The sequence below is a fragment of the Oncorhynchus mykiss genome, chromosome 18, assembly GCF_057628025.1.
Source record: "Oncorhynchus mykiss isolate SJ-2025 chromosome 18, ASM5762802v1, whole genome shotgun sequence".
Lineage (NCBI taxonomy): Eukaryota > Metazoa > Chordata > Actinopteri > Salmoniformes > Salmonidae > Oncorhynchus > Oncorhynchus mykiss.
The window spans coordinates 49,572,225-49,643,703 of NC_143039.1; the positions used below are offsets into that span (position 1 = coordinate 49,572,225).

Consider the following 71,479-nt stretch of genomic DNA (forward strand, 5'->3'; position numbering starts at 1 on the left):
CACATTCTTTCTGAAACATCTGCAGATCCTCTGAGCTGGTGGAAGAACAAGGCCTCTGTCTACCCACGGCTTACTAAAGTCATGACAGGGAGACTGCATAGTGGCCACATCCGTTCCCTCTGAGAGGGTCTTCTCGAAAACGGGACAAATAATTACTGACAGACGAAACCACATCAGCCCCTCGAAAGTAAGGCAGCTTGCGTTTCTGAATGCAAATCTCTCATAAAAGCTAAATCTGGTCAGCATTGCTGTGTGCTGCTGGTTATTACATGGCAATAAAGAAGTGAGAGAAAAGAGGGACATGTTAATGTTTTAAGTGGGATGCTGCAGTTTTGCACATTATTTATTTTTCTCTATATGGTGCAATATTGTATTATACTGTTCAAATTGTATTCGTTTTGAATTGTTAGATTTATATGCACTTTGTTTACATTAATTTAAAAACATGATTTAATTAGAATTGTTTTAACACCAATCATAGCCAAACTACCGCAAACTGTTTGACTTGAAAAAATACAAAACATGTATTTTTTTAAAGAGTCGTTTGGGAGCCAAAAGAGCCGGCTCTTTTTGGTGAGCTGAGCTGAACGAGTCGGCTCACTGAAAAGAGCCGGAATGCCCATGAGCTAATGCACTGTGCCACAAGTAGGCTAAATGAATGAACGTAGCCTATGGATAATGAGGTTGAATAGTACAATGTACACGCCAAACCTAATATATACCTAATATCGAGGTGATAATATCTGGGGGACATTTGTTTGTTTTTACTGTTCACCAAATATAATTCTAGAGTTTTAATATTGCGTAGAATTACAGTAAATGAGATTCAACTGGTGGGTGTATTTCTACTCACCCCACTTTGACATACCCTCGTTTTTTTCCAATAGTCATTGACTGAGTTTGACTCTTAGCATCTGGTTTGGAAGAGTTTAATATGGGTTCCGAAATTAGGAAGAGCTCAAAACAGCTCCATTGCCTCAACGGATTAAAAACTCTCCCCCTCTACTCTCCCTCCCTTAAAAGTCCCACTGCAGTGTCATTTTCAGCTCATTTAACACCTGATTTACTTAACAAAGGGCACATCTTAATAGGTGATCAAGGTGTCCTCTTTTAAGTGTGTGTGTGTGTGTGTGTGGAGGCTTTCCTCTTTTGTTCTGTATTGTTCCTCAAGCAAGTGGGTAGGCCGATGACATCAGAGGGCCATCGGACCAACTACTTGAATGGCCTACTCAACGAAGTTTACACTATTTCTCTCGCTCAAATTTATTTGTGGGATATTGCTTTTCAACAGGGAAAGTTTCAAAATAGCTGGAGTGCGTCTTTAAGAGAAGAGTAAAAAAAAAAATATATACAAATGATCAACACCCAACATCTCTTCAACATCTCTCCTTTAACAACATTTATTACAGTCAGCATAGGAAAATATATTCACATTAGTTGTTGTTGGCATCATTTTGTTTAGCTGTTTTTTTTAAAAGGAAGCATAGATGTAAACTATACAACTCTGAGACAATGATTTAGAAAAAAACAATTCAAACAATTTCAAACAAGGGCATTCAGAGTTGCACGTATAAAATCACTAACATGTAAGGTGCAATTCTTAATGATCAAATCAGGATTCTGTTTTTTATGTGCACACCAAATGCACACCAAATTGTAAATGATTTAATCTTCAGGTATAAATAAAGTGCAAAACACAACCTGGGGGAATATAATGTTAAACTAAAACAGATAACTTAACACATCTCATTTTTAAACCCTTAGTCAATACATTTTATGGTTTGACGTATGCTTTCTAATCTAGGAGAGTAACAGGTTTTTTTTATTGAATCTTAGAATAATAGAATTACTGTCACATAAAACCATGCATGGACAGATTTTTTAAAACTGGAAGTGCCTTTGAAATTCAAAGACATTCATGTTAAAACTGGACTTCAAATGACCTGTACAATGAATGAAACTTTAATGACTCATATCAACAAAAGCACATATGATAAATCATGTTTTTATAGATTTGATAAAACAACAATAGCAAATGAGTCATTTGCTATCTTCTTATTTGCATGACTCAAACAAACCGCAAAGCAAAGCTATGAAGCTACTTAACCACTACATAGCTAGCCGGGCTGGTTTACAGAGGGTTACCACCATCTACAGAGCTTGACCGTGGTCGGTCATGATGTGGTTTGACCGCCAGTTATGGTCAAGGCTCCGCTACCCGGATCCCGATCCTTATCTTTGATTCTCTAACCCGTTTCTTTTGAGCACTGTGGCTCCACAGTGAAAAAGTTCTCCAACTCACTCATTCACTTACTGCAACACTCATTTAACTGCACACTAAAGGACCTGCACTTACTTAGGGAAGGGGTTACCCGTTTGTGTCCCCTGGGCCTCCAGTTTATCAGTAGTTTTCATTCAAAGTAAAACCCACCTCTTACTGATATTAACTTGATCTGTCAATTGACTAATACAACTCTGAGATCATTGCTAGCTCATACTCCAATGTCATCAACGAGGATAAGTTGAGTTACTATAACTATGCACATGTAATTACACAATTAACAGACAAATAGAATATACTAGATCAGGGGTGGCCAACCCTCCTCACAGCTACATGGTACGCACTGCAGGATTTCATTCCAGCTCTGCTCTAACACAACTGATTTACCTAATCATGAGTAGCTGATTAGTAGAATAGAATCAGGTGTGTAAGAACAGGGCTGGGACAAAAGCCTGCCAGCAAGAAGGTTGGCCACATGTATGTATATGGTTGGTCACCCTTGTACTACATACTGGTTGGGGAGAAAATCTATTAAGACAGACATAGGGAATCCTTGTTTTCCCAGGAAATAGTGTAGTGTGTAGACAAACTTGTGTCCTCACCAATACAGTACCAAATGAATGCATCATGAATTTACATAAAGTTTCTCTCTTCATAATCCCATAGTTTACAGAAGGACAATAACATGGCATAGGCTAATAATAAAGTCTAATTCCGTAGTGCTCATTCTCAATTCAGTCAAATTTGACCATCAACTCTAATGAAAAATAAAGCTAACATAGCCTCATCTAAAACTACCTCAAGCATATAGCAGGTTTTTTTTTTTTCAATCATTGTTTTAATTCCTAGTAATCACTACTATTATATGTTCTAACCAACAGGCTCTTCCCTTTTTGATTTCTTCATTTCAGTGCAAATATTCTTGTCTGCTTCAATCTAATTCCAAAAGGGCTGAGGCTGGGGATTACAAATTGAAATCGCCCATTGTCAAAGGACGGAAGGTATAAAAAACACAAAAACAGCCTATTTAAGGTTGATGATACTTTGGATGATATGCTGGGTTTGGATTGAAGGGTATCAATATCTTACATTATCATGTACTGCTATGTATTGCAATATGCCTCAGTTCAGCACCAAAGATGTATGCACCCCTAGGCAAAGCCAGAGGCTGAAAGTTTGGCAAAGGGTGACTAATAGTTGTCTCTGCCAGACAGTTTGAAAATGTGAAAATTATATAATATTTATACACTCTAGGACTAAGGTACAACATCCATAACTTATATTAAAAAAAGGGCTTGGCAACCTGCATTACCTTAGCATCAGGCTAAATAATTTGCTAAATCTGCGCTAATATTTCATTATGTCTCTTTGCCGCGCTCAAGGTTTTACACTAGGCTCGCAGGTTTGTGCTTTGACGCTTTCGCCCGAGGTGATGCAAGTTCAAAACAGGCATATTTAATTTCGTTTCGTAATCTATGCTAAATCGCTAACAGGAAGTGCTGTAATATTGGCATGACGACCTGGTAAGTGCTCGCGTTGTCACACTCCAATTTAATGGATTTGGAGAAGGGGGAGGGGGCAAACTCACAATCTTGTCACACAATTTTTTACAACACTGTGGCAGACCCAGTTCTGATGCTTGAGGGGGGCATCATTTAAATGCAGCTCCACCAGCAGCGAGTCATGCATTCTCCTTTACTCTGGAAGTCTATTTGAAAGCACAACTACAAACATTAACATAACACAACCAAAGATATACAGTCGGAAGTTTACATACACTTAGGTTGGAGTCATTAAAACTCGTTTTTCAACCACTCCACACATTTCTTGTTAACAAACTATAGTTACGGCAAGTCGGTTAGGACATCTACTTTGTGCATGACACAAGTAATGTTTCCAACAATTGTTTACGGACAGATTATTTCGCTTATAAATCAGCCAAGACCTCAGAAAAAAAATTGTAGACCTACACAAGTCTGGTTCATCCTTGGGAGCAATTTCCAAACGCCTGAAGGTAACACGTTCATCTGTATAAACAATAGTACGCAAGTATAAACACCATGGGACCATGCAGCCGTCATACCTCTCAGGAAGTAGACACGATGAACGCACTTTGGTGTGAAAAGTGCAAATCAATCCCAGAACAGCAGCAAACAACCTTGTGAAGATGCTGGAGGAAACAAGTGCAAAAGTATCTATATCCACAGTAAAACAAGTCCTATATCGACATAACCTGAAAGGCCACTCAGCAAGGAAGAAGCCACTGCTCCAAAGCCGCCATTAAAAAGCCAGACAACGGTTTTTGGAGAAATGTCCTCTGGTCTGATGAAAGAAAAATAGAACTGTTAGGCTATAATGAGTCATCGTTATGTTTGGAGGAAAAAGGGGGAAGCTTACAAGCCGAAGAACACCATCCCAACTGTGAAGCACAGGGGTGGCACAAAATGGCTTAAGGACAACAAAGTCAAGGTATTGGAGTGGCCATCACAAAGCCCTGACCTCAATCCTATAGAAAAGTTGTGGGCAGAACTGAAAAAGCGTGTGCGAACAAGGAGGCCTACAAACCTGACTGTTACACCAGCTCTGTCAAGAGGAATGGGCCAAAATTCACCCAACTTATTGTGGGAAGCTTGTGGAAGGCTACCCAAAACGTTTGAACCAAGTTAAACAATTTAAAGGCAAAGCTACCAAACACTAATTGAGTGTATGTAAACTTCTGACACACTGGGAATGTGAAATAAAAGCTGAAATAAATCAAATGTTATTCTGACATTTCACATTCTTAAAATAAAGTGGTGATCCTAATTGACCAAAGACTGGGAAGTTTTACTAGGATTACATGCCAGGAATGATGAAAAACTGAGTTTAAATGTATTTGGCTAAGGTGTTTGTAAACTTCCAATTTCAACTGTATATCATTAAAATAAAATAAACACTGAGGGGAGTTCCTCTCAGGGAGAGTAGCACTTAAAACCTTAAAAGGTCCGAACCCGTAAATACCCCCCCCCTCGTCATCAGAACTATGGAACCACCTTTATCGCTCTCTCTGCTCACAATTACAAAGACAAACATGCAGTTAGAGTCACAGCAAAGAGTTATAAACGGAAGGTCAACAGGGATTAATAGTGTTTAGGCTTCATCGATCCTTCTTGGCTCTCTGCGCTGCCAATCTTGGATTTCCACCAATCGGGGAGAAGACGCTACCTGGGAGAAGATGATTGGGGGTGGTTATCCTCCCCCTGAGGGTAGTTTAAAGTCCCTTAGTGCTCCTTAGTCTCTGGGACAAGGAAGGCCAGGGCTAGGTTCTTTAGAGCTGTCATCGGGTGTGGGGCCACCTTCCGAGCTAGCCTGGGCAGTGGGGGTCGAGCTAGCCTGGCCAGTGGGGGTCGGCAGATCGTCCGAAGGCTCCACGGGGGTGAGGGTGATCTCCACCTCCCCTCGATCCTCCAGCACAGTGGGCAGGGGCAGGCGGTGCTGGGGGGTAGACTGGGAGTTGTTGTTGTTCTTGGTGATGATGGTGGGTGGTCTCGGGGCCCTCTGGATGACCTCTACCATGGCCCTGCCCATGTCCCAGTTTGTGTGACTGGCCCCTGACAGCAGCAGCACGGGCCGTGGGTCAGTCTCGAGCACCACGCCCCGGTGCTCTGGGTCACCTGTGTCCGCTACCGAATGCAGCTGACCTAGTACCAAGGCCTGCTGGTCCTGGAATACGACCTCCACCACCTGGGAGGAGGAGGAAGAGCAGGCTTTCTGGATCACCCCTCCGGTGAGGGAATTCATAATAGGGGCTTGGTTGACCGAGGGTAAGGGTGGAGGGGGCGGCTGCGGGGGGGTGATGTCCTCTGGCCGTGGCTTCCTGGGTCGTCCTCGTTTCCGTTTGGCCGGCGTGCCTCCTGGCCCGGGGCCCCCACTTGCTGCCTCGGGGGCCCGTTTGCCCACTGCGCGAGCCCTCTGCACCACCGACGTTGGTGCCACGGGCGCCATGGTGATTGACGGGGCTTTTTCCCTGTCGGGGTAGGAGAGGCTGACGCTCTGGGGGAGGATCATGACGGGGAGAGCGCCCCCTTGCTGCTGGGGCAGGGCAGTCATTGTGATGACTTTCATGCCGCCTGCGTCTTTGGGCGCCAGCGAGGGAGGCGAGGAGCGCACCGAAAGCTGGGACTTTTCCGGGACAGAGCTGCGAGGCAGGATTCGGGGCAAGTGTTTCATCAGAGCCTCCACCTGCAATTCGCGACCCCCCGGGCGTACCGACTCCGCCCCTTTCATAGGCTTGTCACTGGACTGCAGTTTCCCTGGCAACGACTGATCCCCAACGTCTTTATCCCTCTGAGAAACAACATCATTGTGTTACATAAAATCAATATAAGTAGACATGGCTCATTATTACAACTTCCAGCCCAGCAGTGTGTTCATGTACTTTGCGTTTAGTCTTTGAAAGGGTATTGTTGATGCACTCACTACCTTAGCTTCAGAGGCGCTCCCTTCCGTCTCTGGTCCACCTCCTTTGGATGGTACTGGGTTCTTCTTGATCACCTTGTGGGGCTTTGCAGGACCTCCTGTGAGACAGAGAAAAATCACAAGAAATTCCAACCATAAGATGGTTGGATTGCGGATGGTATTGAAGATGACTAAACACAGTGTAACGAGGACGACTGAACACAGTATGATGGAAACACTGAGACTCACCTGCCATAGCGGCAGAAGTGACAAGTTCAGCCTGGCTGCAGCGCGGGTTGACGATGTGCTCCTGCACAAGAAAACGGGCGATCTCGACTACTGTGTCAAAGGAACGCTTGAGGATCTTCTGGGCCCAATCACAGATGAGCTCACAAGCCGCCTCCGTCACCTCTTGCTTGTAGGTCTGCACCAGCTCCGTCAGCTCCGACTACATGGACGTACAGCCTTAATCACTACTGACAGTCATTTTTGCACTTAGCTATAGCAAAAGCAATGGTAGTGTGCTATCATCTAACCAGGAAGTGCAGTTGGCTAGTCATACATACCGGGTCGTTTTTCAGGTCCAGGTTTGGCAACAGTGGCATGTTTAGCACCGTCTTCCTGCGGATTCCACTATAACAATACGTGTCAGCGGAGGAGTTAAGGAATAACTGTAGACAGAAAGGGGAACCCCACCCTCTCCACTTATCAATAGATTATGGTAATAATTGTTGATCCTTTGTACTCTGTGGCATTATTCTATCCACATTTCCCATATTGTGCAAAAATATAAAATAGGATGCAAATAGGATGCATTGAAGTATGGGTGAATCCCTGAATTCCATCCAGCATTCAGGGAGACGCTTGAATATTTCATTTACAGGTGTCAATGCAGTTGTGGCAAACAAAAGTAAAATTGCGTTAAAATGCTTAAAGGGCCTCCCAAAACAACCTCGTAACAGACTGAAAGGATATTTGGACTGTCCCCTGCCACCAAGCCTCCGGGCTTTGATGTTGGGGAAGATGTCACGGATGATCTTCCCAAAGTTGGCAGCACTCAGAGGCCTGTGTTGCAGGTTTTCACAGTATCTCCTGGGAGATGAGAGTGTAAGAGATCATAACATTAGCTGGGTTGTTTTCATTAGGGCACACCGTAGCAAAGCGTTTCAAATGGGAAAACGAACATTTCTTATTGATGTCCAGGTAGTCATGGGTTCACGAGTACATTTGTAACTCACAGTCACAGCTGTGCCTCATGACATGAACTTACTTGTATGTCTCGTAGACGTCTTGCTTGGGCAGGCAGGTGTCTGCGTGCTCCTCCAGGTGGCTGCGGATCCAGTTGCAGGTGTGCAGCTGGTCAGCTGTGTTGAAGGAGCTGGGGTCACTGCTGCTGCTGCTCAGGACAAACACAGCAAAGCAGTACATCTCAGCAGCCATGTTTTGCTGATATATTTTTTCTTTCTTGTGGCGGGAAACAAAGCGACAGTTCAATGTAGACATTTTGAAACAAGTTAAGGCGGTGAACCTTAAAAAGAAAAAAATCTAAGGAGGAGATTTACACATCCCCAACTTCTCAACCGGTGCCCCCCCCCAAAAAGAAAGATGAAAAGCCAGCACAAGGTTCATGTTGCTGCTGTTATATTCCAGCTGAAACATGCATTGCTGCCCTGGCAATAGTAATAATAATCAATTTGCACTCACATTTTGGCAAGCAACTAAATAACATTCACAAAATGTCAATCAGTGTCAACTGTTTATAATAGATTTATAAACTTAACTAAATAATTTAGTTTATAAACTACTTATAATAGCATTTATGAATCGTTTTAAGTGTAAAGTTATGGGGGAAAGTCAGTATGTGACTGGGTTATTGAGCTTTGTATACATGTTGACAATAACACCCATGAAAACGTGGACCTCTTCCCTTACCTTGGCAGTGTTCTCTCCTCCAAAGCTGACATCGATGCAGAAATACACCACCGCCTAAGTTGTGCCAGCGGGGCCATTGCCAGACTGAGAAAAAGAGTTTGGGGAATTTGGAGATGCGTGCATGTTCGAGATACATAGATCTGCATGGTCTGTTGAATCTCTGCATCTCAAACGCACACAATAACATCCAGATCAAAACTAAACTTAAAACCACCAGCAGGTAGGTACAATGCACCCCCCTCTGGATGGACCACTGCGGCAACGCTTGCTTGCATGACACCTAATGTATCTCTAATGGACTGAATGGAAATAAAACAAAATGGAGGAAGGCCATCCACGGTAGGGCTGCACATCATGAAAAAGACCTCCACCGTGTCACTGAGGACAAGCGGCAAGGAGAGGATAAACATCAACCACTATCAGCCACTACCACCACACACACACTGGCCTCTTCAGTGGGATTTGTGAGTCATACATCAGCCTCTTCAGTCATCTGAAGAGCCACAGATATGTCCCTCCAGGAGGACAATCATAGAGTGCTAGACCCAGAGCGATTTCTGATGATAATGATGCTCACCTTTTCTCCCCTGAACTGGGGCCAGAAGGCAGCTGGAGGTAAAGGTAGAGTTTGTCGTTGTCAGAGAAGCGCTGCACATCTTGCTGTGGGTAGGTGAGACATAGGATACAATCTGGGTCATTCATAGACAAGGCAATTCATACACAGAGCAATACCAAAGATGTCTTGGCACTCACCAGGATAACGTCCACTTTGCCCTGTACATTCTTACTGCGAAAAGAAACAGCTATTACAAACACATTTCTGCAGACTTTCTAATGACACTGATGGATAAGCTGTATGAAATAAATGGCAGGAAATGTTGGAGAGGGTGCTGATACTACACAATATTTTAGTACATTTTGATGATTTAAGCAGTGGCTGTGTGGACAGAGGGGTGGGACTTACGAGATGTTGCTCTTTAGTTTCTGCAGCAGCAGGCTGGGCTCTGTGTCTCCCTCTACTGAGTCCAGCCCCTCCCGCTTGGAGGGGTCCGCCTTCAGCCTGTCCTCCGTCATTGTTTGCTCACACAGTGGTGGCAAACACACCCTGAGGCCTCTGAAATGAGGAGAGGAGGGTAAACGTTATAACACTGTTTTAAGCACTGTGGAATTTGCTGGGGGCTGTCATTTAATATTTTAAAAGCAACTTTTAGTTTTAGTTGAGGATGTTAAATCTATCCCTCCACATCCAATAACGCTCTTTATTGGACATGCACAATGTTAGTGAATTTTCAACTGATAAACTGCCCAACAAGACAAGACAGAAGAAGCCTTCATTTCGTTTCATTTAAATCCAAATGGAAACTATGGATTATATCTGACTATGATGATGGTAGTACTGATAGGAGTTAGTTTCTGATTAAATCCACCAATGGAGTGGAGCAGAGACCAGGCTTGGAATTCAGCTCCAATTACATTGATTCGCCCAAGAATATTAAAAAAAAAAAAATCTATGACTAAACCCTCTGTAGTTGCATGCCTTTCATTGATTGCTGAAATCCATACTCTTAAAAAATAAATGTCAAAAACAACCATTGACTGTTTGCTCAGTGCTCAACAGGTTAGAGCGTTGGGCCTCTTCAGTCATCAAATCCCCGAGCTGACAAGGTACAAATCTGTTGTTCTGCCACAAGGCAGTTAACTCACTGTTCCCCGGTAGGCCATCATTGTAAATAAGAATTTGTTCTTAACTGACTTGCCTAGCAAAATAAACGTTAAATAAAAAAAATATGATGGCAACACAAATGCGTATGTGCCAATTGAATCTCAACAAGGAAACTGTCCGTGAGTATGTGATTAACATTTATTGAAAAGTGGTACAAAAGTCTGGAAAGTTGCATCAACTAGGCTGGATTCTGTGAGAGAATTAAGGCTACTGGCTATCTGACAGGCTCGCTTTGCCGTTTAACTCGTCATCTTTCTTCTCGAATCCGCAGGACATAAAACAATATGGTGGATATCGATTTTGAGACATGACATGTAGTATTTTCTTATTTTAGTATACACTTTTCATATGAATTCAAAATCCCTTATCTTTTTTACAAGATTTCTCACATAACAAGCGTATCTCTGTGAAAATGTCAACGGAGCACTGAGCATATACCAAGATTTTTTTCAAATCCGTTTACATTTAATTCAGCTCATGTCATGCTAATTTAGATTTTTGTGACCCGCGTTTGCATGTTGAGTTTGTCTATCCCCACCAGACGTGATCAGGACACAGAGGTAGAAATATCAAAATTAACTCTGAACTATATTAATTTGGGGACAGGTCGAAACTTATGAAACATTAATGGATATTTAGCTAGCTAGCTTGCTGTTGCTAGATAATTTGTCCTGGGATATAAACACTGGGAATTACATGTACAGGGTCCTTTTCTGCTGGATCTTTGTAGAATATCGACCTATTTTCAGTCACAAAATCATGTGTTCTCTACTCCGACAATTAATCCCAAAATAAATTGGGAAACCTAGTTAGTTTCTAGTAATCTCTCCTAGTTCAGTCATCTTCTTCTGTGGATTTTATATGGCAGTTGGCAACCAACTTTAAGGTGCCTTACTGCAACCAACTGGACTGGAGTGTGGACCTCGTTCATCTTTCAATCACCCACGTGGGTATATGCTCCTAAAAACCAACGAGTAGATGGGAGAGGCAGGACTGACAGTGCATCTAAAATAGAACCAAGTTCTATTTTAGCATATGGCTACGCAGATACTTGTTGATGCGCACGAGCAGTTTGGATGAAATGATTGAATAACATGCATGGGTACATATATTTTGAAACGCTTGGGGACGCAATGCGGCCAGTGTTGTCAGCATGTAAGTGATTTTAATTTTGGAAATCTGTTCCAAAGTATTATAATATGGAATATGATATATTCCAACGCATACAGTGGGGCAAAAAAGTATTTAGTCAGCCACCAATTGTGCAAGTTCTCCCACTTAAAAATATGAGAGAGGCCTGTAATTTTCATCATAGGTACACTTCAACTATGACAGACAAAATGAGGAAAAAAAATATTTTCTATGGGATTGAGATCTGGAGACTGGCTAGGCCAATGATATATTCCAACGCATACAGTGGGGCAAAAAAGTATTTAGTCAGCCACCAATTGTGCAAGTTCTCCCACTTAAAAATATGAGAGAGGCCTGTAATTTTCATCATAGGTACACTTCAACTATGACAGACAAAATGAGGAAAAAAAATATTTTCTATGGGATTGAGATCTGGAGACTGGCTAGGCCACTCCAGGACCTTGAAATGCTTCTTACGAAGCCACTCCTTCGTTGCCCGGGCGGTGTGTTTGGGATCATTGTCATGCTGAAAGACCCAGCCACGTTTCATCTACAATGCCCTTGCTGATGGAAGGAGGTTTTCACTCAAAATCTCACGATACAAGGCCCCATTTATTCTTTCCTTTACACGGATCAGTCGTCCTGGTCCCTTTGCAGAAAAACAGCCCCAGAATTTTGAATGCTTACCTACTGCCTCTGATCTGGCGGACTCACTAAACACCACTGCCTGTTTTTAACAAGGCACTAAAGTAATAATGAAAAAAATGTGGCAAAGCAATTCACTTTTTGTCCTGAATACAAAGTGTTATGATTGGGGCATATCCAATACAACACATTACTGAATACCACTCTCCATATTTTCAAGCGTAGTGGTGGCTGCATCATGTTATGGGTATGCTTGTAATCGTTAAGGACTCGAGTATTGTTCAGGATAAAAAATAAATGGAATGGAGCTAAGCACAGGCAAAATCATAGAGGTAAACCTGGTTCAATCTGCTTTCCAGCAGACACTTGGAGATCAATTCACCTTTCAGCAGGACAATAACCTAAAACATAAGGCCAAATCTATACTGAAGTTGCTTACGAAGAAGACAGTTAATGTTCCTGAGTAGCCAAATTACAGTTTTGACTTAACTCTTCGTGAAAATCTATTGCAAGACCTGAAAATGGTTATCTAGCCATGTTCAACAACCAAATTGACAGAGCTTGAAGAATTTTGGAAATAGTAATTGGCAAATGTTGCACAATCCAGGTCTGAAAAGATCTTAGAGAGTTACCCATAAAGACAACTGTAATCACTGACAAAGGTGCTTCTATACATTTTTGACTCAGGGATGTAACAAATTCTTCCACAACTATCTCGACAAACCTTTTCTGTATGGACCTCGCTTTGTGCACAGGTGCATTATCATGCTGAAACAGGAAAGGGCCTTCATCAAACTTTTGCCACAAAGTTGGAAGCACAGAATCGTCTAGAATGTCATTGTATGCTGTAGCGTTAAGATTTCCATCACTGGAACTAAGGGGCGTAGCCCAAATCACGAAAAACAGCCCAGGACCATTATTCGTCATCCACCAAACTTTACAGTTGGCACTATGCATTCGGGCACTATGCATAGCGTTCTTCTGGCATCCGCCAAACACAGATTCTTCCGTCGGACTGCCAGATGGTGAAGCGTGATTCATCACTCCAGAGAACACCTTTCCACTGCTCCAGAATCCAATAGCGGAGAGCTTTACACCACTGTAGCCAACATTTGGCTTTGCGCATGGTGATCTTAGGATGGGGCCACAGTGTCTCTTGACCCCTCCTGTCTCAGCCTCAGTTTATGTGTCGGGGGGCTGGGGTCAGTTTGTTATATCTGGAGTACTTCTCCTGTCCTATTCGGTGTCCTGTGTGAATCTAAGTGTGCGTTCTCTAATTCTCTCCTTCTCTCTTTCTTTCTCTCTCTCGGAGGGCCTGAGCCCTAGGACCATGCCCCAGGACTACCTGACATGATGACTCCTTGCTGTCCCCAGTCCACCTGGCCATGCTGCTGCTCCAGTTTCAACTGACCTGAGCCCTAGGACCATGCCCCAGGACTACCTGACATGATGACTCCTTGTTGTCCCCAGTCCACCTGACCGTGCTGCTGCTCCAGTTTCAACTGTTCTGCCTTATTATTATTCGACCATGCTGGTCATTTATGAACATTTGAACATCTTGGCCATGTTCTGTTATAATCTCCACCCGGCACAGCCAGAAGAGGACTGGCCACCCCACATAGCCTGGTTCCTCTCTAGGTTTCTTCCTAGGTTTTGGCCTTTCTAGGGAGTTTTTCCTAGCCACCGTGCTTCTACACCTGCATTGCTTGCTGTTTGGGGTTTTAGGCTGGGTTTCTGTACAGCACTTTGAGATATCAGCTGATGTACGAAGGGCTATATAAATAAAATTAAAAAAAATAAAAAATAAAAAATTGTTTTAATTTTTTTATTTGATTTGATTTGTGTGTGGCTGCTCGACCATGGAAACCCATTTCATGAAGCTGACGTTGCTTCGAGAAGGACTACTTTATTTATAAGAACACACTAAAGATTCTTATAAATAAAGTAGTCCAAATGTAGGATTTGGTCCCATATTCCTAGCACGCAATGACTACACCAAGCGTGTGACTCTACAAACTTGTTGGATGTATTTGCATTTAGTTTTGGTTGGGTTTCAGATTATTTTGTACCCAATTATAAATTAATGGTAAATGTATTGTGTCATTTTGGAGTAACTTTTATTGTAAATAAGAACAGAATATGTTTCTAAACACTTCTACATTATCCTAATATGGATGATTCCATGATTACGGATAGTCCTGAAATGAATAGTTAATAATGATGAGTGAGAAAGGAAGTTACAGAGGGTCAAATATCATAACCCCAAGACATGCTAACCTCCCCTGTTATTGGTAATGGTGAGAGGTTAGCGTGTCTTGGGGGTATGATCTTCGACCCTCTCTCTAACTTTCTCACTCTCATTATTGTTTCAGTTCAGGATTATTAAATGAAGAATAGTACTGCAGAAGTGAAAGTCTTCTTTTTTTCATTTCAATCTTGTGTCAATATATTCAATGTATCAATATGAGCATATTTTTTAATTTGAAAAATCTGAGTTTGGTGTGTACTGTATAGCCAAAATCAAGTACAGTGATGCGTGCTACAGCTACACAGAAGGGTGCAATTCGGGACATTCCTGCATCTGCATTACCCTCTTTCTATTGCTAAATTATTAAACTCGGACAGGTGGGAGCGCTCCAGTACAGTAGGTGGTATTAATGCACAATGTTGGATGCCAGCCGCCAATACACCCCACAGAAGAAGGGGCAGGGGCGACAACGGTAGTTAGCTAGCCGTACACCGGTAGACAGTGTCTTTCGTCCCCACCTGTCATGCACTGTTATCCTGCAGTTCTGTTAACTACGATGAGGGCAGGCGTTCGGCGGGCGGGAGCGAAGGACACAGCAGGCAGGAGCGACACAGTGTGCTAGATAGCGCACGGTGTCTCTAACTATCAAGTTAACTAACACACGGTGTCGCCCAGCCTCCCGCCGCGGGAGCGACCGGTAGAAACTGTATTTCACCACCGCCTGTCGGCCCACAACAGAAAGCTGTGCCCGAAAGGCAGGGGTGAAGGACACGACTTCCACAGGAGGCGGGGGCGACACCGTGCCCTAGCTAATTAGCAAGCTAGCACACAGTGTCGCTAGCTAGTTCGCTACCACATGTTGTCCCCCCAGCCTCCCATGCTAGCAGGAGGTGGGGGCGACCGGAAGACAGTGTCCTTCGCCCCGGCTTGTTGGGCACTGTTTTCCTGCAGTTCTGTTAAAGACAGTGAGGGCAGGAGGGAGCGAAGGACATCGAGGCGGACTCCGCCAAAAAACTCACAAGATACTTGTACTTTCCTTTTGACTCCACATTCAAAAGTGTCATATGCATGAAGACATCGAGGAGGGGGCATTCATCCAGGAACCAATTGGATGCTCATGGGGGGGTTCATGAAGGAACCAATGGGATGCTCAAGGGTGGCCACATGCAGGAACACCCCGAATTGCGGGCTGCAGCTGCACACTATTGCAGCTACAAGGCTGTCTGTCCCCTAAATAGAAAATAAGTAAATCAGTTGAACAGCCAGGGACACTCCCACTACGGCACTATCAGTGTCTGGCAAAAATAATAATACTTGGGAGTGAAACATGCACGATGCTGTCTACATTTCCAAAACATGACAAACTGGCGATTACGTAGGATAATTAAAAAATAAGTGTTCCTAATTATAAAGCTTGATTGGCATAATACAATGGCGCATTGACAGAGTGCAGCCGCTGTCAACCTGGCTGTCACTAGCACGGTGCCGAAATACTATGAGGCATGGTTTTGGCGTACCAATACCTGCCATGACATGGGTCTTTTTCTCACTAGCGTTGCAAACTACTCGCTTCCCTCTCAGCTAGCTAGCGACTTCCATTATTTGAGATGGTTAACAATGGCTTTTTCATGTCACAGCTTGTGCTATTCTATGGTCATGCGCTTGCAATTTGCATACTTCCCGCTTTATCGACACAACATGTTTCAATTCACTGTAGCTAGCTTGCTAGCTAGCCATCTGGCTAGGCACACACTGGTGGTCAGTTTTTTGGGAATAGAAAGCACATATAACAAACGAAGAACAAATAAGCTAGTTTGATAGGCATTTAACACATGTAGATTCACTGAATACTATTATTTAATCTTAGCAAGTGACTAACGTTAGCTAAACTTGATAGCTAGCTAGCTGGGCTAGCATTAGCAAGCAATGAAACACCTTTTGAAACATTAATTGTAACAGAATTCAAACTTTTTCAACAATATATCAAAGTAATGTTTAAATTGCGCATATTATTCGGTGATATATATAATACAAACCTATTTTACTATTTATTTTATAAAAGAAAAAGAAAGTACCTGAGCCAAAGATACAGCAAAAATCCCCTTTCAGATTTTTTTTGTGATTGGACAAATATGTCATGTCTGCCTGACTACAAAGCAAACGTAAATTCCAATTGGTGGATTGTTCTAATTCTACTCGGATACCAAGTGTAAATTAAATTCTATTGGTTCAATTGCTTTATTTTCTTGCTAAATATTATTCTGATAGGAGGCGTTATGGTTGGTCTGCCCAGTAACTGAGCTGATGGCTCGTCTAAGAAAATTCTGCCTAGTGACAGAAACTTGATTGGTTTACCCATATATGAATATTTTATTTCCTTTTGGGCTAACTTACCCCATGCACAGATCTAGAATCAGTTTACTACAACACTATCCTAACGTCGCCTTCTAAACACAGGAAACGTAAACCTGACCTTGGATCAGCATCTAGTGCAATTTAACTCTCCTCTGATTTTACTCCTTCCCTTCTGACTAAATCATGGAATATTTATAATAAAACTAACAGTTATTGATGAGTTTCTTGTTTTATTTATTATACTTCGGGTTAAGGTTTACATGTGGTTATAAATAAGATACATAATGTTTGGCTTTTGTTAGAATTGTCTGCTTCCTGTATCCCATAATCTTTGCAAAAGAACACAACACGAGCAGCTGTGTCGTCACATCCGCAAATTTGTAACATGGATCCAAGCGGTTTGAAGCTCAATTTCTGGGAGAATGGACCAAAACCCGGACAATTTTATTCATTTCCTGGCAGCAGTTTAGCCCCAGGATGCGGACCTATCAAACACACTCTGTAAGTAAATACTTTTGAGTGGAGACCCTAATAATGTCATCCCACTTTCGATTTCCTCGGTACGCTGCAGTGCTGTATCATCATGGTGGAGCTAGCCGATGTAGTTAACGTTAGCTCACTGACTACTGCACTATTATTTAGTTGGGCTACTAGTTAGCTAAACTGAATATGTTCACGCGCTATCTTATTCTATTTCGCATAAATTGGCTGACGTGATAAGTTGTCCATCTATGCCTCGCCAGTTATCTACCTAATCATATTGCGCTTACGGTAGCTAATGCTAGTATGACATGGCAGTGAGGTAGCTATCTAGCTAACAAACTCACCATCACGAAGGATGCTATAGAAGCATATTATGTAGCTAGTCCTACTCCCGCCATATATGTTATATATGCGCGTGCATGAGCCTAAATGGACGTTCAGCATGCATTCCTCTGTATTGCATTTTTAGTGTAACGTTAGCTAATACAACTTTCCCATGACAAACTATCTACATTTTCCCTCCCTAAACTTTAGAAACCCCATGGTGACGGGAACATCAGTGTTGGGAGTGAAGTTTACAGGTGGAGTCATCATCGCAGCTGACATGCTGGGCTCCTATGGTTCCCTGGCACGGTTCCGTAACATCTCTCGTCTCATGAAGGTGAATGACACCACCATCCTGGGCGCTTCCGGTGACTACGCAGACTACCAGTACATGAAGCAGATAATCGAACAGATGGTGTAAGTTTGAGGTTTCTTTCAGAAAAATCGGATATGCTGTCTTGGTCCTTTTATGGTGAATATTTACATTAATGTTTTAAAAGTATATATATTTTTTTGTTTTTATTTATTGTTGACTCTTAAAAGGCACATACACAGAAAATTGAGTAGTTCATAATATAGTAGCATTCATAATAATAGGTTGGTTCTAGAAAGGAGAAACAGCAAGAGATGCCCTTAGCTTTGTATGCTTAACTCACTGACATTGGCACACAGAAGCAGATCTGACCATCTCTGTCAATGACATCAGTGCGTTTGCATATGCTAGTGTCAACATTTTTTATATACAGATATTATCCATTGACAGAAGTATATGAATATGCACAACATGAGAGGAAATAATTAAGGAATGAGGCTGAGTTAAACTCCAACTTTTTTCCCTAATCAGCCAAATTGAAAGTTGCTTGGATGAGGTCTTTACTAGAAGAGAATACATTTCAGATGTGAGACCTCTTTTTCTAAGCAGTACCTTGTGAAAGGAATGAGGATTAAACTTGGTTTCCCGAGGTACCACATAACCGCTCCTAGCCGAACGTAATTGTAAGTAGAAAAAAAAAGTGCTTCGGCAGGTTGTGCTTTTGTTGGACGTCTTGGAATGAGCCATCCCCCATAATTTCTGAACGTACTTGGGTTTTTTCCCCCTCCAGATACATTGAGATTAAGGAGTACAGTTTTTTTTGACAATTCTTTTGTTTGTTGACAATTTGTTTAAAAATGTAACCTTATTTTAACTAGGCAAGTCAGTTAAGAACCAATTCTTAATTACAATGACGGCCAAACACACCCTATGGGACTCCCAATCACGCTGGATGTGAAACAGCTTGGAATTGAACTAGGGACTGTAGTGATGCAGTGCCACTGCGATGCCCCGCTGTGCCATTCGGGATCCCGGGTGGTGCTACAAGGAGCATTGATACTGAAAAAAATTGTGGAAGGGTGTTCATTTTAACCACTGAAACACAATTGAAATTTAATTATTAATTATTATTACATAATTTATGTACTTTTTTTTTTACATTATTCAGTACAATATTTTGCAAGGAGGGATACATTTGTACTCCCAGATATCTAAAATACTGGACCACTGGGATGTTTAACGGAATAGATTACTCTCGTTTATTGTTCAGTGGTAGTAATGCAGACTTCCCCCAATTGATCTTGTATCCTGCAATTTTGCTAAAAGCATTAAAGATATCCAAAAGGTGGGGAAAAGAGTGAGAAACAATCTGGAAGAATAATATGTCATCAGTATAGAGATTTGATATTTGGTGCCATAGATTGTAGTAGGATCATAGCAGACTGACTACGGGTTTGAGAGAAGGCAATTAACAATGAAGAGATGGAAAACTGGAGATGGAAAACTAACGGAAGCAGATGTTTGCAGATAGATTGGAGTATAGGGTCTGGATCATTGATACAAAGTATAATAATGGGTTTTAAGGAGATTGGGGCAGGATCTCTTTGTTTTAATGGTTTCTGGCAATAAGTAGTCATTTCCCTCACTTGGGGTGCTGAAACCTTTTATTGGTTATCTCCCTGAGGACCACCACTGATCAGGTCTGTGTGTTTGCATCCAAGGATCGACGAGGAGCTCCTGGGGGACGGTCACAGCTACAGCCCCAAAGCCATTCACTCCTGGTTGACCCGGGTAATGTACAACCGCCGCAGCAAGATGAACCCACTGTGGAACACTGTGGTCGTTGGTGGATTCTACAATGGCGAGAGGTGGGATGATTTTTCAGCATCTTTAACTAGTCATTTTTTGTCCTTATCAGAAGTTATGCTGAGATGTGGAACTCTTGAACTTGCTTAGCAATTTAGGAGTGCCCGTTGACAATGTTGTCATGTTAGATCGAATAGTTTAACCATGACCCTGGTTAGTTTTTGCCTTTTTTATTTTACCTTTTACTTAACTAGGCAAGTCAGTTAAGAACAAATTCTTATTTTCAATGACGGCCTAGGAACAGTGGGTTAACTGCCTTGTTCAGGGGCAGAACGACAGATTTGTACCTTGTCAGCAAGGGTCCGTGTTGAACTCTTGCAACCACCGCCCCTTTTAACAAACATCAAGACCATGGTATGAGGTTAACATCAAACTGACTTGAGACCTGCAGCTATACATATTGTAACTAGCTACATCAAAATAAATGCATAACTCGTCATCTTGTATTTCTCTAGCTTCCTGGGCTACGTGGACAAGCTGGGTGTGGCCTATGAGGCACCTACAGTGGCGACAGGGTTTGGTGCTTACCTGGCCCAGGTGAGGACAAATAAGCTAATGAACACACATAAGGGGACTAATATTGAGAGGCAGTAATAACTTCTATACATTTCATAGTTTAGAATGTATATTTTATAAATCAAAGATAAAATGCCATAGTTTCTATTCCCATGATTGGCTGGAGTAGTCATTTTTTTTAAAGTCGTTGGGCTACACTTTTTTTAATAGAAAAAGTGGCAACCCCTTCAGGGATAAGAAAAGGAATGAGTGTAATCTGTACTGCATGATGCATCTAATACTTCATGGTAATACTGTATGTAAAAATGAATGTTCCACAGTTGGAGTTCAACAAAGACCCTTGCAGTACGTATGGATTTGTTTAAGGTTATTCTGTGTGTCCATGCAGCCCCTGATGAGGGAGGTGGTGGAGAACAAGGTGGAGATCACTAAGGATGAGGCGCGAGCGCTGATTGAGCGCTGCCTTAAAGTGCTGTACTATCGCGATGCTCGCTCCTACAACAGGGTGAGTCGTTAGTCTTGTAACACTCCCAAATGAGTTATTTTCAACAGCATATAGTGAATTTTTCTGTTTTTGAAGCTACCAGTCTCATAGCCATTTGTGACATGACTGATGTTTTGACTGTTTTTAGCATGAGATTGCCATTGTGACAGAAGAAGGTGTGGAGATTGTTGGCCCCATGTCCTGTGAGACCAACTGGGAAATAGCGCACATGGTCAGGTAGGTTATAGCCACATGACTCATCGTGACTGTCCAGTCAGTGTCCATGAAGTTGGCATGTTTAGTGTACTTGTGTGTAGTACATCACTTGATAGGAAATTGTTGTTTAAAGCTGTCATTTGTCCTAAATTGATCATAGCATTTAACTGAAGATACATTGTAGATTAGTTCATATTAAGTGATATGAAAATGTATTTTTTTTTCTTTTGCAGTGGGTTTGAATAAGGACGATGTTGGTGATTCAGGACTGTACGTTAAGCCACACTATCAGTCTGTTCCATGACATTCTAAAATGTTAGCGCTTTGATAAGGCTGCTATGTAACCAATTTAGTTTTTCCCACTTTTGTAATATGAAAAATAAATGTACATTTCTGAATGGGTGAGTTATTTAAACTTGAATGACAATCAGGCTTAAAATAAATCTGGTGAAGTTCTGAGAAATTAGATTTATATTCTGTAATTGGAAAGGTCCACACACAAGCAGAGCTAAGGGTAAAGGTTCTTGGGGGGGGGGGGGGGGGACACACACACCTAAACTTGTTTTTGGTTCAACCATACAGAACTATGCTGTTAGTACCTCAAAGGAAAACCCACCATTAAAGCAGGCTTGGCACTTTATTTCTTATTTAAAAATGGAGAATCATTCAGGTGATAATAAAAATATGTAAATGACCCCAGGGGTAGGATGTAATCCAAGAGAAAGCAGTCGGTAAGGCATCGACATCTGAGATTTCCTTGGAATGCATAGTTGGTTTTCTTGAGGTAATTTATCGCTGTGGACAGGATTTCTTTAAAGGCTAGATTGCTTTTATTACATAGGCCATTGCATCTACTTTTTGTTTATCTATCCACTTACGTGATAAAAACAGAGAAGCCGGTCTTTGGAGGATATATTGGCACGGGTGTTAGGTGAAGTATACATTTGTCATTTAGCAGACGCTCTTATCCAGAGCAACTTACAGTAGTGAGTGCATACATTTTCATACTGGTTCCCCCGTGGGAATCAAACCCACAACCCTGGTGTTGCAGGCACCATGCTCTACCAACTGAGCTACACAGAATCATACAAGTGAGTGAAGTTAAATACACTGCTCAAAAAAATAAAGGGAACACTATGTAACTCCAAGTCAATCACACTTCTGTGAAATCAAATTGTCCACTTAGGAAGCAACACTGATTGACAATACATTTCACATGCTGTTGTGCAAATGGAATAGACAACAGGTGGAAATTATAGGCATTTAGCAAGACACTCCAATAAAGGAGTGGTTCTGCAGGTAGGGACCACTTCTCAGTTCCTATGCTTCCTTGCTGATGTTTTGGTCACTTTTGAATGCTGGCGGTGCTTTCACTCTAGTGGTAGCATGAGACGGAGTCTACAACCCACACAAGTGGCTCAGGTAGTGCAGCTCATCCAGGATGGCACATCAATGCAAGATGTGGCAAGAAGGTTTGCTGTGTCTGTCAGCGTAGTGTCCAGAGCATGGAGGCACTACCAGGAGACAGGCCAGTACATCAGGAGGAGGAGGCCGTAGGAGGGCAACAACCAAGCAGCAGGACCGCTTCCTCCACCTTTGTGCAAGGAGGAGCACTGCCAGAGCCCTGCAAAATTACCTCCAGCAGGCCACAAATGTGCATGTGTCTGCTCAAACGGTCAGAAACAGATTCCATGAGGGTGGTATGAGGGCCCGACGTCCACAGGTGGGGGTTGTGCTTACAGCCCAACACCGTGCAGGACGTTTGGCATTTGCCAGAGAACACCAAGATTGGCAAATTCGCCACTGGCGCCCTGTGCTCTTCACAGATGAAAGCAGGTTCACACTGAGCACATGTGACAGACGTGACAGTGTGGAGACGCCGTGGAGAACATTCTGCTGCCTGCAACATCCTCCAGCATGACCGGTTTGGCAGTGGGTCAGTCATGGTGTGGGGTGGCATTTCTTTGGGGGGGCCGCACAGACCTCCATGTGCTCGCCAGAGGTAGCCTGACTGCCATTAGGGACCGAGATGAGATCCTCAGACCCCTTGTGAGACCATATGCTGGTGTGGTTGGCCCTGAGTTCCTCCTAATGCAAGACAATGCTAGACCTCATGTGGCTGGAGTGTGTCAGCAGTTCCTGCAAGAGGAAGGCATTGATGCTATGGACTGGCCCGCCCGTTCCCCAGACCTGAATCCAATTGAGCACATCTGGGACATCATGTCTCGCTCCATCCACCAACGCCACATTGCACCAGACTGTCCAGGAGTTGGCGGATGCTTTAGTCCAGGTCTGGGAGGAGATCCCTCAGGGGACCATCCACCACCTCATCAGGAGCATGCCCAGGCGTTGTAGGGAGGTCATATAGGCACGTGGAGGCCACACACACTACTGAGCCTCATTTGGACTTGTTTTAAGGACATTACATCAAAGTTGGATCAGCCTGTAGTGTGGTTTTCCACTTTAATTTTGAGTGTGACTCCAAATCCAGACCTTGGGTTGATAAATTTGATTTCCATTGATAATTTGTGTGATTTTGTTGTCAGCACATTCAACTATGTAAAGAAAAAAGTATTTCATAAGAATATTTCATTCATTCAGATATGTGTTATTTTAGTGTTCCCTTTATTTTTTTGAGCAGTGTATATCAAACGATCCCTACTAGAAGTGACATTTTGCTCTTAAAAAAAAAAAAACCTCTCTCTCCAATTTCATATCCAATTTGGTAGTTAGTCTTGTCCCATTGCTGAAACTCCCCTATGGCCTCGGGAGAGGCGAAGGTCGAGAGCCATGCGTCCTCCGAAACGACCCTGCCAAGCCACACTGCTTGCTTAACCCTTGAAGCCAGCTGCACCAATGTGTCGGAAGAAACACTGTCCAGCTAACGACAGTCAGCTTGCAGGCACTCCCGGCCCGCCACAATGAGTCGCTCACACGTCGCTACACCCGTAATAACATCTGCTAAATGTGTATGTGACCAATAAAATGTAATTTAAAGAACGATGGGACAAGGACATCCCAGCCGGCCTAACCCGGACGACGCTTGACCAATTGTGCGCCGCATCATGGGTCTCCCGGTCACGGCACGGCCTGGGATCAAACCGATGCAGTGCCTTAGACCGCAACATTTTGCTCTCTAAGCCAGCCTATGAATGACAGTTTCAATCAAGTCTAAGGAGTTTGAGTACAAGTTATTTACAAAGTCTTTAGTCTACAGTGTTGATGGAAAGAGACTTATTAATTGCATAAAACAGGTTAGTCATATTTAATGATTTAACCTTAGGGTTACACGTAAGACAAAAACGTGTACAACAGCAGCTTGTGATAGAAAATGTACAAAAACACTTCATTATGTGAATGTTCCACCCACAAAATAGCAAAAGTTACCTCACCTTCCCAAGAGAAAGGAATGAATGTGTGCACACAGTTAACAGGGGTTTGGTAAAGTCTCCAGAGATATTCCATTTCTGCTTCAAATGTCATGATTCCCTTGGTTTGAAACAGTGTTGAATGATCCATGTCCGTGGTCTCTACTGTGAGTTGCGAGTCCGCAAATGATCAATCTCAGTTTCCTCAAAGCCATGGAAAGATTCCAGATCACTGTCCTTCTCAAACACCTGTTTAAGAGCTTGAGGGTTGGGTGTCGGCGAGGGCAAGGTGTACTCAGACGTAGTGTCCGAGACCACCCCTTTGTCCTCTGGCTCCACTTTCATTAGCTCTTCAGAGCTCCTCTTTGCCGACTTTGCTTGAGAAAGGCCAACCAGAGCCTCGGTCAGGCTCTGCGCCAGTTCAGCTGGACCTTCCTCTCCTTCCTCCTGTGGCGGTGTGCTGACCATCATGAAGGACTGCTGGAGGATCTTGGGCTGCGTGGCCAAGCACGAGACCATGTCACCCAGACATTCCACCAGAAGTAGAGCCAGGTCGCCCGGCCCCAGAGCCACAGCTCCTTCATTCTGGGTGTGCATCTCGCACCAGCGGGCCTGCAGGAACTCCTTCATAACAGGTACTACGCACAGCTCCAGGGGCTGCAGGCGACAGGAGCAGCCGATGGGGATCACCGCCGGCAGGGTGTTGCTGCTGTTTAGAGCGGCCAGAAAGTCATTGGCCAGGTGGCCGTGGTGGGTGTCCATGATCAACAGACCTTTTCCCCCCGCCTGGGGGTTCACATGCTTCTGCCACACCTTAGAGAGCCACAGCTGGAGCCGCTCGTCGTCCGTAAAGCCCTCCGGGCGCGCCTCCAGGAAGACAGAGTTCGGGATGGCCTTGTGGAGGTGTGGAGGGTTGCCTTTGAGGAACACCATGGTGGGCAGCATGGTGCCATCGGCCAGCCCTGCTAGGACCACCTCTATCAGGGGCTCCCCGGTGCCGATCAACTGGAACGCCTCAGGGCTCGTCTTGAGCTTATCCAGGTCCAGGAACACAGAGAGCTCGTCGACGCATCCCATGGAGGGTGGCCGGAAACCGACATCTTTGACCTGCTTGCAGACAAAGCGAGTGAAGATGCGGACGCTCTCGTAGACGTTGCGTGGCAGCGGGCGCTTGGCCGAGCAGGTGGCCTGCAGGCCGAGGTTGTGGCGGAGCATGAACTCCACAGCCCACTCGTAGAACTCACCGATCTCGTGCGACTCCTCCAAGGCCTGCGTGGCTGTCTGGAGCAGGTTTTCCTCTGTGACTGGCAGCTGCTGCTCCCGCTGGCACATCACCCACTCTGCGATGCGGTCCGTACTCCAGATCCAGTCCTTCTGGAGGCGCTGGTTCTCCAGCTGCAGCATCCAGTCCTGGATGAGCTCTGGCTGGGTGCCAAAGCGCAGGGATGCCTGGGGGAAGCCACTGCATAGGGCGTAGAGCAACACCTTCAGCTGGCGCAACGTCAATTTGGTTGCCCCTTCTTTCCTGGATTTGCCCATCCTGGCCTCTCCTCCATGGAACAGCTCTCCGTTGGACCCGTGGGACTCCACTGCCTGGTGTTCCATCACATGGCCCAATCCTCTGACCTTGGGGGTTGTCCAGACACCATTGGATGCAGCAGTGGAGGGCATGGTTTTATTAGGACCAAGGACCGTGATAGTCATGCTGGGTTTGGAGGATAGGAGGGGTTTGATAGAGAGCTGGGTGGAACTATTGCCAGCTGGTAGCAGATGGATAGGCACAAAGGACCCTCCTTGACCCGGGCTGATTTCCCTAATTACAAAGCTACAGGAGGAATGAAAACATGTTCATTATTACATTTTTCAGGAAGCTCAGTAAATGACACACACATTTGATAATGTAGCAATGGAGTGTCGCAGTGCAACCAAAGTGTAAATTGACTCGAGAGCCAACTCCAGGTCTGTCCAGCAGTAAGTAATTTCACTCAATATGTAAGAGGATATTAAATACCTTTGAGAACCCTCCTCGGGAACTTCTGGATGGAAAAAAGAAACATAAAAAAGTTTGACCTACAAAGATACTTAAATATCAGAACATGGAACTCAAAACAATTTCTGGTCCCGTGTGGCTCAGTTGGTAGAGCGTGGCGCTAGGTTTGTGGATTTGATTCCCACGATTCTCTGGATAAGAGCGTCTGCTAAATGACTAAAATGTAATGTAATTACCTTCCACCTCCGGCTTGCTGAAGCTTGCAGCATCATGGTCTTGGTGATCCACCAGGTGGTTGGCCATCATATCTCCAACCTTGGTCTGGTAGTTACAAGACGTGCACCTCATCTCATCCATTCTGACACGGGACCAACAGAGGGTTTAGAGCAGTCCGTATTAAATAAACACACACTATATTCAGTTAAATACAGCTCAACAAATTCGGACTAAATGATTGTTACCTTGGGTATGACTCGTACATGGCCAGGTATTGGGTGGTGCTCTTACGAGTCACGTGGTTACTGCCAGCGAAAAGAGACAGAACCTGTGTCATACACCCTTTTCCAAACCCACATCATTTCAATGACCCTCTATGATGGAAGAAATCACTTGGGAAATGTTGAGTTGACAAAATCTTGAGGTGTTGAGCGACATCACTCACTTGATCATGTGGTTGGCATAGGCGCGGGAGCAGCAGGTGCAATAACGACACAAGGAGCAGTGGACGTAGGTGGGGAAGTGGTTGGCAAAGTCAGGAATCTTAAAGGCGCACTCCATGCAGTTCTGTTGGGCCAGCGATGCACTGTGGGGAAAGGAGGTGAAATGAAGGCAGAGGCAGGTTACCCATAGTGCACAGCGATGGAATGTCCAAGCTTATCCATTTTACACATTCAATTTCTATCTGCAGCATCCCAGAACACTGCTCCAAATTATAAACTGTCAACAGTTCTACTGTCTGACAAAAGCTAAACACTGTTTACAGTATTTATTTAAAGTCTGAATAAAGCTTGGAGTCAATTCCATATCAAATCAGGGTGAAAAACGTCAACCCTCTTCTACCTCATCTGGAACTTAGTGAGCAGCTCCATCAGGCTCTCGACAGGCTTCTTCTTGGGCTCGGGTTTTTGGGGAGCAGATGGAACGTCAATCACTTTGGAGGGCCGGAGGTCTCCTCGGCCAGAAGACTCCTGATGGAAGTACTGCTTACCCTGCAGCGCGTAGGCCCTGATGGTCACCTGGAACAGAGAAATATTCTTAGACCACTCTACTAATATACATGACTAATATTCCCATTATGCACAAGGAAAATGCATACATCACAGCAATTGACTTTCCCATCACAGAGAAAGTACAGACAAAAATTACGATTATAAACTGGTGGGTCGAGCCCTTGAATGCTGATTGTCTGACTGCCATAGTATATCTGACAATATACCACGGGTATGACAAAACATTTTTACTGCTCCAATTACGTTGGTAACCAGTTTATAATAGCAATAAGGCACCTCTGGGATATGTGGTATATGGCCAATATACCACGACGTAGGGCTGTATACAGGCACTCTGCGTTGCGTCATAACAGCCCTTAGCCGTGGTATATTGGCCATACACCACACCCCCTCGGGCCAAATTGCTTAAATATCACACTCCAGCAATCACTCACACGTGCACACATACATAGACAAACACACACTCCTCACCTTGGTCCCAGGCTTCAGGCCCTCCAGCTGCCTTGGCTTGAGGTGGGTCTTGTGGTATTGCACCTTGTGCTCTGCCCGGTCCTTGGCAAAGAGGAACTGCAGCCGGCACCGGTCGCATTGAAACACTGTTTTTTTCTGCACATAAACACATAGGAAGAAAAACACAAGGAGGGTTTCAGAACAAAAATGGAGTGGAATAGACGCTGCCAAACGGCCATATATGTAGCATGTCACCTCATTGAGTTTACCTGGTGGCGGCTGTAGTGGTTCTGGTAGTTGCTGCTGGAGCGGAACAACTTGAGGCAGTAGGGGCACAGCAGATTGGCCGTGCCGTTGTGGACCTCACGGAAGTGGGCGAAAACGTCCACATACAGGGACGAGCGGTAGTCGCACACCTTCACATGAAACCATGAGACTATTTTAAGGGTGAATTGCATTAGGAGACACTACATGTTGATATAGTGAGCTTTCTGACAGGACATTGCATCTAAATATATAGACTTGGTTTGGACATTTAGGCTTAGCCCTCAAGTGTTCACTGAAGTTGTGTAATAAAACAGCCCTCTCAAGTGATTAACGGTGAGTGAACGTAAAAGAGAAAAGAGTGCAGAGATTCACCGTGTGAAAGGAGGGCGAATGGAAGAAACAGTAGAAATAATGACCAAGTGGGCAACGTTTACCTGGCAAATGTAGGGCATCTCTCCTGGTTTGTGGGTGCTCTTCATGTGCTGCAGGAAGACAGGCTCGCTCTCGTATGCCCACTCACAGATCTTACACTTAGCTGTGACGAACACAGAAAAAAGGCCGGCGCGTCACAGAAGCTTTCAAAGTTCTCAGTCCTCTTGCTGTATGCACTTACTGAACATCACGCAGTGTAAGAGTGACTGCTTACTAAATACCCAACAAGGTATTTCACCCAATACCCAACAAAGTGATATTTCAGCACCCAGTGCTGATTCAATGTGACTTGACACTGGGTGCGTGTGGGAGAATATTGGTGGGATGGCAAGTGCCGATAGATTCACATTGTTTTAGCGACTGTATGTGGTAGGACAGTGGTTGGTGGGTGAGTGGGGAGTGAGCTAGTCCTCACCGGTGGACTCCAACTGGCTGTGGACGCTCTCCACGTGGCACTGCAGGCGGAAGGGCGTGGCCAAGTTGCGGAAGCAGTGCTGGCAGGCGGTGTGCGTGTCCACCTCGCCGTTCTGCTGCGCCGTCATCTCCACGTGGTGGCGCATGTGGTTCATCAGCCTGGAAGAGAGGACAGGTGGAAAATGGAGGACAAGGAAAGGGTACGATTTCAGTCAATTCAACAAAGCAGAATTGTTTAAGAACGTAACCTGAATTCCCGTTCCCCCACACTCCACCACTCACTTGATGTTGGTCTTCAGGGTCTTTTCGCAGTGGATGCACTTGAAGACGCCCGGCGGCTTCTCCACTGGTGCGCCACTCAGGCTGCGGCCCTTGTCCACGCCGTAGTAGAAGTCCTCCACCAACATGATGAGCTTGCCCTGCTGGTCGACCTCCAGGATGGGGCTGCCTTCCTCCTCTGGGTACACCGGTCGCACCGGCGTGGTGGGTGGCTCCTTGGAGGCCTCCTTGGAGGTCTTGGAGAAGGATGAAGAGGAGGAGGTGGCTTTGGATGACTTGGACTTGGACCTGGAAGATCTGGAGGGTTTGGAGGAGAGCTTGGCCGTGGCATTGATGGCATCCAGGCTCAGGGCGATCTGCTTGCTGCAGAGCTAGAAGGTAAGAGGGACCAATGGGGTAAATATCAATATTCAGTCATCTCTTTAACCATTATAAGAGTGTAATACTTCAACAGAAGCTTTTAGGGTAGATGTCATTATAGCAGAGGATTTTGCCATATCAAGAGAAGCTTTTAACAACAGTCATTCACGGTCAAGGCTAATAACATTAATACATCACCCAAAAATCCACTAAATAAGTTCTATACGTTCCCCAAAAGGAGAGTGTAAAGTAAATCTAAGGCACACTTACACACATGAAGCCCCGGAGGGCGTTGACCAATTTGTACTCGGATCCACAGCGCTTGCACGTCTTTGGCTTGGCGGTGGCTGGTGCAATCACTGCAAAGGGAACACAACAGAACTCTGGATAAGAAGAAAAACTATTAAATGTGCCAAATCACAGAACACAACATTGGGCTTGGTCAGTAGTAAATTACCTTTGACTTCAATAGGATATCCTATTAGTATGGATCACTTCTTGTTTGGAGTGGTGAAAAAAAATGACAGGCTACACAGTAGTAATATCTGAAAGATGAATGCAGTACCAACCTATTTCTATTAGCTGTTACAGGAAAGCGGTGTGTTCCTGGAGACTACTGACCTCTGAGGGGTGTACCAGGAGAGGGCGCCGTGCTCGGACCACTGGTAGCAGGGGACCTGACAGAGCTGGGGGCTGGTTGCAGGGTCTGATACCGCTGTATTTTGGGGGTGACTGTGAGGGGTGCAGTCCTCACAACATGGCTTCCTGCTGCACCTGAAGAACTGGCTGACACAATCCCTACACACACAAGAAAGCGGGATTAGTGTCCCAAGACAAAGCAATGATTCATAACAGATTACACAAATGTGGGTTTAAAAAAAAAGAAATAAAGATAGCCTTCACTCTCGGAGACTACACTTAAATTCATACGGACAATAATTAGCTGAGACTGCAATTTAATTTATTATCCCGTGTTCACTCGAGAGAGACTGATGGCCCACAAGGACTAGAGCCTTCCTCACCTGTGACAGCTGCAGGGGAGGATGAGAGGGTGACCCCGCCGGAGGCCACAGTGCTGATGGTCTGGACTCCGTTGGTGGTGCGGATGGTGAGGGTGACGGGGATCCGCACTGTGGTGAAGCCGCTGGTGTCCGGCCTGCCCCTGGGCTGAGACAACACCTGCTGGGGCGGTAGCTGCAGCTGGGTTCCCTGAACTGGAGGAGACAGTAGTTAAGAGCCTCTCACAATAGGCAGGTTTTCATTAACAGGTTTATTAGGCAACAGCAAAAACAACAATGCGACACGTAATGGAAACGGCAGCTATAGGAGAAATGTTCTAATGATCGACAACATTTGTATCTGTTTGACGGGTGGATTTTTATTTTATTAAAACTGTCTTTATTTCTACAACTGATGACGGAAACCGTTTTCCCGAATTAATTTGTATTGCCGAATACTTTTGATGGTATGTGGGGTACGTGATGTCATCACTAAGACCTACAGTTGAAGTCGGAAGTTTACATACCGTAATTTCTGGACTATTAAGCGCACTTGAATATAAGCTGCACCCACTGAATTTAAAAAATATATGTATTTTGTACATAAATAAGCCGCACATGTCTATAAGCCGCAGGTGCCTACCGGTACATTGAAACAAATTAACTTTACACAGCCTTTAAACGAAACACGGCTTGTAACAAAAATAAATAGGCACTATCTTCCTCCTCCTGTGCACTGAAACCACTGAAGTCATCTCCTTCGGTGTCGGAGTTGAATAGCCTCAGAATTGCTTCATCCCATGTTGGATCGTTTTCATTGTCGCTCTCGTCACTTTCATCCGGAGGCAAATTCCCCGCTGAGCTCATGCTGCCCCCTTCAACACGCAGCAGTCCAGCCTTTCGAAACCCGTTGATGATAGTGGATTTTTTGACAATGCTCCACGCTGTCAGGACCCACTGGCAGACTTGACCATAAGTTGCTCTTCGCATGCGGCCCGTTTTAGTGAAGGATTTCTCACCACTTATCATCCAAGCCTCCCACTGAACAAGGAGCGCCACCTTAAATGCACGATTTACACTGATGTCGAGTGGCTGCAAATACTTTGTTGTGCCCCCAGGAATCACAGCTGGAATTGAGTTTGTCCTCTTGATGGCTTCTTTCACAGAATCTGTTATGTGGGCCCTCATGCTGTCCAACACGAGCAATGCCTTGTTCTTGTGAAAGAATCCTCCCGGTCGCTTGCCGTAACACTCCGTATGCCATTCATGCATTAGGCCTTCCGTCATCCATCCTTTCTTGTTGACAACAATTCCTCTCTGGAATTTCTTTCGGCATCGTCATGCGTTTAAAACTCAACATCGGTGGAAGCTTTTCTCCTGATGCCGTGCAGCTCAGAACACAGGTGAAGTGCGTTTTCAGCGTGACGGCTGATTCGCCTTTCCTGTTGACAGTCCGAGTGAGAGGCAGGTCAAACGTCAGAGGAACCTCATTCATATTTATGACGTCGTGCGGGCCGATGGAATGCTCCCCTATCTTTGCATCAGTGAATTTGCGGATGTTTGAAACTTTTTCCTCGTAGTCGGGAGGGAACGGCTGACAAAGACTCGTCCATACCCTGATGGACAGGCCTTTACGTATCATAAATCTTAGACACCACGATGGTCCACCTCTAAAATCCTCAAACTTCATTGCGGTGGCGATTGTTTTGGCTTTCAGTCGGATCTGCACAGTTGAAACACCTCAGCCGTCTGCTCTCTGTGTGTTGACCCAGTCTTCAAGCTCATTTTCTTCCCTCTGAAATCCTTTGTTGTCTTTTTGCACTGAGTCAGTTCCTCACGCTGCTGTTTCCAACGTCTTATCATCAACTCATTAAGGCCAAGCTCCCGTGCAGCAGCTCTATTTCCTTTTCCAACAGCCAAATCGATCGCCTTCAACTTGAAAGCTGCATCATATGCATTTCTCTGTGTCTTTGCCATGATGAGGGTGACAAAATGACTACCGTAATCAGAATGATGGGAAGTTTGAGCGCGTTCGATTTACTTTATTATGCGACGGTGCTCAGTTTTTTGGCGGCATGAATCTTGTGAAAGCGGGAAAAATCCATAAATTAGCTGCGTCATTGTATAAGCCACGAGGTTCAAAGCGTGGGAAAAAAGTAGCGGCTTATAGTCCGGAAATTGCGGTACACTTAGGTTGGAGTCATTAAAACTCGTTTTTCAACCACTCTGCAAATTTCTTGTTAACAAACTATAGTTTTGGCAAGTCGGTTAGGACATCTACTTTGTGCATGAGAAGATTATTTCACTTACAATTCACTGTATCACAATTCCAGTGGGTCAGAAGTTTACATGCACTGTTGACTGTGCCTTTAAATAGCTTGGAAAATGTCATGGCTTTAGAATCTTCTGATAGGCTAATTGACATAATTTGAGTCAATTGGAGGTGTACCTGTGGATGTATTTCAAGGCCTACCTTCAAAAGCAGTGCCTCTTTGCTTGACATCATGCGAAAAACAAAAGAAATCTGCCAAGACTTCAGATTTTTTTTTTGTAGACCTCCACAAGTCTGGTTCATCCTTGGGAGCAATTTCCAAACACCTGAAGGTAACATGTTCATCTGTACAAACAATAGTACGCAAGTATAAACACAATGGGACCACGCAGCTGTCACACCGCTCAGGAAAGAGACGCGTTCTGTCTCCTAGAGATGAACGTACTTTTGTGCGAAAAGTGCAAATCAATCCCAGAACAACAGAAAAGGACCTTGTGAAAATGTTGGAGGAAACAGGTACACAAATATCTATATCCACAGTAAAACGAGTCCTATATCGACACAACCTGAAAGGCCGCTCAGCAAGGAAGAAGCCTCTGCTCCAAAACCGCCATAAAAAAGCCAGACTACGGCTTGCAACTGCACATGGGGACAAAGATCGTACTTTTTGGGGAAATGTCCTCTGGTCTGATGAAAAAAAAACATAACTGTTTGGCCATAATGACCATTGTGATGTTTGGAGGAAAAAGAGGGAGGCTTGCAAGCCGAAGAACACCATCCCAACCGTGAAGCACGGGGGTGGCAGCATCATGTTGTGGGGGTGCTTTGTTGCAGGAGGGACTGGTGCACTTCACAAAATAGATGGCATCATGAGGGAGAAAAATGATGTTGATATATTTAAGCAACATCTCAAGACATCAGTCAGGAAGTTAAAGCTTGGTCACAAATGGGTCTTCCAAATGGAAAATGACCAAAAGCATTCTTCCAAAGTTGTGGCAAAATGGCTTAAGGACAACAAAGTCAAGGTATTGGAGTGGCCATCACAAAGCCCTGACCTCAAACCTACAGAAAACGTGGGCAGAACTGAAAAAGCGTGTGCGAGTAAGGAGGCCTACAAACCCGACTCAGTTACACCAGCTCTGTCAGGAGGAATGGGCCAAAATTCACCCAACTTATTGTGGGAAGCTTGTGGAAGGCTACCCGAAACGTTTGACCCAAGTTAAACAATTTAAAGGCTATGCTACCAAATACTAATTGAGTGTATGTAAACTTCTGACCCACTGAGAATGTGATGAAAGAAATGAAAGCTCAAATAAATAGTTCTCTACTATTATTCTGACATTTCACATTCTTAAAATAAAGTTGTGATCCTAACTGACCGAAGACAGGGAATTTTTAATAGGATTAAATGTCGGGAATTGTGAAAAACTGAGTTTAAATTCATTTGACTAAGGTGTATGTAAACTTCCGACTTCAACTGTATCTATAAAGCTCTACTACACATTTAATTCTAAATGCCAAAGCCTACTGCTTGCTAAATCTATTTTTTCTATTATAACAATTGTTTTTCTTTGCAGGAAAAGGATTGTCCTGACTTTTAAGAATGCCTAAAATTGCTACGCCTTGCTTTTCTGGGTTGGCTGGATGCAAGTTTCACCATCCAATTATTTCAGCTTTACAGGAGCGCAAGTTCCACCATGGCACGGACCATGGCGATATGTTGGCCCATGAGAATTATTAGAATATGCCAAATATTAGTCCATTCTAGCATTCTATCAACGGTGGCTTTTGCGTGCTACTGGAGACCTGAAACAGTTAAGTGGGATGGCATACAGGCTGTTTCCAATTTATTAGTGTGCAAGGAACTGTTATTTTTATTCAACACTAGGTTTTTGCGAGGTCCAACTGTTTTTATTGACACAAGACAGTTCATTGGAAACACACCATAGCAGGCAATTGTAAGTATATACAGTGGGGTGAACAAGTATTTGATAACCTGCAAAATCGGCAATGTTTCCTACTTACAAAGCATGTAGAGGTCTGTAATTTTTATCATAGGTACACTTCAACTGTGAGAGACGGAATCTAAAACAAAAATCCAGAAAATCACATTGTATGATTTTTAAGTAATTCATTTGCATTTTATTGCATGACATAAGTATTTGATCACCTACCAACCAGTAAGAATTCCGGCTCTCACAGACCTGTTAGTTTTTCTTTAAGAAGCCCTCCTGTTCTCCACTCATTACCTGTATTAACTGCACCTGTTTGAACTCGTTACCTGTATAAAAGACATCTGTCCACACACTCAATCAAACAGACTCCAACCTCTCCACAATGGCCAAGACCAGAGAGCTGTGTAAGGACATCAGGGATAAAATTGTAGATCTGCACAAGGCTGGGATGGAATACAGGACAATAGGCATGCAGCTTGGTGAGAAGGCAACAACTGTTGCTGCAATTATTCGAAAATGAAAGAAGTTCAAGATGACGGTCAATCACCCTCGGTCTGGGGCTCTATGCAAAATCTAACCTTGTGGGGCATCAATGATCATGAGGAAGGTGAGGGATCAGCCCAGAACTACACAGCAGGACCTGGTCAATGACCCGAAGAGAACTGGGACCACAGTCTCAAAGAAAACCATTAGTAACACACTACGCCGTCATGGATTAAAATCCTGCAGCGCACGCAAGGTCCCCCTGCTCAAGCCAGCGCATGTCCAGGCCCGTCTGAAGTTTGCCAATGACCATCTGGATGATCCAGAAGAGGAATGGTAGAAGGTCATGTGGTCTGATGAGACAAAAATAGAGCTTTTTGGTCTAAAACTCCACTCGCCGTGTTTGGAGGAAGAAGAAGGATGAGTACAACCCCAAGAACACCATCCCAACCGTGAAGCATGGAGGTGGAAACATCATTCTTTGGGGATGCTTTTCTGCAAAGGGGACATGACGACTGCACTGTATTGAGGGGAGGATGGATGGGGCCATGTATTGTGAGATCTTGGCCAACAACCTCCTTCCCTCAGTAAGAGCATTGAAGATGGGTCCTGGCTGGGTCTTCCAGCATGACAACGACCCAAAACACACAGCCAGGGCAATTAAGGAGTGAGAAGAAGCATCTCACGGTCCTGGAGATGCCTAGCCAGTCTCCAGACCTGAACCCAATAGAAAATCTTTGGAGGGAGCTGAAAGTCCGTATTGCCCAGCGACAGCCCTGAAACCTGAAGGATCTGGAGAAGGTCTGTATGGAGGAGTGGGCCAAAATCCCTTCTGCAGTGTGTGCAAACCTGGTCAAGAACTACAGGAAACGTATGATCTCTGTAATTGCAAACAAAGGTTTATGTACCAAATATTAAGTTCTGCTTTTCTGATGTATCAAATACTTATGTCATGCAATAAAATGCAAATTAATTACTTGAAAATCATACAATGTGATCTTCTGGATTTTTGTTTTAGATTCCATCTCTCACAGTTGAAGTGTACCTATGATAAAAATGACAGACCTCTACATGCTTTGTAAGTAGGAAAACCTGTAAAATCGGCAGTGTATCAAATACTTGTTCTCCCCACTGTATTTTCTATGCATATTTTCTAAATGTCAACAACAAAATTCACTGGAATAATAATGAAATCATACAGTAGCTATTGTCTATTTGCATTTTACAAAACACTACCCACAGATAAAATATACATTTACGTGCTTTTATGACACAATAATAGAACAAACACATTTCTCTGGATCCCACTAAAGGTGGTTACTTCTAGGTTTCAGGTGGGCTGTGAAATACTTAGTTAGCCATCAGGACATTGATAAGATAACAAAAATAGACATGTCTAATGCAGTGGAGGCTGCTGAGGGGAGGACGGCCATCTACAATGGCTGGAATGGCGTGAATGGACTGGCATCAAACACATGGGAAACCATGTGTTTGATCTATTTGATACCATTCCACCTATTACGAGCCAGCCATTACCACGAGTCCGTCCTCCCCAATTAAACGTGCCACCAACCTCCTGTGGTCTAATGTCAGCTACTTACCACCAGGCAGCACGGTGATGGGCTGGCCATTCAAGATATATCCTACTGGTTTGGCACTTATGGTCTGTCCTCCCCCTTGAATGTTCTGCACCACAAAAAGAGAACAATCACAGCAATGACTCTAGGCTCCTTATTCCTGTAGCAAAACACAAGTCCATGAAGCGCTGCATGGTCCACTGTTGTCAACCTAAATGTTCGCTGCTCAGCAGCAATCTAATGAGAACAATCAGGGCAGGGTTCAGATAGAATTATAGAATGAAGAACCAACAAGTCTCTCACCTGTGTGGTGAATATGATGTTCTGCCCAGCGTTGCTGCCTGTGCCAGGCAACATAGTGGTCGGCATATGCAGCACCTGAGGCATGGAGGTCTGAAAAGGCTGCAGCACTTGAGTCATAGCCTGCGTCAAGACCATTGGTTTGGGTAGTAATGGTGCTGCAGAGATGGGCAAAAGTCAATATACTCCCTATGAGGCTTACACCGATTGGTTACATGTGTCCATTGAACCATGTTTTATTCTACTGTGACTACAAGTCAGTAAGTAAAAAAATAAGTGAAATAATTGAAACATTTGAGTAAATGAGGGATACAAAGTATATTGACAGCGGGCACTTCCACACAGGTGTGGTTCCTGGGCTAATTAAGCAATTAACATTGCATCATGCTAACGGCCATGTATAAAAATGCTGGGAAGTCCATTATTTTGGCTACCATGGCTATACTCCCATAGGATGAAAATGGACCCATCCACAGGGCACACGCCCTATTAAGACACTTATTTTGGCAGTTACCTCATATTCCTATTTCTTTTTTAATACACTACATGACCAAAAGTATGTGGACACCTGCTCATTGAACATCTCATTTCAAAATGATGGGCATTAATATGGAGTTGGTCCCCCCTTTGCTGCTTTAACAGCCACCACTCTCCTAGGAAGGCTTTCTACTTGATGTTGTAACATGGCTGCGGGGACTTGCTTCCATTCAAACCCATGAGCATTAGTAAGGTCAGGCACTGATGTTGGGCGATTAGGCATGGCTCGTAGTCAGCATTCCAATTCATCCCAAAGGCATTTGATGGGGTTTAGGTCAGGGCTCTGTACAGGCTAGTCAAGTTCTTCCACACTGATCTCAACAAACCATTTCTGTATGGACCTCGACTTGTGCAAGGTCCATACAGATGAATTGTCATGCTCCTGAGTGGCGCAGCGGTCTAAGACACTGCATCTCAGTGCTAGAGGCATCACTACAGACCTTGGTTCGATTCCAGGCTGTATCACAACCGACCGTGATTGTGAGTCCCATAGTGCGACGCACAATTGGCCCAGCGTCATCCAGGTTAGGGTTTAGCCGTCATTGTAAACAAGAATTTGTTATTAACTGACTTACCTAGTTAAATAAGAAAATGCTGAAACAGGAAAGGGCCTTCCCCAAAATATTGCCACAAAGTTGGAAGCACAGAATCATCTAGAATGTCATTGTATGCTGTAGCTTCAAGATTTTCTTTCACTGGAACTAAGGGGCCTAGCCCCAGACCATGATTCCTCCTCAACCAAACTTTACAGTTGGCACTATGCATTCGGGCAGGTAGCGTTCTCCTGGCATCCACCAAACCCAGATTCGTCCGTCGGACTGCCAGATGGTGAAGCGTCATTCAGCACTCCAGAGAACAGGTTTCGACTGCTCCAGAATCCATTGACGGCGAGCTTTACACCACTGTAGCCGACGCTTGGCATTGTGCATGGTGATTTTAGGCTTGTGTGTGGCTGCTCGGCCATGGAAACCCATTTCATGAAGCTGAAGTTGCTTCGAGAAGCAGTTTGGAACTCAGTAGTGAACGTTGCAACCAAGGACAGACAATTGCTACGCGCTTCAGCACTCGGAGGTCCCGTTCTGTGAGCTTGTGTGGCCTACCACTTCGCGGCACAGCCGTTGTTGCTCCTAGACTTTTCTGCTTCACAATAAGAGCACTTACAGTTGACCAAGGCAGCTCTAGCAGGGCATACATTTGACAGACTGACTTGTTGGAAAGGTGGCATACTATGACAGTGCCACGTTGAAAGTCACTAAGCTCTTTAGTAAGGCCATTCTACTGCCAATGTTTGTCTATGGAGATTCCATGGCGGTGTGCTCGATTTTATACACCTGTCAGCAACGGCTTTGGCTGAAATAGCCGAATCCACAAATTTGAAGGGGTTTCCACATACTTTTCTATATACAGTGTACCATTCCAGAGCACTCACCAAGGGCAGACATAGGTTTGGTTGTGATGCTACTGCCATCGCTGAGGGGTATCACTGAAGTGTCATCGGGAGGTGCTGGTACTGGGAAGGCGATTTAAAGAACCATGAACGTCAGTTCAATAGAATATGACAATACAGACTCCCCATTTACAGTTGTCTGTTATGAAACTGTTGCATATGAAAATTGAGTCTCAGAACATACAAAATGTTACATTGAGTCTGCAAACCGCACACTCACCTTTACTTGGGCCCTTGCTTGTTTCTTCCATTTCCTCTTCTGGTTGCTGTTGCCATGGCGTCAGATCCTCCTCCACACACTCCATGTGGAGCTCGGAGTCAGTCACATTGACCTCAGAGTCTGTCATGTTGACGTCTGAGTCCGCCATGCTCATAACTGTAGATTAGTTGATATAATAAGGGCGTTATGATGATAATCTATGATCAAGTTGTAGAGATGTGGACAAGACATCATGTGTATGTGTTGTCCAGTTTTAAATGGACAGCCATTGTGGTTGTAGTTAGAGAGGAAGGGGAAGAAAAAAAACGAAATTGTATTGTCTTAACCAAATTGTAAGCATGAACAGTGTATAAATGTCATTAATATAATAAAAATATATTAAAGCTACAAATACACTAATAATAAATATTGAGGCATTCCAGTGAATTTATATCTATATAAACATGCCAATTAAATAATGCACGACCTAATAGGATAATGTTAAACAAAATGTACAGTATATTCTTTGTAATGCATAATTTAATATGATCAAAACGTCATCTCATTAGCATAACGCCACCATGTTCTCTGTAGAGGGCAAACAGCAAAGTTTTGATACTCCTTGCTTGAATTATTCATAAGCAACGATCAAGTTTCAGTTATTAGCTACTAGCCGGCCACATTCGTTGGAAATAAAACCTAGCTACATTCCAAGTTAGCAACGTTAAGTTGTAATGATGCTCATGCACGCTGGTCCAAGATCAGCTTCCTGTCTTCTAATCTTCACTTTCCTTAAAACAAGTAGTACAAACTAACTTGTCCTGGATCAGTAGCTAGTGACGTTCGGATATGTGCAGTGCGCATGTGCATTGAATCCTGCAGCACACTCTGCAACATGGCTCCATGCAAACAGCAAGACGTGAGCTTGAGCTAAAACCACTGCTAGCTAACTAGTTAGCAAGCAAGCTAACTGAGTTCAACAACTAGCAACATCTAAATCTATCCACGAAGCATGCCATGACTCTGACCTTGTTCACTCTTTTGCCAAAGTTAAATAAAAAGGATGAAGTACAATAAAACGTGGATATACGTTACGTACCTCACCCATGAAGTGAAAAATAGATCTGTAGAAGAATGGTGGCTGCTACCGTTTTTCCCTTTTCGGCTCGTTTAGGACAGCGCAGGCAATTCCCTACGCCACTTCCCGTTTTTGATGTCGACGCTCTGATTCGCTACAATCCTAAAAACAGGGGCGGGGTGCCCATCTCCATCCTGAAAAGAACACGATGATGTTGACGTCTTCCAAAAATCTAACTTGCAACTCCTAATACACCCGCAGATATAATTTTGGTGTAAATTGTATGACTATTTCCACATTATGCATATTCCAATTCGATGCGTTTCTTAGTACAAGTTGTCAGATAGTTTGTTACAATGTTGCAGCCAATGTAAAAGTCTCACCACTTTCGCTTTCAAAAAATCGTAGAAACTGCAATTACCGGAATCAATAGTAGCATGCTAATCTAACGTTACCTCCTAACTAACGTTAATATAGTTAGTCATCCATTTCAACATGTTTTGAAGAATGATCTGCAAATGAAAAAAGTTACTTGCACGACCATCTTAACGGGCACTGCTCTCAAACGCCAACCCGCGATAAAGTTAAGGCCCCACAACCAAACTAACATTTAGCTAGTTTATACTTCTGAATGTCTTTCTTAAAATGTTGGGGGATTTGTGTGTATTGTTAGGTATTGCTGCACCGTTGCAGTAATAAATATAAGCATTTCACTGCACCTGGGATAACATTTGCAAAATATGTTTAAAAATAACATTTCAAAACGTAGCTAGCTCGTGCTTGTGTTCATTGAAATAAATAGACGAGGACGTAGGTGTTGACTAGCTAACTCATTTAGCCTGCTAACAATCTATATGTAGCCTCGAACACCAGTCCAGCTGCCCGATATAAAACCAGGGTCGGGTGACAACTGGAGGTATTAGCAGTGGCTGACTAACGAAGCTAGTTAACTAACAAACCGACAAAATTGGTTATCAAACTGCTAGCTAGCTAACATTATTGCTAGCTAGCTAATAATTCACGTATCGAACTGGCTGGATAACGACGGTATAACTAAAGTTAGCTAGCTGAGCTATCTATCTAATATTGTTCTGTATGTGAACATGAACCATAGCTAGCGATATGGGCAACCGCCTAAAACAAATACAGCTTTACCTGCCTAGGCAAAGCGAAAGGTAGCTAGTAGCTAGGTACCGGTAAACGTAATTTTACGCGGTGGCGCCGGTATACGAACAGGAGCGCCCCCCTCTGGTAGACGATGGGTTTAGCTCAGCTATCTAGTTATATAACCTAAATTACAAAATTCACGCGACCAACCATCAACCCCAGTAATTCAGTCAAACAATGTTTACGCATATTTCCTCAATGTTGCAGTTGATTAGATTATTTCCAAATGCACTACTAACTCAATATCGATATCAGTGTAGCTTGCCAACAGTATGATTACCAGATTGTTACTTATAATAAAATAATTTACATGAATTATGAATAATCTAGCTATAGCTTTTTGTCCTATTTGCCTTGACTATCGCTCTTTTAAAATGGTAGCCCTACAATAGGTGGCACACTAGGTCCTACCCATACCTCAGTGGGTCCTACCCATAGACTTGGTCCTACCATGTGTCATCATAGCAAAAGTGGAAGTATTAGTAGTACACTCAACCACAGGGACTATGCCACTTCTGCTACTAATGTCAAAATTGAGGGGGGGCACTATTAAATGGAATACTAACTGAAATATGGAAACTGACTGTAGACCTAAACTCTGCAAAAAAAGAAACGCCCCTTTTTCAGGACCCTGTCTTTTAAAGATAATTCATAAAAATCTAAATAACTTCACAGATTGTAAAGGGTTTAAACACTGTTTCCTATGCTTGTTCAATGAACCATGAACAATTAATGAACATGCACCTGTGGAACGGTCATTAACTTCTTCAGAATTGGTGTCCCTTCCACAGGACAGTTGAACAAACACAGGCTAATTCGATTAGCATGAAGTTTTATTTATTTTACTAGGCAAATAATTTAAGAACAAATTCTTATTTTCAATGACAGCCTAGGAACAGTGGGTTAACTGCCTTGTGCAGGGGCAGAACAACAGATTTTTACCTTGTCAGCTCTGGGATTCGATATTGCAACCTTTCGGTTATAAGTCTCTAGCCACTGCCGCCCCAGGTAGCCAAATTTCCCAGGACATAGACATATCTAATATTACATTATTGTTAATCTAACTGCACTGTCCACTTTACAGTAGCTATTACAGTGAAATAATACCATGCTATTGTTTGAGGAGAGTGCACAATTTGCACATGAAAAGTTATTAATAAACAAATTGGGCACATTTGGACAGGCTTGATACAAAAGTTTGAACAGAAATGCAATGGTTCATTGGATCAGTCTAACACTTTGCACATACACTGATGTCATCTAGTGGCCTAAATCTAAATTGCACCTGGGCTGGAATAATACATCATGGCCTTTCTCTTGCATTTCAAAGATGATGGTACAAAATAAATGGTTGAACGGTTGGTTTTTTCTTTGTATTATCTTTTACCAGATCGATTGTGTTATATTCTACTACATTCCTATCACATTTCAAAAAACGTCAAAGTGTTTCCTTTCAAATGGTACCAGGAATATGCATATCCTATCTTCAGGGCCTAAACTACAGACAGTTAGATTCTGTGTCATTTTAGGCGAAAACTGAAAAAAAGGGGCTAATCCTTATGAGGTTTTAATCGCAGGGACTTTGTGGATGAGCTAGAGGAGGAGTTTGGTCTGGGTGTGTCGGACGGAGGAGATCTGCCCTTCGTAACCATCAGAACACAACAGGGCTTCAAGTACACCATGAGGGAGGAGTTCACGTGAGTTACAGACATATTCTCAGCAAAAAAAAGAAACTGCCCTTTTTCGGGACCCTGTCTTTCAAAGATAATTTGTAAAAATCCAAATAACTTCACAGATCTTCATTGTAAAGGGTTTAAACACTGTTTTCCATGCTTGTTCAATGAACCATAAACAATTAATGAACATGCACCTGTGGAACGATCGTTAAGACAATAAAAGCTTACAGATGGTAGGCAATTAAGGTCACAGTTATGAAAACTTAGGACACTAAAGAGGCCTTTCTACTGACTCTGAAAAACACCAAAAGAAAGATGCCCATTGTCCCTGCTCAACGTGAACGTGCCTTAGGCATGCTGCAAGGAGGCATGAGGACTGCAGATGTGGCCAGGGCAATAAATTGCAATGTCCATACTGTGAGACGCCAAAGACAGCGCTACAGGGAGACAGAACGGACAGCTGATCGTCCTCGCAGTGGCAGACCATGTGTAACAACACCTGCACAGGATCGGTACATCCAAACATCACACCTGTGGGACAGGTACAGGATGGCAACAACAACAGCCCGAGTTACACCAGGAACAGACAATCCCTCCGTCAGTGCTCAGACTGTCCACAATACGCTGAGAGAGGCTGGATTGAGGGCTTGTAGGCCTGTTGTAAGGTAGGTCCTCACCAGACATCACCGGCAACAACGTCACCTATGGGCACAAACCCACCGTTGCTGGACCAGACAGGACTGGCAAAAAGTGCTCTTCACTGACGAGTCACGGTTTTGTCTCACCAGGGGTGATGGTCGGATTTACGTTCACCGTCGAAGGAATGAGCATTACACCGAGACCTGTATTCTTCAGTGGGATCGATTTGGAATTGGAGGGTCCATCATGGTCTGGGGCGGTGTGTCACAGCATCAACGGACTGAGCTTGTTGTCAATGCAGCCAATCTCAACGCTGTGCATTACATCCTCCTCCCTCATGTGGTACCCTTCCTGCAGGCTCATCCTGACATGACCCTTCAGCATGACAATGCCACCAGCCATACTGCTCATTCTGTGCGTTGATTTCCTGCAAGACAGGAATGTCAGTGTTCTGCCATGGCCAGCGAAGAGCCCGGATGTCAATCCCATTGAGCACGTCTGGGACCTGTTGGATCGGAGTGTGAGGGCTAGGGCCATTCCCACCAGAAATGTCCAGGAACTTGCAGGTGCCTTGATGGAAGAGTGGGGTAACATCTCACAGCAAGAACAGGCAAATCTGGGGCAGTCCATGAGGAGGAGATGCACCGCAGTACTTAATGCAGCTAGTGGCCACACCAGATACTGACTGTTACTTTTGATTTTGACCCCCCTTTGTTCAGGGACACATTATTCAATTTCTGTTAGTCACATGTCTGTGGAACTTGTTCAGTTTATGTCTCAGTTGTTTAATCTTGTTATGTTCATGAAAATATTTACTTATGTTAAGTTTGCTGAAAATAAACGCAGTTGACTGTGAGAGGAGTTTATAACCTTTCACATGTAGTAAAATATAACTCCTGCAGATTTATGCATTTTTTGCAGTTAAATGATACAACAAATATTACTTTTGTCTCAGTAACAGCAGTGAATTAATATTATCTCTTGAGAAAATGCTAAGTGCGTGTAATGTGTGTTTTTGACTCTGTTATACAAGCAGACAGTATTTCAACCACATAAAATAATAGTGCCCAAGACGAACTGAAGTCTAATCAGAAACGTGTTTCATTGTTTTCTCAGCTTTTAATTTCCTTAAAACCAGTCAAACTCATTACATTGGGCGTTTTGCATATGATCTTTCCACTGTTTTGGAGTTATTGCGTTTTCTCCCGGTCCCTAAAGGAAACAGACAACTTTACCGGTGTTAATTAGATTGTTCCATTCATTCTATCGATGTAAGACATTATTCTGGTGAGCACTACTTCTAGGGCAACAAGTAATGAACGAAGAGAAGCTTCATGTATGTATACTGAACAAAAATATAAACGCAACATGTAAAGTGTTTTCCCATGTTTCATGACCTGAAATAAAAGATACCAGAAACTTCGATATGCACAAAAAACTTAATTCTCTCAAATCTTCTGCACAAATGTCTTTACATTTCTGTTAGTGAGCATTTCTCCTTTGCCAAGATAATCCATCCACCTGACAGGTCTGGCATATCAAGAAGCTGATTAAATGGCATGTTCATTGCATAGGTGCACCTTGTGCTGGGGACCATAAAAGGCCACTCTAAAATGTGCAGTTTTGTCACAACACAATGCCACAGATGTCTCAATTGTTGAGGGAGCGTGCAATTGGCATGCTGACTGTAGGAATGTCCACCAGAGCTGTTGCCAGATAATTTAATGTTAATTTCCCTACCATAAGCAACAACTCCAATGTTGTTTTAAATAATAGGGCAGTATGTGTTTGAGGAGTATTTCTGCCTTTAATAAAGCCCTTTTGTGGGGAAAAACTCATTCTGATTGGCTGGGCCTGGCTCCCAAGTGGGTGGGCATATACCCTCCCAGGTCCATCCATGGCGGTGCCCATGCCCAGTCATGTGAAATCCATTGCTGAGGGTCTAATGAATTTATTTCAATTGACTGATTTCCTTATATGTACTGTAACATAGTAAACTCGTTGATATTGTTGCATGTTGCGTTTATATTTATGTTCAGGGTAGTTGATAAACAAATGGCCTACCAAATGTCTGAAATTATAAGCAGAAACTTGAAAGTAGCCATGCTATACGGTCCAGTCTGGCGTATCAGCAAAACAAATGATTATGGTGGATCGAACTGCGCAGGTAGCCGACTTTTTGAAGTCATCACACACAACACCCTAATATGCGCGACTGAGCCTGCGCAGACCGCGAAAAACAACAGATGTTTACATGCCACAGTATCCCATCTAAAATCAACATATCCCAGGCATTTTGTCCTGGTTTCACATAACCGGGATACAAGTTTTTTCGGGTTATTGTAAACGGGATATGATGTTTATATGCATCAACTCAAAAACAGAATACTTAAGTATCCCGAATAATAACGGGATATTGGTGTGCATGTAAACGTGGTCACTGACTGGTCAAGGGAGTAGTCCTGGTTTAATCGGACTATAAGACTTTAAACCTCGTATGTAAGATACTTAGACCTATTCATAGCTACTCGATCTGTATCACTGCTGGTGCTATAACAACATTTAAAGCAACCCAGTTCAAGAAGACGAGACAGACTCGATAAACTCATGATTTACCAGGCTAAAATGTAATTGTCTTGCCTGGGGTGGTCAAATTATTTTGGCAACAGTTGATAAGATGTGGAAAGAATTGAAGAAAAACCAGCTCGTCAAGTACGGCGCTGTGACCACAGTGTCAACCATCAGTAAGTCACTGCTCTACTGCTATGCAAGTTATCTTGATGTATTGTAGGTTTCAGACCTAATTTCAATTACTTTTACAGTTTTTTTGTAATGGTAAAATCGTTTCTAACATTTCTACATTGACATATAGTCTCGGTAAATTGTATTCTAATTTCAACAAAACCAGGAACTTCTTAGTAAACACTAATAAACTACCCACAGCGAGTATTGTACCGAATGACATATGTTGTGACGTACAGGATGTACAATTCTTCAGATTGTATTATACATTTATCTTGATCGACATGGAAATGAACAGAATCACTGAAGGATGATTGACCCTGGTATGTGGTTCATTTGTATTGTAGTGTCTATTTAAGGGTTGTGATTTTAAACGTGTTTATTCCCTGTAGCTCCAAGATCCTGATATATACTATTATGTGTGTAAATACTTTACAATTGCACATACAGTATATGCTACCTTGTCCATTAAGTATGTAAACAATTCCTACTCCCACAACAAAGGGTCTGCTGCATAGGCTTAAAAGGTTCATAGGTCAACATAAGAAGAAGTAAAGAGTGATATTTTGTCTCAGTGCCGTTTGTCTCCAAACCAGGCTATGTTTTACTGAGAAAGTGGATCGCCGGTGGGATATGCCACAGCCGTGCCAAGCTGCATGGAAGGACTGTGGTGATCACTGGTGCCAACACTGGTATCGGCAAGGAGACGGCCTGGGATATGGCCATGAGAGGTACAGTAGGCAAATACCACTTCTCTATTGGACTGTAACTATGTTGTGATTTGCATTACCTTTCATGGGATGTCGCTTTTGAACACAAACAAGTTACAATGCAATCTGAGGAAAATTTGGGTATAAGGGCAATTGTGGGCACTATTCAATGGAAGGCATGAGAATAGGGGGCTTAGTGATGGGGTGTGGTAAATTTGTGGATGTTGTTCAGCTGATGATAGGACTGATCCTATATATTCTATTGGAAAGGAATGTGATGAGGGTGTTCTCAGACGGACGGTACTGCGTGTTCTCAGGAGCCCGAGTGATTATGGCTTGCCGAGACCTCACCAGGGGAGAGGCCGCTGCAACAGAGATCCGCAGTTCTACTGGAAATACTAACGTGGTGGTGCAACAACTAAACCTGGCCTCCCTCGGGTCAGTACGACAGTTTGCCAGGGAATTCATTGCCACGGAGACCCGTCTGGACATACTTATCAACAACGCAGGTGAAACTGATGCATTTAACCAACATGCTTTGAGAACCTGAATTGTGTTGGTGTTACTCTGGGTATGTTTTGAACTATAGCATGTTTTTCGTTGTCAAAGTTGTTGGCTTGATTTTTTTTTAACCATCCGTTAAATACTCAATCCTCTACTCCTCACAGGTATAATGCTATGTCCCAAAAGCTTCACAGTGGACGGGTTTGAGAGTCAATTTGCTGTCAATCACCTAGGTCACTTCCTATTGACCAATCTTCTCCTGGACATGCTGAAAGCCTCCAGCCCCAGCCGCGTCGTCACTGTGTCTAGCATCGCTCATCAAGGCGGTAAGCCCATTCTGACCAGATATTTTTGTAATAAAACAAATATCCTCAATTAAGTTATAGCTTTATCTGGCTCTACCTTATTCTCTTTCAGGGAAAATCCACTATGATGACCTTAACTTTGATAAGAAGGGGTACAACTCAGTAATTGCCTACAAGCAGAGTAAACTGGCCAACCTCCTCTTCTCTAGGGAGCTGGCACGAAGGACCAAAGGTGAGGGGTTGCCTTATTACAGCTCTATTACGTATTACTACTCATGTACATGTAGTTAGAAATTAGACCAATTCAAATGAATTAACCTAGTTATGCATAGAAAATTAGGTAATGAACATATCCTGTTCAATGGCTAAATGTACTGTATTGGTAATGGACCCCAGTTAACCAATACATGGAAATACAATACCAATGGGCCATAACTTTGTGCGGGTTCAGAAAACACCATAATAAATGCTTCAACACATACACTGTTAGTCTACATTTATTGGTTAACAATCGATGTGGATTTTACCGTAGTTATGGATGGATTTGACTTTACTTTATGGTGGTTTAGCAATGCATGGCTAAAGATAAGGGAACTAATGTTTATTAGTGGATTCAAGCCCGTACCAGTTGGCTGAGAGGGGTGGTGTCAAGGCTTATCTTTTGTTTTTGTAATGTGCATTGGGGTGCGGAGTGATTTGAGGCTGTTGTTGCAGAGTATTCATCAAGTATCTTGAAGTTAACCGTAAAAATAATCGGACCTATGCAATTACTGTATTTAACGATTATTTACCTATTAATGCTGTTTCCCCCATTCTTCCCCATCAGTAGCAGTCTTAGTATGCACAACAAACATTATACAAACAAATCATGTTGCTTCAAAATCAGGTCATAACTGGTGTACAGTGCATTGCTCTCTGCCACATGATGTCTCTGAATGTCAACATTCTAAGGTTAGTGGCCCTATCCCTACACTCACCCCATCAGGTACTGGAGTGACGTCGTATTCCCTGCACCCCGGGGTTATCCGGACAGAGCTGTGGCGCCACTCGCAGTCAAAGTACCCCATGCTGAGTTCCATGCTGTCAGCCCCCGCCTGGCTCCTGATGAAGACCCCCAGGGAGGGGGCCCAGACCACCATCTACTGCGCCGTCACTGAGGGGCTGGAGGAGAAGAGCGGCTACTACTTCAGGTAGTAGCATCCCAGTGTGTAGAGTGAATTAGCCTAAATCGATCTCTCTCTTTGTGTGTGTGTTTGTGTGTTAATTGGAGGGGGATGATTTTCATTTACAGTGGGAGTGTATCTTGTGTGTGTGTATGTGATAGTTAAGCATCCCATCAAAAGTATGTGTGTACAATGCGGTATATATTCTGAGTGTAGACAATATACACTGAACAAAAATATAAACACAACATTTAAAGTGTTTGTCCCATATCATGAGCTGAAATAAAAGATCCCAGAAATGTTCGATACGCACAAATAGCTTGTTTCTGTCAAATTTGGCGCAAAAATGTGTTTACATCCTTTTTAGTGAGCATTTCTCTTTTGCCAAGATAATCCATCCACCTGATAAGTGTGGTGTATCAAGAAGCTGTTTAAACAGCATGATCATTACACAGGTTCACCTTGTGGAGATGTATCACGCTGCATGAAGCAAATGGTGGTCACACCAGATACTGACTGGTTTTCTGATCCACGCACCTAACATTTTTTAAAGGTATCTGTGACCAACAGATGCAAATCTGTATTCCCAGTCAGTTGAAATCCATAGATTATGGCCTAATAAATGTATTTCAATTGACTGATTACTTTATATGAACTGTAAATCAGTAAAATCTTTGAAATGGTTGCCTTTATATTTGTGTTCGGTGTAAATAACTACTGTATGTGTTTAGGTGAGCTTTAAGGTAGGATGTGTTTGTTTCTCAGTGACTGTCAGGTAAAGGAGCCAGCTCCTGAGGGGAGAGATGATCTTGCAGCACTGAGACTATGGGGCGTTAGCGCCGGGCTAGTGGGACTCAATTAAAACAACTGAACAACTCACCTTGCAACACGGTGCCACTCCCAACCCCACCTGACAGAACCCTCACGGATACTGGCATTTTTAAAAATGTTGGTTCTTAACTTTCATATCAGAAGATATCCTGTATCCTATATATATCCTGTATTCTACACATTTTCTATATTCTATATTTTTTGATGTTGTATTATAATACAGTATATTTTGATCAAACATTTTTTTCTGTATTTTATTGTATTGAAGCTTATTCTCGTTACAATGGTCTTCATGCTGAAATTCTGTATTTTTCATGTTTTCATTAAAAAAAATGTTATTTTGCTTCAGAAGTCTTTGCATGAGTAGTAGTGTAGTTTTATTAATTGTAATTTTACACCCCAGTTATTTTATCAGTTTAGCTAAACTACCTTTAAAAAGTGTTACTTATTTTAAAGACATAATAAATTATATGCTATCTGTACATCTCAATATTTTATTTCTAGGTTTTTAGAAGTTGCTTGCATGCATGACATATTTCTCAAAATAACAAAATATATCCGTTTCATTTGAATGGTCTGCCCTTACCAAAATGGCGTCCTCGTCGTGCAACCATTAGCGGAGCATTGTGGGATATAACAAACACATGCTGACTTTGGATCAGTGAAATGCATGCTCAGATTACGCTTTTGCCTGTACTTTGCTCTACAAACTGGTCGTAGATCAGTCATTACACTCTTCAGTTGACCAAATGTTCACCCGGAAATGTAACTCAGGTTCATTTCGAAGCTGAGCTGAATATTTGTCAACAATAGACTCATTTAACATAAAACGAATTGAAGCGTTGCCTGGTGCAAGAGATCTTAAGTTCATACAATTCGGCCTTTGGTTATTTTTCAAGCTATCATTGCTAGAATTTAAGAACGTTGTCAAAATGAATGTGACACTTGCTGTCAAGCAGTATATCTCCAAAATGATAGAAAACAGCGGGCCAGGAATGAAGGTTCTGCTCATGGATAAAGAGACGGTAAGTAATGTAGATAGAATGGTTACAATGTAGTGGTTCAAACGATGGACAGTGGTTACAATGTATCAGGTTATTTTTGTTGGTACACTACATGCCCAAAAGTATGTGGACACCTACTCGTCAGACATCTCATTCCAAAATCATGGGCATTAATATGGAGTTGGTCCCCCTTTGCTGCTATAACAGCCTCCATGGTGCAGGGACTTGTTTCCATTTAGCCACATGAACATTAGTGAGGTCGGGCACTGATGTTGGTCGATTAGGCCTGGCTCGCAGTCAGCGTTCTAATTCATCCCAAATATGTTCGATGGGGTTGAGGTCAGGGCTCTGCAGGCTAGTCAAATTCTTCCACACCGATCTCAACATTTTTGTATGGACCTCACTTTGTGCATGGGGGCATTGTCATGTTGAAACAGGAAAGGACCAAACTGGTGCCACAAAGTTGGAAGCACAGAATAGTCTAGAATGTCATTGTATGCTGTAGCGTTAAGATTTCCCGTCACTGGAACAAAGGGGCCTGGCCTGAACCATGAAAAACAGCCCCAGACCATTATTCCTCCTCCACCAAACTTTACAGTTGGCACTATTCATTCGGGTAGGTAGCATTTTCATGGCATCCGCCAAAGCCAGATTCGTCCGTTGGAATGCTAGATGGTGAAGCGTGATTCATTACTCCAGAGAAAGCGTTTCCACTGCTCCAGAGTCCAATAGCTGCCAGCTTTACACTACTCCAGCCGACGATTGGCACTACGCATGGTGATCTTAGGTTTGTGTAAGGCTGCTCGGCAATGGAAACCTATTTCATGAAGCTCCCGACGAACAGTTCATGTGCTGATGTTGCTTCCAGAGGCAGTTTGGAACTCGGTATGTTGTAATCGAGGACAGACGATTTTTACACGCACCAGCACTCGGCAGTCCCGTTCTGTGAGCTTGTGTGGCCTACCATTTCGCTGCTGAGCCATTGTCGCTCCTAGACATTTCCACTTCACAATAACAGCACTTACAATTGACTGGGGCAGCTCTAGCAGGGCAGAAATCTAATGAACAGACTTGTTGGGAAGGTGACATCCTATGACGGTGCCTTGTTGAAAGTCACTGTGCTCTACAGTACAGGCCATTCTACTGCCAATGTTTGTCTATTGAGATTTATACACCTGTCAGCAACGGGTGTGGCTGAAATAGCCAAATATTTATTTATATTTATATAAATTAGCCACTTATTTGAAGGGATGTCCACATACATTTAGCCATGTAGTGCATGTGTTGTCTTTCTGAGACGGACACATTGAAGGAACAGAACCTTGAATTATTCACCAATTCCTGATAATAAAAAAAAAAAACGTGAAATCACAAAAAAGTCTCTGGACCAGTCTCTAAAATGCCATTCATATCAAATGTAGAGATTTGGTTATAAAAAAGGAAACTTCTCCTTTAATGATTAGTATTAAATAATATAGATAGGAGAACCAAGCTTCTGATAATGTCATACTGTCAGCAACTCCTTCCATTTTGTCATCATGCCTATTTGTTTGTGCTTGTCTCATCAGACCAGCATCGTCAGTGTGGTCTACACTCAATCCGAGATCCTACAGAAGGAGGTCTACTTGTTTGAAAGAATCGACTCGCAGAGTCGAGACAACATGAAGCACCTCAAAGCCATCTGCTTCCTCAGGCCAACCAAGGTGCCCCAGTCACTGTATAGACATTGCAGCCAGCCTTTGCTCTGCATTAAAGGTCCAATGCAACCATTTTTATTTCGATATCAAATCATTTCTGGGTAACAACTGAGTACTTAACTGTGATTGTTTTCAATTAAAATGGTCAAAAATGATATTGCTAGGACATGAATGTTGCTAGTACTGTCTTGGAGTGGTCTGAGAGGAGAAAACAACAGAAAATGTGCTGTTATTGGCAGAGGGGCTTAGAACTCTTTGTTATTAGTATATTAACTTAAGTTATCTGCATGGCGATGTCAACATGGAAGGCCGAAACGCCATTCCACCAAAACAGACTGAAATTTACAAACAGCTGTTACACTAAAAACGATTATCATAATTTTCACAATTTCACAGTATTATTCCAACCTCATAGTGTGGAAATATAAATAAAACACAGGCAAATCATCTTTTTGACTGCACTGGGCCTTTAAGACTTTGTTACTTACCATCCACACACATTGTATCTACTGGATTGTGTCCATCCACAACTGTATGAATGCATATGTCAACTTCATTGTACGTATACTGAATATATTGCGTCCATACACTATGCACTATTTGGAGGCAAAGTACTTTAGTCATGCTCAGTTTTGGATTTGTATGACTCCCCTGACTTTCTCTCTGTCCTCTTTACAGGAGAATGTGGAAAATCTCATACAGGAGCTCCGGCGACCAAAGTACAGTGTCTACTTCATCTGTAAGGACTTCTGCGCTGTTGTTTAAATCGTATGGTTCTCTGTTCTGATTCCTGTGCAGGTTTTTAGACAGATCAAATACAGATAAAGTGGACTAAGATGTTATGTCCCTGTCTCATTTATATGGTTTAAACCTAAAGACTCAAAATTGATTGACATTGCGATTGACCACACATCAACATTTCATGGTGGCGGCTATTGCCCATACGTAAAAATGATATATTGATATATATTTCAACAACATGTTTGTAAATTACAGATATCTAAATATTTAAATATATATACAAAAATATATGGACATATTACAAAATGGTCCGTTTTCAAATACACTCAGTGGTCCGTTCGTTAGGTGCACCACCCCGTTCGCGAAAATGGTTTTCTCCTACGGACAGTGAGTCATGTGGCCGTGGCTTGCTATGTAAAGCAGGCATTGAGGCATTCTGTTACGGTTCGATTGAACAATAGAATGGGCAAAACTATTTTACCTTTTGAGTGTGGTATGATCTTCGGTGCCAAGTGTGCCGGTTTCTCGATCTAAGAAACGACCGGCCTCCTAGGCTTTTCACGAATTACAGTGTCTAGGACAGGGTACTCCAACCTTTTCGTTGCTACACATTTTTTCAAGCTTTCAAATAGGCATATTCTTCTCTTCTCCCCTGCAACCCTTCCCCGGGTACCTAGTGTACAAGAGAAAGTAGTGCACTATGTTTTCTGTCAATATACCTCATAAAAGAATGGTTAATAAACAACTCTAAGGGGGGGCCCTATAAAATGTCCTCCAAAGTAGGTTCTCAGTTACGTTTTTTCTGGTTTTAGATTTAATCTTAATTACAATTTTTCCTAGAGAAAAAAATTAATTGGATGTTATGAGTCCACGCCAATGCTTAAATCACATCAGAAGACATTTTATTTAGGTCTGTAAGTAAACATTAAGATTCGAGTGTAATTCCTCTTTAATTGTGCATCTAACGAGAGGAATGTGCGTCTAACACACTGGTCTAGCGATGGTTCTGTACTGCTGCTGCTCATTTCATGGCAAAGTTTGCAAACAATAGATACAAATGATATACTTATATACATAATATACAGTGTCACTAACTAGAAAGCTAGCTAGGAGGCAGGTGCGACCGGTAGACTGTGTCTTTGCCCCCTGCCTGTCGGGCACTTTTTTCCAGCAGTTTTGTTAACAACGGTGAGGGCAGGTGGGAGCGAAAAACACTGTCTACTGCTAGCTAGGAAGGAGGAGTCCGGTAATGCAGGATTGAAAAAACTCTAATTCTTTAAACCCACCTCAGTCTTCAAGTATTGTGGTGGCAGCATCATGTTATGGGTATGCTTGTCATCAGCAGGGACTGGTGAATTTGTCAGGATCAAAATAAATATGAAAGGAGTTAAGCCCAGGAAAAAAGTTAGAAAACCCACCTCAGTCTTCTGAAAACCTAACCCTGCGACTAGTTTTATTTTTCAGCAAGACAATTTAATACCAAAGACACACCAGAATGACTTTCCAAGAGGTGTTGAGTGTTCCTGAATGGTCAAGTCTCAGTCCTGACTTAAATCTGCTCAAAACAATCTGAGACACGGTTTAAATATCACTGTCCATAAATTATCGCCATCCAAATTTACGAAGCCTGAACATTTTTGACAAAAATGATGGAACATTACAAATTGTGATTGACAGCTCAGGAAAATGTATTTGAATCTATTTAAAAATATATTTACAGATATGGTCTACGTTCAAGTGTCTTTTCGAAATAAACCTCCTTTTTTTAAATATGTTTCATTAAGTGGCGGGTAGGCTATACCTCAATAGCTGCAGAATACATTTTCAATTACAACTCAATGATCCAACTTTTGCATGCAAAATAACTCTTTGGGAACCTAATGCTAAGGTACCAGAGGTCAATAGAAACTCAACGTTGTCATTGGGGTAGAGAAGGTTGTGAGACGTGAGCGTGTATTTATTTGATATATATATTTGGTAAATATATTTAAATATATTCCAATATATAATTTTTCCTGTATGGGTGACATCCTCCTCATAATCCTTTCTAGACTTCAGCAACGTCATCAGTAAGAGTGAGATAAAAGCCCTGGCTGAGGCGGATGAACAGGAGGTGGTTGCAGAAGTGCAGGTAAGTTAACGCTAAGGGCAGTACTGTAGGACAGTATCCATCAGTTAGGTACACAACTATTATTATTTGTAAACATTTTTTAAATTAATTTTTTTTTTTTTTTTTTACCTTTCTTGGTTTTTCCTACTAGTCCTGAATCCACATTTTTCATCATTTCTAGTTATAACCACTTTACAGTAAGCGTCGTTTTGTAATAGCCAGGTTATCCTTTGACGTTTATACTGGAAACTAATAATTCAAATTTCTCTCATATATGACTGCAGGAGTTCTATGGAGACTTCATTGCTGTGAACCCACACCTTTTCTCCCTCAACCTCAGTGGTGTCGCAAGGGTAGGACATGCAAATATGCTATGACGCTTTGCATATGTGACAATCTATAAAGGGGTTTATTATTCATCTGCATTGACTTTAGTTTAACGTTTTTTGTTTGTCTCTACACTTGACATATTCCCTCTGTATTTTGGATCCGTTTACAGAGTGCATTCCCATCTTGTGTGTGTTGCAGGGTCGTAGCTGGGAGCCAACTCTCCTACCACGTACCACCCAGGGTCTGACCTCAGTGCTGTTGGCCCTGAAGAAATGTCCCATGATCCGCTACCAGCTGTCCTCAGACATGGCCAAGAGACTGGGAGAGAGCGTGAAGGTGACTAATATCACATGCACAACTATCGCACGCGCACGCATGCACGCAATCTCACTACCCCTCTCCTCCTCCAGCAAATCATCACCAAGGAGTATGAGCTGTTTGACTTCAGGAAGACAGAGGTGCCTCCTCTCCTGCTCATCATGGACCGCAGTGATGACGCCATCACCCCACTACTCAACCAGGTCAGAACTACACTACCGATCAAGAATTTGGTGTCACTTAGAAATGTTAGTGTTTTAGAAAGAAAGCAAATTTTTTGTCCATTAAAATAACATCAAATTGATCAGGAATACAGTGTAGACATTGTTAATGTTGTAAATTACTATTGTAGCTGGAAACGGCTGATTTAAAAAAAATATATGGAATATCTACAAAGGTGTACAGAGGCCTATTATCAGCAACCATCACTCCTGTGTTCCAATGGCACAGTGTGTTAGCTAATCCAAGTTTATCATTTGAAGTCTTATTGATCATTAGAAAACCCTTTTGAAATTATGTTAGCTCAGCTGAAAACTGTTGTTCTGATTTAAAGAAGCAATCAGAACAACAACTGGCCTTCTTTAGACTAGTTGAGTGTCTGGAGCATCAGCATTTTGAGGTTTGATTCCAGGCTCAAAATGGCCAAAAACAAATAACTTTCTTCTGGAACTCATCAGTCTATTCTTGTTCTGATAAATGAAGGCTATTTCATGCGAGGCGACTCCTCTTCACTGTTGATGTTGAGACTGGTGTTTTGCGGGTACGATTTAATGAAGCTGCCAGTTGAGGACTTGTGAGGCATCTGTTTCTTGACCTAGACACTCTAATATACTTGTCCTCTTGCTCAGTTGTGCACCAGGGCCTCACACTACTCTTTCTATTCTTGTTAGAGCCAGTTTGCGCTATTCTGCGAAGGGAGTAGTACACAGCGTTGTACGAGATCTTCAGTTTCTTGGCAAAGTCTAGGCAAAGTTGCAAAGAAAAAGACATCTCAGACTTGCCAATAAAAATAAAAGATTAAGATGGGCAAAAGAACACAGACACCGGACAGAGGAACTCAGCCTAGAAGGCCAGCATCCCGGAGTCGCCTCTTCACTGTTGACGTTCGTTTGAACTATTAGCCAGAAGATACATTTCAAAGATAATCTACCTGTTTTTTTAGCCTGGCACCAGACTGAGCATTTTATCAGTCTGGAACCCAGGCTACATATTTACAAAAAGGTAGGCAATGACCAGGTCATCTAGTCAAACGACATACCTGTAGAATATTCACATCATTCTGATGTGTAATGCAGCCTCTGGTCACTTGGGGGCAGCAGCGTCTTATACATACGTTTACCAGGCCTGCAACCTGCACACTAAACTAGGTCATGTACTCAAGGCCCTTTGTGTCACATGTAATGCATCAATCTTTAGCGCACATTAGAAAAGCTAATCAATTGGCAAAAACCTCATACACCCCTCATCGCTGAATGGAATTAGTAGAGATTAAATGTACTTTATTTTAATTGTTGGTTTCATTGCTTTGGTTTCATTGTTTGTTGCCCTGTTCCCTCTAGTGGACGTACCAGGCCATGGTGCACGAGCTGCTTGGCCTCAACAACAACCGTATTGACCTGTCCCGAGTCCCAGGGATCAGCAAGGAGCTGAAGGAGGTGGTGCTGTCTGCAGAGAACGATGAGTTCTATGCCAACGTGAGTCCCAGTCTCTAGGCCTGGTTCCAATTCTACACAAATGTTCCCTTCGGCATTGAGACGATCTCATTTGAGCAGGCTGGCAGGTAGCCTAGAGCATGGTTCCCCCACGGGCCAAATTTGTTTTCTTATTGCTGGACATAAGACTGTAAAAACGGCAGCACCAAGTGATTTTAATTTTGGATATCTGTTCCAAAGTATTCCCACGCATAATAGAGAGATACAGTGGGGCAAAAAAGTATTTAGTCAGCCACCAATTGTGCAAGTTCTTCCACTTAAAAAGATGAGAGAGGCCTGTAATTTTCATCATAGGTACACTTCAACTATGACAGACAAAATGAGAAAGAAAATCCAGAAAATCACATTGTAGGATTTGTAATGAATTTATTTGCAAATTATTGTGGAAAATAAGTATTTGGTCAATAACAAAAGTTTATCTCAATACTTTGTTATATACCCTTTGTTGCCAATGACAGAGGTCAAACGTTTTCTGTAAGTCTTCACAAGGTTTTCACACACTGTTGCTGGTATTTTGGCCCATTCCTCCATGCAGATCTCTTGTAGAGCAGTGATGTTTTGGGGCTGTTGCTGGGCAACACAGACTTTCAACTCCCTCCAAAGATTTTCTATGGGGTTGAGATCTGGAGACTGGCTAGGCCACTCCAGGACCTTGAAATGCTTCTTATGAAGCCACTCCTTTGTTGCCCAGGCGGTGTGTTTGGGATCATTGTCATGAAAGACCCAGCCACGTTTCATCTTCAATGCCCTTGCTGATGGAAGGAGGTTTTCACTCAAAATATCACGATACAAGGCCCCATTCATTCTTTCCTTTACACGGATCAGTCGTCCTGGTCCCTTTGCAGAAATACAGCCCCAAAGCATGACGTTTCCACCCCCATGCTTCACAGTAGGTATGGTGTTCTTTGGATGCAACTCAGCATTCTTTGTCCTCCAAACACGACGAGTTGAATTTTTACCAGAAAGTTCTATTTTGGTTTCATCTGACCATATGACATTCTCCCAATCTTCTTCTGGATCATCCAAATGCTCTCTAGCAAACTTCAGACGGGCCTGGACATGTACTGGCTTAAGCAGGGGGACACGTCTGGCACTGCAGGATTTGAGTCCCTGGCGGCGTAGTGTGTTACTGATGGTAGGCTTTGTTACTTTGGTCCCAGCTCTCTGCAGGTCATTCACTAGGTCCCCCCGTGTGGTTCTGGGATTTTTGCTCACTGTTCTTGTGATCATTTTGAACCCACGGGGTGAGATTTTGCGTGGAGCCCCAGATCGAGGGAGATTATCAGTGGTCTTGTATGTCTTCCATTTCCTAATAATTGCTCCCACAGTTGATTTCTTCAAACCAAGCTGCTTACCTATTGCAGATTCAGTCTTCCCAGCCTGGTGCAGGTCTACAATTTTGTTTCTGGTGTCCTTTGACAGCTCATTGGTCTTGGCCATAGTGGAGTTTGGAGTGTGACTGTTTGAGGTTGTGGACAGGTGTCTTTTATACTGATAACAAGTTCAAACAGGTGCCATTAATACAGGTAACGGGTGGAGGACAGAGGAGCTACAGGTCTGTTATAGGTCTGTGAGAGCCAGAAATATTGCTTGTTTGTAGGTGACCAAATACTTATTTTCCACCATAATTTGCAAATAAATTCATTACAAATCCTACAATGTGATTTTCTGGATTTTTTCTCATTTTGTCTGTCATAGTTGAAGTGTACCTATGATGAAAATTACAGGCCTCTCTCATCTTTTTAAGTGGGAGAACTTGCACAATTGGTGGCTGACTAAATACTTTTTTGCCCCACTGTATGTGATCGTATACAAATGCAAGCAAGATTTGAAAGGATTAATGTTATAATCAAAGGTTATATCTATTTGTTCTTCTTGTGGTAAATTTGCAGTCTACAAATTATTTGTAATTATGTTCCGGCCCCCTGACCATCCGCTCAAGAAAAAATAAAATAAAATTGGCCCGCGGCTGACTCTAGATGACGATCCCTGGCCTAGAGGTTAGGAAGGCGTCCAGCAACCCTCTGTAACAAGACTCTGACGGAATGTCGGGCAAAATGTGTAGCAGTCGGTCAGTGAGAAAAGGTTAAAGAATTCCGACAGGGCCAGACGTTAGCTGACAACTTCCAATTCACTCTCACATTCTCTTATTCAGAATCTGTACCTGAACTTTGGAGAGATCGGCACAAACATCAAGAACCTGATGGAGGACTTCCAGAAGAAGAAGCCCAAGGAGCAACAGAAGCTGGAGTCCATCTCTGATATGAAGGTGAGAGCTGGGCACTGTAGGAACTCGATTTCCCAGTACAGGAACTCAATTTCCCAGCATGTCCTGTTGCAGTTGCTCATTTAGGACCACTAACACATCTCAGCCTCATTAGTTAATAACCACTCACAATTAGATAAATTATCTCTTAATTACAATAATGATACGAGCTATAAATAATTGCTGCAACTTTAAGAAATGCCTTTCTGTTTTCTTTCTGTTCTATTTTTCTCTGCAGGCGTTTGTGGACAACTACCCCCAGTTCAAAAAGATGTCTGGCACAGTGTCGAAGCACGTGACTGTGGTGGGCGAGCTGTCTCGCCTGGTGAGCGAGAGGCACCTGATGGAGGTGTCAGAGGTGGAGCAGGAGCTTGCCTGCCAGAATGACCACTCAAGCGCGTCACAGGTAAGACTCTGGGGTTGAAGGGATACTTCGGGATTTTCGAGGTCCTTTATCTACTTCCCCAGAGTCAGATGAACTAGTGGATACCATTTTTATGTCTCGATGTCCAGTATGTAGGAAGTTATAATTAAGTCTGTCAACCAATGCTAACTAGCGTTATTTTTTTATTTACTGGTAGGAAACACATTTCTATTATTACCAATAGAATTTCCTGAATTGTCTGAAATTAATCAACACTCCAGTCCTGCTCTGCACTGACTTGATGTCAGAGACTGATTAGAAATACACTACTAGATACAGTGCATTCAGAAAGTATTCAGACCCCTTGATTTTTTCCCCCACATTGTTACGTTACAGCCTTATTCTGAAATGGTTCAATTGCTTTTTTTCCCTCATCAATCTACACACACTACCCCATAATGACAAAGCAAAAACAAATTTGTATACTTTTTGTTATTGAAATATCACTTACATAAGTTTTCAGACCCTTTACTCAGTACTTTGTTGAAGCACCTTCGGCAAAGATTACAGCATTGAGTCTTCTTGGGTATGATGCTACATGCTTGGCACACCTGTATTTGGGGAGTTTCTCCCCATTCCTCTCTGCAGACCCTCTCAAGCTTTGTCAGGTTGGATGGAGAGCTTTGCTGCACAGCTAATTTCAGGTCTCTCCAGAGATGTTCGATCGGGTTAAAGTCCAGTCTTTGGCTGGGCCACTCAAGGACATTCAGAGACTTGTCCCGAAGCCACTCCTGCATTGTCTTGGCTGTATGCTTAGGGTCTTTGTCCTGTTGGAAGATGGTATTTTCTCTGACATGCACTGTCAACTGTGGGAACTTTTTATATAGACAGGTGTGTGCCTTTCCAAATCATGTCCAATCAATTGCATTTACCACAGGTGGACTCCCAGTTGTCGTAACATCTCAAGGATGATCAATGGAAACAGGATGCACCTGAGCTCAATTTCGAGTCTCATAACAAAGGGTCTGAATACTTATGTAAATAAGATATTTAATTTTTTTGTAAAGATTTTTTTTAAGAAAATATTTTTTTATTATCCTATTACTGACACCAATGGAAATGTGACATGGGGGAGGGGCCTACAGCTCAATGTTATTCTATACAATAACACTAATAGTTCACACAATATTACTTTGTGTTGGTTGAAGAGGAATACAACCCACTCCTGTATTGTATATTGACTTGGCCACTTATAATAATAGTAATTTTCAGAATACAATAAAACACTGCACATAGAAGCCAGAGTGAAGTAGCATAAAAAAATAAAGAATGGCAGTCTGTATTAAAGGCTATGTAAAAATGTACTCCCTGTTTTTCCACAGAATGTGCGTCGGCTGCTGCAGAACCCGCGGGTGAGCGAGCTGGACGCGGTGCGCCTGGTGATGCTGTACGCACTGCGCTACGAGAGACACAGCAGCAGCATCCTGCCGAGCCTCATGGAGGAGCTCAACAGGAAGGGCGTGTCAGAGAGGCATCGCAGGGTAAGGGAACATTCTATACTGTACCACTACCTGACCCTTGGGGCAATATGAGGACTGTATACAGTTGTTGTACTCGTCTTATATTATGTGTTATTATTTTGGGATCAACAATGTACATTCAGTATGTTGGTATGTTTGATGCGTCTGTTTTATCAATCTAGACTGGGTTAGAATAATAGCCTTTTTATCTTGTTTAACTGGCATCTTTTACCTCAGATGGTAACGTCCATGGTGGAGTATGGGGGGAAGAGGGTGAGAGGAAGTGACCTCATCAACCCCCAAGACGCAGTTGCCATCACCAAACAGTTCTTCAAGGGGCTGAAGGTACACCATTCTCCTCACAAATTAGACAAATACTAGCGGTAGTTTTGTGTCCATCTAGCCACTCTCAACCAGATTCTAATAAAACACCTTTGGTTTTGGGTGCGTGCGTGTCTCCAGGGAGTTGAGAATGTGTACACGCAGCATGCACCGTTACTGCAGGAGACCTTGGACCAGCTGATCAAGGGGCGGCTGAAAGACAGTCAGTTCCCATACCTAGGACCCAGCTCCCTTCGAGACAGGTAGGGTGATATATATATATATATATATATATACACACACATCCACGCACACACATGCAAACACACACACACAGTTAAAGACACGACCTCAGACCCTACACCTGAATAGCCAAACACACACACTTCTACACACTATCCATGATACGTAAAAAAAATAATAATAATTAAATACATATTCTGTGTGTATGAGCACATAAGCCCACAGTTCATCACCATTATTGGATGACCCCAACCGGATGCTAGCCTATCAATGATTACCATGTAGTTCCTCTTCAGGCCACAGGATATCATAGTGTTCGTCATCGGAGGGGCCACCTATGAGGAAGCGCTGGCAGTCTACAACCTGAACCGCACCATGCCAGGGGTTCGGATCGTACTGGGCGGCACCACCATCCACAATACCAAGAGGTCAGATTCATCAACCGCTCCTCGTGACCTACTGTAGTCGCCTCAGTCAATTTTCCAGACATAGCCATTAGCCAGTAGACATCCATTGTCTGTTACCAGGTCAACACATATGATCAAAATGGCTTAACCCTCTAGAGTCGACGGCCACGTGGGAATCTAATTGGCATAATACAAAAATCCCCATAAAAAGTCTCTGTTTAACCTAGAGATATCTGTTGGGCTGCATCTCAATCCACTACATATGCCAGTGGCGACCTTCCGCATCGGTGGCGGGGGGGGGGGGAGCTGAGCTGAGCTACGGCGGTGGTTGTTAGATCACGAGTCATCCCTAAAAATCGGTCTTCTCACGAATATGTCTGTAGCGTCCCAACCGGTTTGGCCTAACTAATATGATCACTCCAATGGAATGATGAGACTCTCCCGAACACGGTGGTGTTCTCCATTTTGCTCTACAACCCCCACAAGCGTTACAGGACGGAAGTCGGCACCACCGATATGTCAACTTCTGTCTGTAGCATTCGAACAGTTTTGGCTACCCACTGATATGACCCCTCTATGAAAAGGTGAGACTCTCACGAACGCGTACATGTCAGTGCTATAGGGCATCCACAAGCCTCACTTGACCTGTCTGAAGGTAGCCCGGTACCAGTTTTAAAAAATGAATGGAACTGAGTGTATAAAACATTAGGAACACCTTTCTAATATTGAATTGCACCCACTTTTGCCCTCAGAACAGCCTCAATTTGTCGGGGCATGGACTCTACAATGTGTCAAGCGTTCCACAGGGATGTTGACTCCAGTGCGTCCCACAGTTGTGTGAAGATGGCTGGGTGTCCTTTGGGTGGTGGACAATTCTTGATACACACGGGAAACTGTTGAGCGTGAAAACCCCAGCAGCGTTGCAGTTCTTGACACACTCAAACCGGTGTGCCAAGCACCTACTGCCATACACCGTTCAAAGGCACATAAATCTTTTGTCTTGCCCATTCACCCTCTGAATTATAACCTCATACTTGGGTGAGTCAGTGTCACTGTAAGGTTTATTTTCTAGCCTACTGTAGCCCATATTATATACAGTGCCTTCGGAAAATATTCAGACCCCTTGACATTTTCCACATTTTGTTACGTTACAGCCTTATTCTAAAATTGATTAAATAAAATCAAATCCTCAGCAATCTACACAAAATACCAAATAGTGATGAAGCAAAAACTGTTTTTTTATGTATAAAAAATTGGCACGTAAACGGGCTGTCATGTGCCTTTTACTGAGGTGTGGCTTCCGTCAGGCCACTCTACCATAAAGGTCTAATTGGCTGAGTGCTGCAGAGATGGTTGTCCTTGTGGAAGGTTCTCCCATCTCCACAGAGGACCTGGAGCTCTGTCAGAGTGACCATCGTGTTCTTGGTCACCTCCCTCCCCCAATTGCCCCTTTTGTCCAGGTGGCCAGCTCTAAGAAGAGTCTTGGTGGTTTCAAACTTCTTCCATTTAAGACTGATGGAGGCCACTGTGTTCTTGGGGACCTTCAATGCTGCAGACATTTTTTTGGTACCCTTCCCCAGATCTGTGCCTCAACACAAGCCTGTCTCGGAGCTCTACGGACAATTCCTTCGACCTCATGCCTGTGGGACCTTATGTAAACAGTTGTGTGCCTTTCCAAATCATGTCTAATCAATTGAATTTACCAAAGTTGGACTCCAATCAAGTTGTTGAAACATCTCAAGGAAGATGAATGGAATCAGGATGCACCTGAGCTCAATTTCAAGTCTCATAGCAAAGGGTCTGAATACATACAGTACCAGTAAAAAAGTACCCAATTGAGGTGGTTTTGGATGAGTTGGACCGCAGAGTGAAGGAAAAGCAGCCAACAAGTGCTAAGCATATGTGGGAACTCCTTCAAGACTGTTGGAAAAGCATTCCAGGTAAAGCTGGTTGAGAGAATGCCAAGAGTGTGCAAAATTGTCATCAAGGCAAAGGGTGGCTACTTTGAAGAATCTCAAATATAAAATATATCTAGATTTGTTTAACACTCTTTTTGGTTACTACATGATTCCATATGTGTTATTTCATAGTTTTGATGTCTTCACTATTATTCTACAATGTAGAAAATAGGTGTGTCCAAGCTTTTGACTGGTACTGTATGTAAATAAAGTATTTGTTTTTTATTTTTCATACATTTGCTTTGTTATTATGGGGTATTGTGTGTAGATTGCGGAGTATTTTTATAAGGCTGTAACGTAACAAAATTTGGAAAAAGTCAAGGGGTCTGATCTTTCCGAAGGCACTGTATATATAGGCTAAAGTAGGCTAGAAAATAAAGTGACACTGACTCACCCAATGATGAAGATGAAGCATAGGCTACTCACCGGTGATGGGCGATGGGTTTGTGCCAATATGTCAAGATAAGCTACTTTGAAAAACAGTGCTGTTCACTCAAAAGTTGTTCAGAATAATCTTTTTAGCTTCTTCAGACAGATTACTCTTCTCTTTTTCAGCAGCAGGCATTTGCTTTTCAAACGGTAGGCCTAAATGTTTCTCGCGATTGTATTTAGAAATTTGGGAAGGCAAACTGACAGCTGCAACCAACCATATAAATATAATCCATAGAGGGCAGTTCCCATTCATGTCAGGACTGTCTGCCAATGCTAGTGTACCCATGAGTTTAAAAGTAAAAATAGGGGCGGCAGGTAGCCTCGTGGAGCGTTGGGCCAGTAACCGAAAGGTTGCTAGATCGAATCCCAGAGCTGACAAGGTGAAAATCTGTCGTTCTGCCCCTGAACAAGGCAGTTAACCCACTGTTCCTAGGCTGTCATTGTAAATAAGAATTTGTTCTTAACTCACTTGCCTAGTTAAATAAATGTTTAAAAAGTGCCAGGGTTAGAGGTTCCAAAATCCTTCTATGGATTATATCTATGGCCACAACGCAACGAGCTGTTCTATATTTGGAGCACTTTCTGCCCTAACTGCGGCTTTCCCGACTGTAAATGCTTGTGATTAAACTTAATACACAGATATTTTTTAGAAGCTATTAATCCTCTATCAAAATGATGCTTTCTGGTGTAGTATTTTGAATATTTTTATCTGTCTGTTCAGACAGGAGTATTATTATGTTGGGGGGGAAATGTATAGCCTAAATTATTTAGATTTATCGGGGGGTGCTGCAGCACCCCTACCTCCCGTGGCTTTGGTCCCAGTCAGTATAAGATGTAATGTCATGGCCCCGCACGCCTGTGGGGAAGACAACCTGTGGGTAGCCTATTGGCTCACAACAAACACTTAACCTTTTTCAAATGCAGTTTTCTTGTCTCTTGTTTTAGTCAATTACAAAAGTGCATTTAAGAGAAGTTCAACATGTCTAAAGATGACTTTTCAACATTGGCTGCTCCCAAGCATTCTCAATACTTAATGTTATAAAGTCATATTGTAGGGCTTCCCTCATGGCCCTATTCATGATGGTGCTAGCAGCCACGTTAGTGAAGCTACAGTACCTTCAGAAAGGATTCACACCCCTTGACTTTTCCCCACATTTTGTTGTGTTACAGCCTGAATTTAAAATGGGATTCAATTTAGATTTTGTGTCACTGGCCAACACATAATACCCCATAATGTCTAAGTGGAATTATGTTTTTAGATTTTTTTTAAATATATTACTTAAAAATGAAAATCTGAAATGTGTTGAGTCAATAAATATTCAACCCCTTTTGTTATAGCAAGCCTAAATAAGTTCAGGAGTAAAAATGTGTTTTACAAGTCACATAACAATTTGCATGGACTCACTCTGTGTGCAATAATAGTGTTTCCTAAAAACATTTGTTATGACTACCTCATCTCTGTACCTCACGCATACAATTATCTGTAAGATCCCTCGGTCAAGCAGGGAATTTCAAACACATTCAACCACAAAGACCAGGGATGTTTTCCAATGACTTAAATCGACATGAAAATCTACGGAAGACCTGAAAATGGTTGTCTTGCAATGATCAAGAACCAACTTGAGAGCTTGAAGAATTTTGAAAATAATACATTTTGCACAATCCAGGTGTGGAATGCTCTTGGAGACTAAACCAGAAAGACTCACAGCTGTAATTGCTGCCAAAGGGACTTCTACAAAGAATTGACTCGTTTGTGAATACTTATGTAAATGAGATATTTCTGTATTTAATTTTCATTAAATTAGCAAAAATGTCAAACATGTTTTCACGTTGTCATTATGGGGTAGTGTGTTTTAGATCGGTGCATAAAAAAATAATATTTAATCCATTTTGAATTCAGGCTGCAACACAACAACATGTGGAATATGTCAAGGGGTATGAATACTTTCTGAAGGCACCGTAGCTACCGATGGGAACATTAAGCTAGCCTTGACCAGCAAACACAAACGGACTATACAGCTACAAATAGTACTCCTGGAATTACAAATGGCCTATATTAAACAAGTTAAATGTCTTACCTGTGAAATATATGTTTTCCGCACGTATAACTAAGTGTAGCCTACTTGGACACTTCCAACTCTCCCACGCCGAATAGCCTGAAGCCACAGGACTCTTCTCGCAGGCTCTATTTCCCTGCGGGGGAGCATTGCGAACTGTAGGTTGGGATTTCTGACCTGGTTACAGGTACATTGAACAACACAGTAGCTTTCTGACATGTTTTGTTATTTCTTTATAACAAAATAATTGACAATGAAGTTGGGAAAGTATGGTTTTGTTTTCTCCAATTTGTTGGAATGGTCGAGGGGAATTCCTTCTTATGACGGAATATCAACTCCGAGTCAGCCTACACTTTACGTGCAGAACACTAAGTTTCTATTCAATTTACTGAAATGACTTCGCTAATGTTAAAAGGGGCATTTCAGTTTTTACACAATTTACTGAGATTAACTTCAATAATGTTAAAGGGGAATTTTACTTGATAAACATTAATTTCACTCGTTACATATTTTTTTTGGTCAAATGTCTCTTTTAATATCTTAACTTTTCTGCTCATGGGGGTTCACTGTTCTGACGTTGACTACGGATATTAGTTGTGACCGGTATGGTTTACTATGTCCGTGTTATCCCTAGTTTGAATGGAGTCACCTAAAGAGTAATTCAACTTGCATACCTTCCTCTTTTGAACCTTATTAGTTATTTGTGTTGCTTTGTGAGGCCCTTCTTCGGAAGGCAGTTTTTGCTTAACCTGGTATTTACCGAATCGCTACTCTTCTCTCTCTCGTTCTCTCCCCCTTTTCTCTCTGACGGTGTTGGCTGAATGAAGAGTTTGTCTACTCACAGCCTTTCTTTCCCGCTCCCTCTCCCTCCATCTAACTCTCTGTCTGACTGACGGTGTTGGCTGAATAAATCATTGTTTAGCTATCTATACATATTTCTCTCTCTCAGGCTGAGCTGAATAGAACTTTGTGTGATCACGTGACACCGGGGTGCTCAGGAGATGCTTCAGCGCTCTTTTTGCAGTGCCCCTTTCTGACACTCCTGTGTGGGATCACCCCTGTTCTCTTTCATCACTGGGTCTGGACAAACACACCCACACACACACACACGTCAAACCCTGACGTCAAACCATGCATTTCTCTCCCGGTTATATGACAACTTAGTGCTCATCAGCCTTTTATGAGTTTCCAACCTGAGCAGGCCTGAGATTGACCAGGTTTTACACGACAAGGGATTTAGGCAAGAGAGACCAACGGTTTGCAGTGTGATTACATTACCTAGGTTGCTAAGCAGCACCCATGTGCTGAGTGATGATGCTCCTTGGCCCCGCGCCTTTGACATTTATAGCGTTTGCTGACGCAACTCAGGTGAAGTGTCTCTCGCTCTCGGTTATGCAACACCATCTAACAATGTCCACCTCTGGGAATTGAACTTGCAACTTTCTTGCTCTGATCCTGAGGCGTTTCGTGTTGTACTGTAGCACTCACTTTTGTGCTGCCGGAGATGATAGGTGCACCTGTGTGTGTTGTGAGGTTTATTTTTAGCGTGCTGTTGCTGTCCCATGCTAGGGAAATGCTGGTACTCGCTATATATGGGTTGTTTACATTTTAGTGTCTTGATGTTGTCTCTGTTTTGTCTGTCACAGGCAGGCTTGTTTTTATAAGCTGACCTTGACATACTGTCACTTGATCATATTTCAATTAACTGGTGCTAGCTGTATTTTAATTGTTATGTTGTCCAACATTCAAAATCCTGCCCGTTTTGTATTTGAGCTCTTAGGGTAGATTCTAGTGACCCTAGACAGCCGTCTCCTGTCGTTGTTACATTGAGTAAGACACTTAACCTATAGGTTGCACAGGGGGGCAGGGCAAGGTGTTGCCCTCCTGACTGGTTGATGCTGGCTTCCAACTCTTCTGGGCATTGGTGTGTGTTGCTTGGGAGGTTGGGTTAAAAGCAACACACAAAAAAGCTACATTCTATGATCTGAAAATGTTAATGCACATTGAAGTACTCTTCGAAACATCTACTTGCCCATTATTTAGCATTTTAATGTTGGCTGTGACGGCCATGCTTTTTTTTTTTTTAGCTCATAGCGCAGCGTGTGGCGCATTTGAACCATGTTCTACCCCTCACCCAGAGGCACTATAAGCCAATAGGAATGGGGCTCTTTAATGCATCTTTAAGCTTCTCCTCTGTGTCTTTCCCCCTTTGTGTACTGCATGAGTTGCTCGCTGCCCATTGGTACTCACTCACAAGTTGTTTCATGATAATGTTCCCTGCAATCAGCAACACAAAGACACAGTTAACCCCTTTGGGGGATTTGTCCTAGGCCACCCTCTACTGCTGTGTACCGCCTCAGTGGGCCAAAAGCTGGAAATACAGTGCCTTCAGAAAGTATTCCCCTTGACTTATTCCACATTTTGTTGTGTTACAGTACAATTCAAAATTGATTAAATATATATTTTTTATAAATCTCACCCATTTACACTCAATTCTTCATAATGGCAAAGTGAAAACATGTTTTTATAATTTTTAGCTAATTTATTTACAATATTTGAACATTATTATTTTTTTAAAGTTCTTCAGGCTCTGTCAAGTTGGTTGTTGATCATTGCTGGACAGACATTTTCAAGTCTTGCCATAGATTTTCAAGCTGATTTATGTCAAAACTGTAACTCAGCCACTCAGGAACATTCACTGTCTTCTTGGTAAGCAACTCCAGTGTATATTTGTCCTTGTGTTTTAGGTTATTGTCCTGTTGAAATGTGAATTTGTTTCCCAGTGTCTTGGAAAGCAGACTGAACCAGGTTTCCTGCAGAATTTATCCTGTGCCCATCTCTGTTTCATTTATTTTTATCCCCCCAAAAACTTTCTAGTCCTTGCCGATAACATGATGCAGCCACCACCATGCTTGAAAATACACTGCTCAAAAAAAATAAAGGGAACACTTAAACAACACAATGTAACTCCAAGTCAATCACACTTCTGTGAAATCAAACTGTCCACTTAGGAAGCAACACTGATTGACAATAAATTTCACATGCTGTTGTGCAAATGGAATAGACAACAGGTGGAAATTATAGGCAATTAGCAAGACACCCTCAATAAAGGAGTGGTTCTGCAGGTGGCGACCACAGACCACTTTTTAGTTCCTATGCTTCCTGGCTGATGTTTTTATCACTTTTGAATGCTGGCGATGCTTTCACTCTAGTGGTAGCATGAGACGGAGTCTACAACCCACACAAGTGGCTCAGGTAGTGCAGCTCATCCAGGATGGGACATCAATGCGAGGTTTGCTGTGTCTGTCAGCGTAGTGTCCAGAGCATGGAGGCGCTACCAGGAGACAGGCCAGTACATCAGGAGACGTGGAGGAGGCCGTAGGAGGGCAACAACCCAGCAGCAGGACCGCTACCTCCGCCTTTGTGCAAGGAGGAGCAGGAGGAGCACTGCCAGAGCCCTGCAAAATGACCTCCAGCAGGCCACAAATGTGCATGTGTCTGCTCAAATGGTCAGAAACAGACTCCATGAGGGTGGTATGAGGGCTTGACGTCCACAGGTGGGGGTTGTGCTTACAGCCTAACACCGTGCAGGACGTTTTGGCATTTGCCAGAGAACACCAAGATTGGCAAATTCGCCACTGGCGCCCTGTGCTCTTCACAGATGAAAGCAGGT

At 43.0% G+C, this 71,479-nt stretch overlaps 4 protein-coding genes across 8 annotated transcripts in view; 3 read left to right on the forward strand and 1 right to left on the reverse strand.

Moving 5' to 3' along the window:
• Positions 1-1,384: 1,384 nt before the first annotated feature.
• On the reverse strand, positions 1,385-16,675 carry LOC110496284 (DNA-binding protein RFX5). 4 transcript variants are annotated; one of them, XM_021572089.3, is made up of 11 exons: positions 16,473-16,675; positions 9,615-9,764; positions 9,404-9,437; positions 9,228-9,310; positions 8,651-8,734; positions 7,989-8,114; positions 7,694-7,810; positions 7,285-7,363; positions 6,968-7,166; positions 6,743-6,837; positions 1,385-6,607 (listed from the first exon to the last, which is right to left on the reverse strand). In XM_021572089.3, the coding sequence occupies exons 2-11, from the start codon at positions 9,722-9,724 to the stop codon at positions 5,552-5,554; spliced, it is 1,983 nt and encodes a 660-aa protein (XP_021427764.2). In that variant the 5' UTR covers positions 9,725-9,764; positions 16,473-16,675; the 3' UTR covers positions 1,385-5,551. The 4 variants fall into 4 exon arrangements, with proteins under 4 accessions (XP_021427764.2, XP_036808748.1, XP_090064829.1 ...); XM_036952853.2 differs by having other exon boundaries at positions 6,740-6,837; XM_090208703.1 differs by lacking the exon at positions 8,651-8,734 and having other exon boundaries at positions 16,473-16,539.
• Positions 16,676-17,118: 443 nt separating this feature from the next.
• psb4 (Proteasome subunit beta type 4) lies at positions 17,119-21,350 on the forward strand. The gene is given in 7 exon segments (NM_001165075.2): positions 17,119-17,253; positions 17,770-17,976; positions 19,594-19,740; positions 20,194-20,275; positions 20,643-20,759; positions 20,887-20,975; positions 21,188-21,350. Coding segments are annotated over 7 exon segments (771 nt in total). The 5' UTR covers positions 17,119-17,137; the 3' UTR covers positions 21,201-21,350.
• A 24,930-nt stretch (positions 21,351-46,280) lies between these two features.
• Positions 46,281-50,808, forward strand: LOC110496285 (retinol dehydrogenase 12). Of its 2 annotated transcripts, none has more exons than XM_090208704.1 (7): positions 46,281-46,815; positions 47,410-47,544; positions 47,794-48,032; positions 48,192-48,353; positions 48,445-48,564; positions 49,318-49,522; positions 50,261-50,808. In XM_090208704.1, the coding sequence occupies exons 2-7, from the start codon at positions 47,447-47,449 to the stop codon at positions 50,355-50,357; spliced, it is 921 nt and encodes a 306-aa protein (XP_090064830.1). In that variant the 5' UTR covers positions 46,281-46,815; positions 47,410-47,446; the 3' UTR covers positions 50,358-50,808. The 2 variants fall into 2 exon arrangements, with proteins under 2 accessions (XP_090064830.1, XP_021427765.2); XM_021572090.3 differs by having other exon boundaries at positions 47,841-48,032.
• Positions 50,809-51,019: 211 nt separating this feature from the next.
• The window catches only part of LOC110496286 (vacuolar protein sorting-associated protein 45), a 26,111-nt gene continuing 5,651 nt past the window's right edge, over positions 51,020-71,479 (forward strand). The window contains exons 1-14 of the mRNA XM_021572095.3: positions 51,020-51,351; positions 52,899-53,033; positions 53,706-53,766; positions 55,820-55,899; positions 56,163-56,231; positions 56,407-56,544; positions 56,619-56,729; positions 58,086-58,220; positions 60,394-60,507; positions 60,743-60,910; positions 62,251-62,409; positions 62,626-62,733; positions 62,851-62,972; positions 63,249-63,380. Coding sequence (XP_021427770.2) covers positions 51,259-51,351; positions 52,899-53,033; positions 53,706-53,766; positions 55,820-55,899; positions 56,163-56,231; positions 56,407-56,544; positions 56,619-56,729; positions 58,086-58,220; positions 60,394-60,507; positions 60,743-60,910; positions 62,251-62,409; positions 62,626-62,733; positions 62,851-62,972; positions 63,249-63,380 — 1,625 coding nt within the window. The 5' untranslated portion in view covers positions 51,020-51,258. The remainder of the gene's footprint in view (positions 51,352-52,898; positions 53,034-53,705; positions 53,767-55,819; positions 55,900-56,162; positions 56,232-56,406; positions 56,545-56,618; positions 56,730-58,085; positions 58,221-60,393; positions 60,508-60,742; positions 60,911-62,250; positions 62,410-62,625; positions 62,734-62,850; positions 62,973-63,248; positions 63,381-71,479) is intronic.

Coding starts and splice junctions, on each gene's coding strand:
- LOC110496285 (XM_021572090.3), top strand. CDS start 46,749: ATGTGGAAAGAATTGAAGAAAAACCAGCTCGTCAAGTACGGCGCTGTG. Junction 48,033..48,191: donor CATACTTATCAACAACGCAG/GTGAAACTGATG, acceptor TACTCCTCACAG/GTATAATGCTATGTCCCAAA. Junction 48,354..48,444: donor TAGCATCGCTCATCAAGGCG/GTAAGCCCATTC, acceptor ATTCTCTTTCAG/GGAAAATCCACTATGATGAC.
- LOC110496284 (XM_036952853.2), bottom strand. CDS start 9,724: ATGACGGAGGACAGGCTGAAGGCGGACCCCTCCAAGCGGGAGGGGCTG. Junction 9,311..9,403: donor GCAAAGTGGACGTTATCCTG/GTGAGTGCCAAG, acceptor ACCTACCCACAG/CAAGATGTGCAGCGCTTCTC. Junction 7,167..7,284: donor TGGACCTGAAAAACGACCCG/GTATGTATGACT, acceptor ACGTCCATGTAG/TCGGAGCTGACGGAGCTGGT.